Consider the following 72089-nt stretch of genomic DNA (forward strand, 5'->3'; position numbering starts at 1 on the left):
TACCCCGTGTGTGGAAGTAGGCGAACAGTTTAGATCCGCATCCTGGGGGGAATTTGGGGTTATTAACGAGGGGGGTGAGTTGTGAGCTTGTGGAGGAGAGGTTAAATTTATGTTTGCATCTGGACCAGGTGTCCCACGTGAAACGTGAGGCCTGTAGTTTCAGGTTGTGTAAATGACCATCACCTCTGTTCAGGCTCCAGAGGCAGGCTTGCAGAGAAGGCAATTTGGCACATCGAGTTTCCATTCCCACCCAGCAACATCGGGTCGGGTCTGAGTTCCACATTACTACCTGCCTGAGCTGAGCGGCTAGATAGTATTTGTATAGATCCGGTACCCCCAACCCTCCTCTGGATCTAGTGGTCATCAGGACTGATCTGGCGACTCTGGGTCTCTTGCCCTGCCAAATGAAGTGGAGTAGTCTATTCTGTATAAATTTTAGATCGGCGGCCGGGACCTGGATTGGGAGGGTCTGGAATAGGTAAAGCATTCTTGGGAGTATATTCATTTTGGTAGAGATCATCCTCCCGATCCATGAGATCTGATAACCTTCCCACGATCTAGATCTTTTTTGATCTGGTCCCATAGTTTCGGGTAATTATCCCTATATAGGTCCCGATAGTGTCTAGATACATTAATTCCCAGATATTTAATGCATGAGGGACACCATCGGTAGCTAAAATTTAGTTTAAGAAGTTTGACTACGGGGTCGGGGAGACTAAGATTTAGGGCCTCTGATTTGTCGCTGTTTATTTTATACCCTGAAACCTTTCCAAACTCCGTCAGTTCCATCTGGAGGTTGGGGAGGGAAGTTAGGGGTTTGGTCAAGGTCAGGATAATGTCGTCAGCGAATAGGGAAATTTTGTATTGTTCAGTGGCAATGGGGATACCTTGGATGTTCGGGTTTTGTCTTATTTTAGACGCCAGAGGTTCAATCGTGAGAGCGAAAAGGAGAGGGGAGAGGGGGCAACCCTGTCGGGTACCATTTCTAATGTGGATTTGTGCCGGTCCTCCGCCAGATAGTTTAACTGAGGCGGATGGATTTTGGTAGAGCGCTTGGACACCCATAAGGAAGGAGTCCCTGAATCCGAATTTTTTTAATGTTTGATTTAGGAATAGCCAGTCAATTCTGTCAAAAGCCTTCTCTGCATCCAAACTTAATAGCATAGCTTGTGAGTCTGTGAGATGGGCATGGTCGACTAAGTTAATGATTTTACGGGTATTGTCTGAGGCCTGGCGGCCCAAGACAAACCCGACCTGGTCCATGTGTACTAGTCTCGGGAGGATTGGATTAAGTCTGTTCGCCAGTATTTTACTGTATAGTTTTAGATCGTTGTTCAACAGTGAGATTGGTCTATAGCTACCACATTGTGTGGGGTCCTTCCCTTCTTTGAGAATTATAGCCAGATTGGCGGACGACATCGAGGATGGGATAGGACTTCCTTCCAGAAATGAGTTGAACAATTGTAGTAGGTGGGTGGACAGGATGGGGAGGAACTTCTTGTAATAGGCATTCGTGAAACCATCAGGGCCCGGTGCTTTAGAGATTTTGGAGGCCTTAACGGCCCTTTCTAATTCTTCCGCCGTTATTGTGGCGTTCAGGAGAAGGTTTTCCTCCTCTGTTAGTGAGGGGAGGTCGCATTCAGCTAGATAGTCAATGGCAGCCGATAGCTCCTTCGGGTCTGGGCTAGCAGAGTGAGCCCTTAGGTTGTATAATTTAGAATAAAATTTAGTAAATTCCTCTGCAATTTTTTTTTCGTTATATAGAAGCTCACCAGCACTATTCCGGATCGCCGTTATTTGAGATCTTTTTTGTATGCCTCTCAGCTTGCTAGCAAGAAGTCTGTCGGCCTTGTTCCCTTTATCATAATACCTCTGACCCGTCCATTTAAGAGCTTTCTCAACATTGTCCATTTGAATTATTCTTAAGTCGCTTCTGGCGGAAGTCAACTGTTTATAAATTTTCCGGGAGGGATTATTTTTGTGTTGTTGTTCTAGGCTGATTATTTTGTCTGTTAGCTCTTTGGTTTGTTTGAGTTTAGTTTTTTTCCGATGGGAGGCAATCGAGATGAAATGTCCTCTGATTGTCGCCTTATGGGCTTCCCACAGGTTTGCTGGAGAGGCGACAGTGCCTATATTTATCCGGAAATATTCCTTAAGGGATTTTTTGAGCTCCCGTACTGTCTCCGAGTGATTCAGTAAGGAGTCGTTAAGTCTCCAGCAATATGAGGTTGTTTTCACGAATGGAATGGACAGGGTCATGGTGATAGGAGCGTGATCTGACCACGTAATTGGGCCAATATCGGTGTCTAAGGCGGCTTCTAGGATGTTCTTGGTAGCAAGGAAATAGTCTATACGGGAGTATGTCTGGTGAGGGGCTGAGTAAAAGGTATAATCCCTTTGCCCCTGATGCTGTGTTCTCCATATGTCCAAAAGTGAGAAGTCCCCCATAATGTCCTTAAATTTTTTCCCCAGTCTTTGTGACTGGGTGGAGTGTTGTCGCCCTGGGAGGCTCGATTTATCTTCTTTGGGGTTGAGAGCCATGTTTAGATCGCCTGCAATTAGTAGCGAAGATAAGTATTGGGGGTCAATTTCATCCAGAACTGTTTTTAAGAAATCTGTCTGGTTCTCGTTTGGGGCATATAGGTTAATAAGGGCGATTGCCGAGCCTGAGAGCGAACCGTAGACCACAATAAATCTTCCCTCTGGATCTGCCTGGATTTTAGTTAGATTAAATGGGGTACCCTGACGAATCAGAATGGCAACCCCTCTGCGTTTACTACTGTATGAAGAGAAGTAGCTCAACGGATACGCATGCTGGAATGTTTTGGGCGGTTCCTGAGACGTGAAGTGTGTCTCCTGGAGGAAAACAACATCGCCCCCCAACCTCTTAATTTCCTGTAGGGCCAGGCGTCTTTTTTTGTTATTGTGGAGGCCCTTGACGTTTAGGGAAACAAACCTTAGATCTTTTTGGTGGGACATTCTAGTTGGTATTAGCGTTTGCTGTGCGTAAACTCTGAGTTGCAGTGATAGCTGAACAGCCAAATGGGGCGGGAGGTAGGGTGGGAGAGGATCCGCTGGGATAGGGTCAGCGGGGGTAAGAAGGAAGGAAGGTAGACCCTATTGGGGTCTGGAAAGTTTGAAACCGGTCTGACTTACAGGCCGGTTAGGGTGGTATAAGACCCTAGGGGGCGGGTCCGACGACAGTCTCCAGTGAAGGTGGGCCGAGGAGAGACCCTTAGCTATTGGGAGTTACCGCCGACTCATCTGACTCATGTGTGTCCCAGGTGGTTGGACTATTTTCCTGCGTGTGCTTTGTGGAGGATTGGAGGAGGGGGGGGAGGGGGTAAGCGCTGGGTGGCCCCATACTGAGGGTGGGCGGTAGGGGAGGGGAGTGAATGGGTGGGGGGGGGAGGGTTCAGGGGTAGGCGGGAAAAGGGTCAGTTCATGGGTAGAATCCGCATAGTGTGCATCCAACCTCTACGCTGCATATCAGGTGAATATTATGTGTACGTTACCAGATTGGTTAGGTGTGTACAGGGTGGGAATGAACCTGTGATCTCTTGGGCACTCCTGGGGCGGTGAGGTTCGGGCGTGTCTCCTCCGGGGAGTGTTCCTTTGGGGAGAAAAGAAGGGGGGCGGAGGGGGGAGGGATGGAGGAAGGATGGGAGATGGGGGGGTGAAGGGGAGTGGGACGTGGGGGAGAGGGGGTTGGGGGGGGAAGGTCAGGGATGAGAAGAAGAAAAAATAAAAGGAGGGGGGGAGGACAGTTCGGGCATTTATCCTGCTTATTTTCCATCATAGACATTATACCTCTTAGTAGGCGAACAGTATATTTACAGATCTAGACAGTTTGGTTATATACAGTATTGAGCTAAAGCAGCTTGCTCTTGGGCTTCCTTGGAGTGGTGAGAATCAAGTGTTTCTCGACAGGGAGGTGAGCCTTGGGCGGGGAAGGAGAGGGGGGGGGAAGTTAATTATAGGGATAGGGAGGTGGGCTGGGGAGAGGAAGGGAGGGGAGTGGGCTGGGAAGTGGGAGGGGGGGTGCTGGGGGGGGTGGTGGGGCTGGGGGGGGGGGTGGGGAGGCAGAGGAGGGGAGTGGAAGGGGGAGGGGGTTCGGGGGAGTAGGTATGGGGGGCAAGGGGGGGTGGGGTAGGGGGTGGGGAAGATGTAGAAGCTTTTCACATAGATATTCTGCAACAGAAACATTTCATGCAATAAACCGTATATCAAACAAACATAGCGTGTGCAGTGTTAGTCTAGTTAGACATTTACATAATCCCGTACATTTCGAAGAGGAAACTATTATCTCTTTGACTCCTGTTGAGCAGGGAAGGTCCAGGGTGGTTGAGCAAAGGGGTGCTCCACGCCTGTGTAGGTGGGGCAGCTTTCGTAGAGGGGGGGGGGAGGGGGTGGGTATGCGCCGGGAGGGAAGGGGGGGGGAGGGGAAGAGGGGAGGTAGTGAGGGAGGGGGTATGGGATGAGAAGGGGGGGAGGGGATGTAAGGGGGGAGGAGGAAAAGGGGGGAGGGAGGGGGGGAGGTAAGGGGGACGGGGGGGAAGGAGGTGAGGAAAAGGGGGGGGGCTGGGGGGAGGGGGGCGGGGCTGGGGGGAAGGGGGGGAGGGGCTAGGGGGGGAGGGGCTAGGGGGGGGGCTGGGGGAAAAAAAAAAAAGAAAGGGGGGGGGGGCTATGGGGGAGGGGGGCGGGGGGGGCTATGGGGGAAGGAGGCGGGGGGAGGGGGGGGCTGGGGGGGAGGGGGGAGGGCTGGGAGGAAGGAGTGGTGGGTATGGGGGGGTAGGGGGGGGAGTGGAGGTGGAGAGGGGAGGGCTGGGGGAAAGGGGGGGGGCGGCTGTGAGGAAGGAGTGGTGGGTACGGGGGGGTAGGGTAGGGGAGGGAGGGAATGGGGAGGGAGGGGATGGGGTGGGTGGGGGGGAGGGGATGGGGTGGGTGGGGGGGTTGAAGGGACTTTTCGTGTTCATATTCTGCACTAGGTACATTTCATGCGCTATACCGCATATCCGGCAAACCAGGCGAATTCGAAGTTAGCCTAATTAGACATATATATGTTCCTACACATTTTTGGGGGAGAGAGAGTTATCCCCCCTTGAAGTTCTGCAGAGCAGGTGAGTTCCAGGGTAGTTTACCACAGGTAACAGGGTGCTCCCCATCTGTGTGGGTAAGGCAGCTGTAGGGGGCGGTATGTACCTGCAGGAAGGGAGGGAGGGGGGGGGAGGTAGTGATAGGGGGGGTAGGGGGAGAGGGGAGGAGGGGTAGGGGGAGAGGGGAGGGCGGGGGGGGGGAGGAAAAAGGAGGGGAGGGCGGGGGGGGGGAGGAGGAGAGGGGGGAGGGAGGGGGGGTGAGGAAAGGGGGGCGGGGGGGTGAGGAAAGGGGGGCGGGGAGGGGAGGGGGAGGGGGGGGAGGTAGGGGCCACATCCAGGTTAATGTGCTGTGGGGGTGAGTCTCTCAAAGGTGGGTGCATTGAGGTGCTTCAGCTGTACCAACCCGGTCTTCTAATGATCATCTGCTGGATATCTGCTCAGGTTTGTGCAGTCCGGGTTCTTGCCTTGGGGGGGGCGGGGTAGGGGGGGGGTAGGGGTAGGGCAGTCACGGGCAGGGGGAGGCGGGTTGACAGGACTCCCCGCGAGAGCGAGGGGAGAGAGAGCTGGGGGATCCGGAATCGGGAACCAGGAGTCAGGCGTGGGCGGGGAAGGAAAGGGGTGACCGGAATGTAGGCATTGGTTGGAGTCTGCTGATCCTCGCGGGCAACCGTAGACCCGCTCCAGTGAATCCCTCGTCGCGGGCGGGAACCTGTCGCACCCTCCGATGACGTCAGCTGGTGCTCGTCTGGGGCAGCGGGGAGCGTCTTGTTGGTTTGAGTCCTCCCCCGACGCCATCTTGAGGGGACAGCCAGGCAGCCGCAGGGCGAGGGGGATCCACGTGGGGAGGAATGGGCTCTCGTCGCAATCTTAAGGGATCCGTGGAGTTTGAGGCACTTTTCAGCTGGTCGGGAGCTCTGGACCTCTGTAAGGTAGCAGAATCGGCTTTTCGGGGTCCCGCAATCTCTGCGATATTCTTGAGGTGGTTGGGGATTGGCACCGGACCTGCGCCCGGACACCGTCCTCAGCAATCTCTGGATAGAGGGGTGGCCACGTGTGGAGGTATGGATGCTCCCGTCGCCATTTTGGGGGGCCAAATTTTTCCTTTAGGTGCTGTTTTCATTTGTTATTTTATTGTGTGGTTGGGGGTTCCGCAGGTGTGGGTTATGTTTTGTGCTGGGTAAATCCTTATCTTTCCCGGGACTGTCTTTGTCCCGCGATCCTCTCCGATGTTCGAACAGGGACGTCCCTTCTTTCACGTGGCTGACCCTCCGGTAGGTGTTCCGTCTGGAAGGGCTCTAGCGGGAGTCCCAGGGCTTTGGCAACGTGCTCCATATCCTCGGGGTGGCGCAGCATGAGGAATTTGCCCTTATAGGAGACCACCAGTTTGAAGGGGAACCCTCATTTGTAGGTTATTCCCTTCTCACGTAGGAGCAGAGTCAGAGGGCGAAGGGCTTTGCGGCGGTCCACGGTCCGCTTGGACAGGTCAGTGTAGACCTGCAGTTGCTCGCCTCGGAACGCGATCGTGTTCTTCCCTCTACTAGCCGTAAGCAGCTTTTCTTTAGCTGAGTAGCTGTGTAGGCGCACGATCGCGTCCCGTCGGCGGTTGGGGTCCTCAGAGCGGGGACCCAGGGCCCTATGCGCCCTATCCATCTCCAGATCCCGCGGTTCAAGCTCAGGGCATAGGAGGAGGAAAAAATCAGACAGGTAGTCCCGCAGGTGTGAGGGTAATACTGCCTCAGGGATGCCGCGGATGCGCAAGTTCTGGCGGCGATCCCTATTCTCCTGGTCTTCCTGTCCGTCTTTTAAGGCATTTATCTCGTGGCCCAGGCGTATTATTTCGTCGTCTGCTTCGGATTGGTGGTGTAAGGCCTCATCTAGCCTAGTCTCCAGTGTGGTAGCTCGCTCCTGCAGACCATGGATGTCCTGTCTGATTTCTGCCACAGCCTCTTTTATGTTTGCTTGTAGGGAACGCTGGAGCTTGGTGAGTAGCCCCTCCAGGTAGTCCTTAGTTATGCCTCCGTCCACGGGTAGGGTGGTCTCAGGGGGGCTTGATGGGTCCTGGGGGCCTTGTTTGCCTCGCTGGCCTGGGGTCTGGGGGCCATCTTGCTTCTTACTTCCCGCCTCAGCGGGCCGCTTTGCGGGCGTAAAGAAGTTACCCACTCCCTGGGTTGAGGGGTTTTTCCCCTTAGATGTCATCTTGACAGGTTTAGGGACTTATTTGTGAGATTTGGGAAGTTTTTTAGTGGGCTAAAACTCCTGCAAATTAGAGTTTAGTCGGAAGGGTCTCTGGAGCTCTTCCTTCAGCCGACCGTCCTGTGTGACGTCATAGACACGCCCCGTAAAATTCACTTTTTTAATTGTGCTTCACTATGTGCATTGTGCGCCTTGTTCTTTTGTCGTTTACTCATCTTCAGCAGCTTTGTCCCTGACTGGTACTGAATACAACAGGCAAGGTCCCTACACAAAGGGCTGTCCCTACAGCAACCACAAGCTAGCGGTGACTCAGGGCCTTAGCTGGGGCCTAGGGGTATACTGACCTAATTTAGAGGGTCACTGACTCCTGCATACGCACCTCCTCCCCTCTCTATCTCCCAGGATCAACTGCCTCACCCTTTTAGCATTCCAAACTGTTACAACTGTCTCCAGCAAAATCCTGTCGCGCGATTGGATGCCATGCGTCACATGTCTCAGGCTCCTCAGGCTCATGGGACTTGTAGTTCCCTGCTTAACCTGTCTCTATGGGCCGCCGCATGCGCCCTGCGCATTGCTCCTGCGCAACCTGACATGGCCGCCGCCCTGCGCATGCGCGAACCTTGTGCAAGATGGCGGCAACCTGCTACAGAAACCACCTGCGACGCGATCACCCTAGGTGCTGCCGCTTCTCTTCCCCTCAGCTGCCCTGCACCTCATCCTTCTCACCGGAGTCCAAGGCGAATCCCCGACCGCCACGCAGGTTAGTGCCATAAAAGCTAAAAGTAATAACCCAGAGGGGGACCTGGCTACACCTATTTATAGAGGTACCGGAAAGGGCAGTGTGGCAGCAATGTCCTGCCTGCTGCTTTACAACCTCCATAAATTAGAATATGTAACAACCTTTTTTGACCTTATATGCTCCCCCCTACATATTCTATTATAGTGAGGAAAGCCAAAGTTTTCAATCCAACACATGGTTACCATATTGCCACCACCTAAATCATCCTCTTCTCACCTGTATACACATACAATAATTGAAATGCTATAGAATATATTCCAATCTGCTTCACTGCAGGCAGGCAGCGTCCCTTCTTTATAGTGGACCATTTTTAAGTGGAGTTTAACAGGGAATGATAGAGGCCTCATCTTGTAAGATCGTATCAAACTTCATCTTTCTTTTCTCAGGTATGCACTGAGTGACTTGTTTCTGTTTCTGCAACAGTATTAACATCTGCTGGGCTAAACTAATTAGTCAATCCAGCAGCTAGCATAGGTATGAGAAATCTGATTACAAATAATCTGATTACAAATAAACAGGTCTTCTGTGCCTCATGTGTTAATTGAGCTGTCTGGGCTGAAAGTAAATGGGATCAGGTGACTTCTTACGCCCATATATTTACAGATTCACTGGTGTAGCAGCACTGCAGGAGGAGGCAGCATTCCAGATTTAAAGTGGACCATTCGTAAGTGGAGTTTCACCTCAGGACTTTGCAGACTATTTCAAGACAACGGTGGATTCTATTCAGCAAGATAACCCCACTGTATCCTCCGCACATTTTACTCATCTTCCTAACTCTCCTCCTTCCTCGACTCCTTTTATTCTGTCACAGAGGAAGATGTCACGACTGATCTCCTCTTCTCCCTCTAACATCTGCCCTCTTGACCCCATTCCCTTCCATCTCCTAAAACCTCTTGCTCCTACTCTAATCTCTACACTTACCCATATTTTCAACTCCTCCCTCTGCACTGGCACCTTTCCCACCTCCTTCAAGCATGCAACAGTTATACCCTTACTCAAAAACACCAAGCTTGACCCTACCTGTCTCTCTAATTATTGCCCTGTCTCCTTCCTGCCATTTGCATCTAAACTCCTTGAGCGCCTTTCTCTCGCTTGCTCCATTTTCTCACCACATACTTTCTCCTAGACCCTCTCTTTCTGGCATCCGCACTGCCCACTTCACTGAAACAGCCCTCACCAAAATAACTAATAACCTCCATGCTGCAAAAGATAAAGTTAATTACACTTTGCTCATACTGTACAAATATTACTCGTCCTCTCTGCAGCCTTTGATACTATGGACAACCCTCTTCTACTTCACATTCTCCATACTCTTGGTATCCGTAACAGAGATCAATCCTGAATATCCTCTTACCTCTCCCATCGTACTTAACTACTGTAAGTATGGTTAAAACCATCCTGATTGCTTCAGCTTTGCTGTATATATATATTATCAGGATGGGTTTTACCATACTTAGTTAAGTTATGGTGAGTTAAAAAAGTGACAAAAATTTGCTTGCTTCAGCTTTGCATAGCCAGTGTAACTAACCCCACACTGATGAGCCCCCCATTATATATATATATATATATATATATATATATATATATATATATGTAACAGTGTTTCCCTGGGCCCTTCTGATCCTAACCCCTATGTGAGAAACTAGCCCACCACCCCCCCATTACGTGTCATGTTATGTGGTGCACCTGCTGGCTCACAGGACTCCTGAGTCTCCCGCTTGATGGTATTGGGGATTTCACCATGACTGGCTCGTGAGGTAGTGCTGAGTTCTACTCACAGTTGGTACAGCGCCTCCATCTCTTCCAGGTCCCCACGACAGCAGGGAGGAGTGTCTGGAAGAGAACCCCTGGGTGCAACTTCTCCCTGATTAACTCCAGTCTCAGGCAAGAAGGCTCTTTGAATCATGGGCATCTTTATTGACTTAATCCGCGGCAGACTGCCCATCATAGCGGCCGGTACTTAGCCGCACATCAGCATAGTTCCCCACCTCAAGGAAGTTCCCTCCTGACTCTGTAATAGAGACAGGGTTATCTCTGCCACCTCTCCCCTAAGGGAGGGCCACAATCTGTGCCAGAGCCCTGGCACAGTGTGAGGTCAGCGTGTTACTCTCTGCAACCACTTGACAGACTTGATCTTGAACTCAGCCTGTACAGAACACACTAACTTTAGGAAGTGATGCGTATTATATAGCTTCCAGAAGGCCCACCCTTGTGTCACTGTTAGTGGACACAGAGCATGCTGTCACTTCCTTTGCTACATATTACACCTCACATGGGGTAAGGCAATCCTCATAATAACTTCTGGCAAACCTGCCCTCTTAACAGGGATTACTGCACAGAAAGAAAGAGGCATGTAACACCAAAATTACACAGGGCTACAATCTCCCTCTGGTGGTATCCAACGTCCCCGCTTGGGCCTAAATTTATGGAACCTTCCTTCAAACGGGCAACTGCAAAAGATACAAAAACAACAATATCAATACAGGAATGCATTTTCCCACACTGTACATAATTACTGCACCCAAAATTACACTTAATAGATTATTCCCTAGGAGAATCTAAACGTCAGTAATAATGTCTGGGATCATGCTTCTTTACCTCCCTCCAATTAGCATCAAGCACCGTTATGCTATAGGATCTATGGGACCGATTTTCTGGTCGGTATTCCATCTAATTCATGTAAATTTTGCGCCCCACACTCCAAATCCTCATTAAATAACAGATTCTCGCCTCTGTTCTATGCCCCGAGTGGCTACACTTGGATTTGATGTAGTCCTCCGCTGCCTCCGTGTGACGTCATTGAGCTGCGCACGGGTTGACGGCAGTCGCTCAGAGGGGGGGAGCAGAGCACAGAGTGTAGTGCTGGCCACTGTAAGCTGAGTTAGAGAAAGCAACGATAACGGGAAGAGGTGGGCTACGCAGAGCAATTGCACAGATCTATACGCCAACTCCAGGGTTTGCTGGGAGTGAGAGCGCCATCATCCCGGAAGCTAGCCCTACCTGATTGTATCAAGCTGCTTTATTACAGCCTGGCTTATGTGAGTAAGCCTTTGGCTATTTTAATTTTATTGTTATTAAATTTTATCAATCTGCACCATCATTTTTTATGTCATCTCCTTTCTGGGATTAAATGGGGACCATTTCTGAGTGGTAATACTGTGAGCAGATAGAAAACTGGATGAATGACAGACAACACAGGGGATTCGTGATATCTGAAAAAGAAGAGGTTTAAAGCACAGATTGTCTCAAAGGAACAACGACACAATATGTTTGTAAGTTCACTACTTTAATTCTGTTGTGGAGTCATTTATTGGTTCTTGTGGCTGCGCAATGGTCTTTTCTCTTTTGTCTATTGTACATTAGGAGGAACTTGGAACCAACAGCCAGAAATTGGATCATCATTTCTTCAACGATTGGAACATTGTAAAGAACTTTCCTTATCCACATTGACTGACCATTGGACTGGTGTATTGTTGTCACCTGGAGCGCTTGGTCACTGCATTTTGTGTACTATTATCTGTAAACAAGTTTGTGAGAAATTTGTTAGGCAGAGACCCTTTTGGCAGCTTTCACTTAGCAGAAAGCTTATCATGCACATATTGTATTTACACGGTTATAATTTTTTGCGCTGAGCTATAGGGTTTATTATTATTTTTAATCAATGTTTTATTTTTTACTTTATTTTTTCCTTCTTCTTTTTTATTCTCTTTACTCTTTTTCTTCTCTTTTATTACTTCCTTCCATCTTTAAGGGCTGATTATTATTGACAGCTTTAAGATTATATTATTGCCATTCATTTATTGTCCCTCTTGGGTTACCGTCGTTTTTGTTTTTGCCCTTAGTTGTCTCTCTGTCTCCCTACCCTTGGCCACCACTTCCGCCCTTTTGACTTTTTATCCCGTCTTGGCGGTTCGCGCATGGCACGCACGGCCATCATGATGTCACTGTGCGGTTCTTTTTGGCGCGAACTGGTCGCAGGTAAGAGGGGTATATATTTGGATTTTTTAACAGTGTTTGTTATCCTTGATTAAGAACGCACCAGCGTTTGAAACGCGTTGGATTTTAGGTCTATGACATAATAAAGTTTATATTTTTTTGAATTGGGTCCTCTCCTTGCTCCCGTAGGATCGTGCGCTCTTTCCCATTTCCTGTATCTACTACTACCGGAAGCTGCACATCCTGCCAGCCATAAACCGAGGAACTGTGAGTACATTATTGCTACAGGGGTACTTCCAATGAGACTGATCGTGGGGGGGGGGTCATTCCTACCCATTATCTATCTTCAGGAGGTTTTTTAACCCAATATTGCTAGCTACTACTTCAACTCATCATTATTGTTTCTGGATTATCTTTGGATACTGGCATTGCCAATCATTGGTTATTATACCTTGCATTCTTCATCTCTATCTACCTGTTTATTGAAGTGTGCACTAAAGTGTTCACACTACACTACCTGCTAGGTGGGAGGCCAGAGCTGATATAAGTGTTACATATTGATATTCATTTACATATTTGGCCACAGGCATTGCACCCCCACAGTGCAGCAATCACAGAGACTCTCTATGACAGTAGATCCTTTCATTTTTCTTTAAAGGTTACTCATTAACCATTCAGAGTCTGGTGTTTAGCTACACTTATTTAGATGTGATTTTGCATCTAAACGTGATGGCTTTATAGTCCTACTTATATGTTATATTGGGGCTTTATACCTCAGTTTATACCCACTCCATTTTAAATTCGTACTTTAGATTAGGCAAGCCTCATAGGAGGCATAGGTTCACGTACCTGCAATATTTTAATTCATCAATTCATTACATCATTAGATTCATCAGGTGTCATCAGTGTACATATCTGTTTAGAGTGCTCTCATTATAGGGGTTTCATTTTTCTATTGTTGCTATATGTACAAGTGTTAATATACATTTAAGTAGTGATTTAATAATGTATGGTAATATATTCAACATTTTAACAACATGTACATATAATTACAGACACCTATCAGGCTATGTCATGCGTGCATTTGTGACAAATTACATGTGCCCAATCAGCTGCACACCACCGTTACAGCATACATGTTTACCAGCTCAATGTTACGTTACGCATGTCTTGCATAAACATTTTATGGCATCTTGATGGCATTTCTTTTAACACTGGGAGGAAATTACTGTGAGGGAGTCGGTAAGTACCATAGTCCCACTTTGTGGTGACTATGAGAATGGGCCTGTAAAAGGGGTAAGTGACCACGAAACGTGACGTTTCCCCTGCGTCTCATCGCAACCACTTCCTTCCCTGTTAGGGATTTGTTTATCATATCTATCACTTTTTAGTGATGTCACATTTCCCCCTTCCCTCACCATCCCTCCCCCTCCTGTTAATTGTATGTGATTAGAGTTTTTTGGCACATTGTCAATTAATGTTCTTCACTTTTGCTCATTCATATATATCAGCATTTCAAGTATCATTGATTGTTTAGTATTCATTATGAGTGCGGGGAACACTTTTTATGTTCTATATGTACTTAGGAGACATTAGAGGTCTCTTCATTGTTCCCCAGCCCCCACAACTTACCTATGTAAAATATAGTTCATACATTAAATAGTGTGGCCTATACAACATACTTTCTATATTATAATATAATATAATAATTGTTAACAAATTCTTACATGATAATGATCCATAGAGTTGTTCAAAGAAAGACACAGCCACGGCACCTCCTCCACTCCCACGCTCCACCACTCCACCAGCCACCACACCACTCCCACATCCACTCCCACGTCCACTCCCACGTCCACTCCCACTCATCCTCTCTATTTCACTCAATCACTCACAAAAAAGAAATATAAACCAAAATGACACACTAACAAAGTTCTTTCACACCAACAATACAAAAATTTAGAGAAACAAAATATAATAACACAAGACAACTCACTCAATAATCACCAACAAATAACCAACTCTCTCCTCCTACTACCACCAATTCCACTCTATCTCTCCTCACAACAACACCCACACTGGCTGAACAGAATGGACGCTTTATATAGGGTGTCCCTCCAAAATAGTGGTGCGAAAGTGTGATTATAATTGTTGTCATGTGCTTGGCTAAATTCATCACTTCAGCATTTCAGCATTTAACCCCTACACTACCATGTCCCAAAAAAGATATATATGAAACACACACACAGTAATTTACAATGATATTATATTGAATGGATTCACTCCTTCCATGGACTCTCCCACAGATACCCCCAGGAAACTAAGGGGACATACACGAACCTCAGGGGACCATAATTGCCTTAGCGTGGAGATGACCAAATTAGTAAAAAATGGTAACGTTTGCTTTTATAATACTGTCAATGAGCATGGGGTCTTCGGACCTGAACCACATTGGTTTCAGCCTCGGGGACCCCCTACTTCAGAAGATACAGGCCCCGTTATGGGGTGCCGATATCCCCCGCAGAATGTAAATGTCCCGTTCACGTGACGCGGAATCTTTCAAAGTGCAGGGGATACCGGCACCCCATAACGGGGCCTGTATCTCCTGAAGTAGGGGGTCCCCAGACCTGAAACCAATGCGGTTCAGCTCCGGAGACCCCCTACTCATGTACACTATTATGAAAATGATTTTATTTTGTGTACAATCGCCTGTAACAGCCTTGCATGGAGATGCCAAATCTCCATGCAAATGTTAAATGCGGCTTTTTTTTCTATCAGCTAGCGTACGTAAAGTTTAAGAACGCTAGCAGGGGGAAAAAGCTTGCACGATAAGCCAGTTTTTGGTCCGTCCGAGAGAAAATGGGCTCAAGGCCTTAGTGAATCCCGTCTCCGGCTTCACTTTGTATCGGACTTGGTTTTTTATTTCAACCAGACATAAAAGTACGGAGCTTAGTGCAAAGCCCCCTGAGGGTCACTTTCATATGGCCCGTATATGTTTGCTAGTGTTATTCTACAGCTATGTATCAGACCGACAATTATCAGGTATCTTCCTTCCTTATCTCTTTATTTTTTCTAATTTAAAGGGCAGCCCGTTGTGGATCAGTATAGTGACCCCTCTTTTCTTCTCGTTTGCAGATGCTAAATAAAATTGTCTGAAATTTTTATCCAGGTATTTGGGGCTGTTTCTTATACTGAAATGGGTTTCTTGAAGGAACAATATGTCGGATCTCTTCTTTCTGTATTCAGAGAAGGCGATACGCCATTTCTGCGAACTATTAAAACCCTTGACATTATGGGAAATAAAATATACAACCATGTGTGTTTGTTGTGAGGATTGCTTACCCATCTCATAGATAACCTCAGATGCCACCGACGGCACCCACTCCATTCTCTCTGTGCATGACCTGATGCAGCTCTTTCGCTCTCCTGGTATGGGCGGGGGATAGGGAAAGTGACACACATGAGGGAGGACAAGGAAGAAAAGACATACCAAACACATGGAACACTAAATTTGTAGGAGCCGGGTTTGACGCTGGGCAAATCTGGCTCTTTTGCCCTTGGGGTAGAACAGTCCCCTGGGACACCTAACATATGTGCCCCCTTCTCCGAGAGAGCTCAGAAATCAGGGTCCCCAGGGTCCCGGTCGTGTACATGGCTATCCTCCATGTTCCATGTCTCGAGACGAAAGCAACTAGCCGAAGAGGTCCTCCGACACCTTTGTGAACCTATCTTTATAATACATACTGTATAATATAGAATAACACAATGTAGTATGAAAATAGTGTATCAATAACGTTGATACAATCAACTTTGTAATTAAAACTTTACGTCCGGCCCCTCAGGTAGTCTCAACCGTGTCTTTTAGGTGGCCATCTGGGTCAGTTTTCAAGGAAGAGACCTCGACTTTTGTGTCTAATATTTGTGTCAGAGCAGTGCCTTAAAACTACAAACATTATACCACATCCCGAGGCAACCTCTTTTTGACCCACTCATGAACCTATCTGAGCCCAAAGTACAGCAGTGCATATATCTATTAACGAACCCCTCTCACCACACGCGATTCCCTCCCCCCTCCACCCCCTATCTGACCCCCCAAAACACCAGCTCGGTCATCACCGAGATCCATGGAAGTCTCAGACCTCACCGCGTCCCCATTCCCTACCGGTGCGACATGGGGAGCCAGTGGAGCGTCTCGCTCCGGTGTAGTGGCTACCCCATATTTGGCGTGACAAAGCAAGCGGTAACGGCGCGAGGCAACATCAACCCAAAACACATAGGGCAGTGTGAAACCGGGACACGATGTGACACCCAGGATAATAATGATAATAATATCTCTGGGTGGGTCCCCTGTTTGCGGTCGTGAACGGAGCGCTCTGTGACACTGGTCCATTTGTAGGTTGGACTCAAGCCTATCCGGGAACATGTGGGATAGCCATTTTAAGGTGCATTACTTGGGGTCTGTAATGACCTCCGGAACCCCGCGCAGCCTGATATTGTTTCTGCGGTCGCAATTTTCCGTGTCTTCTAGTTTTTCCGCCAAGTCTATGACTGTAGATTTCAAGTTGGCTGAATTTTTCTCCATTTTCATGAGAGCCTTTATAGTGGAATCTAGCTTTGACTCTTGATCTTCTGTTCTCTCGCCCAAACAGTTCAGATCTTTCCTCATGTCCCAAAGCTCCTTTTGAAAGAATGCTTTAATTTCTGAGCAAAAGACTTGACCTCTGGTAGATCCTCCGCACTCCGAGTCCTCTCCCCCCGAATCCAATCCCTCAGTGCGGCTAGGCAGAACCCCCCTCCCGTTCCTCCCACTCCGCTCTTTTGAAAATAGTCCGTCAGCACAGGCGTCATTCTCTTTGATTGAGACTGCGTGATATACTGTATTTCGGTTGCTCTGCCGGGTAATGAGTTTATGTGTTTATTTTTATTGCCGCTTTATTAGCTTTTCGTGCCGGGTGGGACAGAGCTCAGAAACTAAGACTCCATGCACCTCGCCATCGCACATGCGCCTCCGCATTTGAGCTTTTTTGTGGCTCTGCATACATTTATCAGAAATATTACTTTAAAGAGACATTACTCAAATATGACCACAAATAGAAATATGAATGAATCAGTTGTAATTCAGATCGAGTTCCCATTCATATAACAGAGAAGGATATATAACATTTGAGGAACTTTAATTATTTATTTGAAGAGGGCTGTGTCACGATGACACCAACTTTTATCAACACATTTATATTTCTGGGTACTTGATTGAACAGAACAAGGTGCAAAATAAATTGTGATTTATTTCCTTAATAGACAAACACACGACATCTGCAGAATACACTTAAAACAACACTCACTGGGATAAGGAAATGAAAGAAATTGTCCTTGGACGAAAGAAATTGTCCTTTGCTTGCCAGTGCAAGAAATGCAGCCTTGGTTTTAAAAGTCCTGTGGTTATGTGGTTGTTAACCCCTTCACTCCTGGACTGGTTGCTGCTGTACTAGAACAAAGTCTTGCATCTTTACATCATGGATTAAAATTCAAGAATCCCACTGGGAATAAATGGGAAGCCACATTTATAGACTGCCCAAAGCTATCTTTAACATGTGGATCCAATCCCCTCGTGGGAACAAAAAAAACCCACGAATAGCCAAGTGACCAACAGTTCATAAGACTGGTCAAAAGGGCTTCCCGGTGGGCAGGGCGCATGGGTCAGGTTGACGCCCATGCCACTTAGCATACCTGGGCTACACCCATAACTTGGGGCCACTAAGTCTGATTTTTGTCCCGGAGGGGTCACTAGCCTGACATCTGCTGTGCATCAGTATGTCAGTTTTGTATACATTATGGGTCTCTGGGTCTTGCCATAATTGACACTCTTTTAGACAGGGGGACTCTAAATCTGTGGGAGCCTTTTGAGGCTCCATCATAAAAATAATTACAACCCTTTGAGGCTTGGTCATAAAAATACCGAAGCTCATTCACCCATATCACAGCTGGATGTCCAAGTAATTCCTGCTTGGACTTACAAAAAAAATATCTTCTGCCTTACATTTAAGATCTGCTATCATGTGTTGGTTAGAGGGTATGGCAAGCAATGCATCTTGTCTTTTACCCTCGCAGAAAGGGAATGGCCTGCACATGGGGAATAAAAATGGCGGGGACAGGGCAACAACAGTAATGCATAGCAAATCAGGTATTAACCCTTTCCTCCCCGTCACACCTCCCCCACTCAAGATGCAGGGACTGCCCTGACCACCCCGTCCGGTGGCTGGGCTGACCTGCCAGCTCTTGAAGTTAGTCCTGAGGGCTGTCCTGGCGGGAAAGGCCATCAGCATTACCATGCTCACTTCCCTTCTTGTGCTGGATGGTGAAGTTCCACTCCTGTAAGGCAAGACTCCAGCGCAAAAGTTTAGCATTTTCCCCCGACACCCTCTGTAACCAACTCAAAGGATTGTGGTCAGTTATTACTGTGAAATGTCTGCCATACAAATAAGGCTGTAACTTCTTTAGAGCCCACACTATGGCCAGACACTCCTTCTCAATGGTGCCATAGGCCACCTCTCTGGGCAGCAGTTTGCGGCTTAGATATAGTACCGGGTGCTCATCACCCTCCTCCCCTGCTTGGCTGAGTACAGCACCAATGCCAAAGTCTGAGGCATCAGTCTGCACCAGGAACTTTTTTGCATAGTCTGAAGCAGCAAGTATAGGAGCGCTGGCTAGTGCAGTCTTTAATGCCTGAAACGAGACCTCACAGGCAGGAGACCAGACTACCAGCACAGACTGTCGCTTCTGGGTCAAGTCAGTCAGGGGTTTGGCAATGGCGCTATACTGAGAGACAAACTTTCTGTAGTAGCCTGCGGTGCCTAGAAAAGCCATGATTTGCTTCTTGGTTTTGGGAATGGGCCACTGCACTATAGCTTCCACCTTAGCTGGTTCTGGCTTAAGATGCCCGCCACCCACTCTGTGCCCTAGGTACAATACCTCTGCCATCCCTACTAAGCACTTGGTGGGTTTCAACGTGAGTCCCGGTTCCCTTATCCTGGCTAGCACTACAGCTACAAGCACTAAGTGTGAGTCCCACGAATTACTAAAGACAGCAATGTCGTCCAGGTATGCCCTTGCAAACCCTTGCATACCCTCCAGCAAGCGATTGACCAGGCGTTGAAAGGTAGCCGGTGCATTTTTCATCCCGAATGGCATCACTAGAAATTCATAGAGGCCACTTGGGGTAATAAATGCAGACTTCTCTCTAGCCTCCTGGGTCAAAGGGATCTGCCAGTACCCTTTACTGAGATCCATAGTCATCAGATACCTTGCCCCCGCGAATTCATCTAACAACTCATCCATGCGGGGCATGGGGTAGGCATCTGACACCGTGCCCGCATTGAGCTGCCGGTAGTCCACACAGAACCGGCTGGTTCCGTCCTTCTTAGGCACCAGGACTACCGGACAAGCCCAAGGGCTCTGGGATGGTACAATTACCCCTAGGGCCAGCATCTCTTCTACCTCCCTCTCTATACTGCCCTTCACCTCTGCTGACACTCTATAAGCATGCTTATGCAGAGTTCTCAGATCCCCTGTCAGCACTGGGTGTTCTGCAATGTGTGTCTTCCCTGGCTTGTCTGAAAACAGAGCCCTACACTTCTCTAGCATAGCCCTGGCTTCTGCTCTCTGCCTGACACTCAGCTGAGCCCCTATCTCCACCTGCTCTATGGTACCTCCCTGCCTAGCCTCCCCCAGGAGATCAGGCAGAGCATTGCATTTTTTGTTAAGACCAATGGGGAGTGGGGTACAGAACATAAAAAGGGGAGAATGTTACTTTTGAGTTACATAGCTTTGTGTCAGGTCTATAACATCGTTTAGTGGGGAGACAATAATAACATCACTGTTGGGACAGTGTATAAAATAACTAGTACAATAAATTAACTTAAAAAGACAGGGAGAGGGAAAAGGAAAAGACAAAAAGATAATGTCATTACTTTAGCAACAATTGTCCACTTGTCGGTGTACCATAACAGTAATATTAACATAACAGCTTATAAAACACGTACCTTTGTGACTTTTGAGTACCGAATACCCTCCAAGCCTTCCTCCTCATTTTAGACCGATACGAGACATATCACACCAAGGTTTCCTCAGGGATTATGTGGGTTTTCCCCCCTTCTTTCCCCCCCCCTTCCTCAGCTCATGTGTTTTTAGGGCATTTCTATTATGTGTTTTTCAGATTTGGAGAGTTCCCCTAGTAATATATCTATGTCCTATATAAGTTCTCCACGGTTCCCAGAATTCTAAGTATTTCTGTACTGTGTCGTTTTGTATCCCCGTCAGTTTTTCCATAAGACAGATCCTCCATAATCTCGCCTTTACAGTGTGTATGGCCGGCTGTTGTTCCTGTTTCCAGACTTTGGCTATTTCGCATCTGGCCGCTGTATATCTGCGTGTCAGTAGTTTATCGTCAATTTTTTCCATGTTTTCAATTGGCCTGCATAGCAGTACCTTCCAGGGGTCTAGGGGGAAGGTGTACCCAAGAATTGTCTGTGCCATATCATGTGTGGCCCTCCATAGCTTTGTAACCTTAGGGCACATCCACCACATATGTACAAACGATCCCTGCTGGCCACACACCCTTGTACACATTGGAGACATATTTCTGAAAAATTTGGACAGTCGTAGTGGAGTGTAGTACCATTGGTGGAGAATTTTATATGCATTTTCTTTTATTAATACACATGTGGAGCTCTTTGCTATTCCTTCAAATATGTTATCCCATTGCTCCTGATCTAGTTGTTCTCCCATCTCGTCCTCCCATTTTGTTATCATTTTGGGTTTTATCTCCGGTTCCGTTTTACCCTCTGCAAGTATGCTGTATACTTTAGAGATCAGACCTTTTTTTCCCTCCCCTATGAGGCACAAATCTTCAAATGCTGTGAAGTCACTATATGGACCTGTCCTCTGTATGTGATCCCTCAATTGAAGATACCTAAAGAAGGCCGAATCATGAAGGCCATTTTCTCTATTTACTGTCTCAAACATTTTAATATCTTTGTTTGCCCATAGATATTTTACCCTTGTGATTCCTGCCTTGCTCCAGTCCTTAAACGCTGTTGGTTCCGTGCCCGGGATAAAGTTAATATTATCAAATAGTTGTGTCATCTGAGATTTGAAGTTGGATAGCCCATGTTTAAGTTTCAATAAATCCCACACGATTAGTGAGTGTGTGATAGATTCCAGGGGCACCATCAGAGCTGGTCTTTCTTTCTTTGTTAACCACAGTATCATTTCTATAGATGACCCTGATATCATATCGGACTCAATTTCCACCCACTTTTTCCTCTGTTTATGTGCATGCCAGTGGACCAGTTGGCTTACATGTGCCACTCGATAGTATTGCCACAAGTGTGGCAAGGCTAGCCCTCCTGACTGTTTGGATCTATAGAGTGTGGGCAGCTTTATTCTCGCTTTTTTGTTATTCCATATAAATTTTGTGATTTTTTTTCTGTAGCTCGTGTATGTCCCTAGTTCTGACCTATACTGGAAGCGTGTGAAATAGGTACAAGATTCTTGGTAGTAAGTTCATTTTAATAGCGTTTACTCTGCCTATCCATGATATATGATACCTGGACCATTCTTCTAGATCTTTTTTCAGTGTTTTTATTAGTGCTGGGTAGTTTGTCTCACATATAGTGTCAGTTGTGTTGGTCAACCAGAGTCCCAAGTACTTTATGGCCTGTGTTTTCCACGTGAAATCAAAGTTTATTTTTATTAGCTTTAGTTGTTCCTGAGGGAGGTTTATATTTAGGGCTTCGGATTTTTCATTATTTATTTTAAACCCTGATAATTTCTGGAACTCTGATAGGTTACTAAATAGGTTTGGGAGTGAGGTGAAGGGTTTTGAAATTGTTAACAATATATCATCGGCGAACAATGCCAGCTTGTATTCTTTTTGTTTTACCTTAATCCCCCCAATATCTGCATTCGCCCTGATTTGGGCTTCAAGCGGTTCTATCGCCAGTGCGAACAATAAGGGTGACAGAGGGCAGCCTTGTCCTGTACCATTGCTGATGTGGATTTTCTTGATCTGCATATTAATATAGGCTACTTTTGCTGTGGGTTCTCCATATAGTGATGTAATACCTTTCATAAATTTGCCTTTCACTCCAAATGCCCGAAGTGTCTCAAACATACAGTATACCCCCAATCAATACGATCAAAAGCTTTTTCAGCGTCAAAAGATAATAGCTTCGAAGGCGTTTTATTGTGCTTAGCTATCTGGATTAAGTCAATTGTTCTTCGTGTATTATCCACTGCCTGTCACCCTCGTATAAATCCTGCCTGATCTGCGTCTACCAGTTGCGGAAGATACTTATTCAATCTAGTGGCTAGTATTTTGGAAAATATTTTGAGATCGTTATTGATCAGGGATATCGGTCTGTTGCTTTTGCATTGGGTGGGGTCTTTTCCCTCTTTATGTATTAGTATTATTTTTGATTCCAGCATTGTTTGGTGGAACTGTTCTCCCTCAAGAGCCTTATTAAATAACTTTAGTAATTGGGGAACTAATATGTGGGCTAATTTTTTATAGTATATATTGGACAGGCCATCTGGTCCCAGGGCCTTGGATTTTTCAACCCCTTTATCTAATACCTCTGTCGATGTGATTGGCTGGGATAGTGTTGTTATATCCTGTACTGTGAGTTTAGGCAAATTCATTTTTCTGAGGAATGCTCTCTGTTTTTCCTTGGTGGCGTTCCCTTTATCTACTTTGTCTCCATTATATAGCTCTTTGTAAAATGTGGTGAATTCATTAGCTATTTTCTGTGGATTTGTTGTACACACCCCATCTTTTCTTCTAATGCTATGTATTCTAGATTGCATTCTATCCTTCCTCAATCTTGTGGCCAGCATTGTGTCAGCCTTATTGGCCTTCTCATAAATTTTTTGTTTTGTCCATGCTATGGCCTTCTCCGCTTTATCAGTCAGTAATAAATGTAATTTCCCTCTTAGAACCCGTAATTCAGTCTCAATGGCTATACTGTGATTTGCTTTATGTGCCTCTTCTAGGGTCTTTATCTTTTCTTGCAGAATTACGGTTTGTTTCTGTCTCTCCCTCTTTCTATGCGTTGCGACACTTATAAGTTTTCCTCTCTCACCACAGCCTTATGGGCCTCCCATAAGATATAGGGTGAGTCCACGCTCCCTTCGTTTATTTGGAAGTAGTTAGTTGCCTCGTTACTGATCTCAGCTATGACCTCTGGCATCTTTAGTAGTGACTTGTTTAATCTCCATGACCCTTTACTTGGCTTCTTATGTATGTCTTCAATGTGTACTTCAACTGGGCCATGGTCTGACCAGGTAATAGGGTGTATGGTGGCCTTTGTAATATTTGGGATTCGTAGAGAGTCTACAAATATGTAGTCTATCCTTGTATATACTTTGTGGGGAGCTGAATAGAATAGAAGTCACTTTTTTGCGGATTCATCTCCTTCCATGCATCCCTTAAATCAAACTCTTTAAGTCCCTCTCTTAGCGTTTTTCTCTCCCCTTTGTGGGCAGCCAGAGTCTTAGCTAGAGCAGGTTTAGATCTGTCTTGTTTTTCGTTTAAGGCTATGTTAAAATCTCCAACCAAGACTATGCGGCCCCAGGCGGTTGTACCCAGCAGTCGGAACAAGTTTGTAAAAAATATACTCTAGGGTTATTTGTGTATCTTATATGTTCCCTGTGAGTATTAGGTATCGTCCCTCTGGGTCCCTTTTTACCTTGTCTATCGTAAATGGAGAGTTCCTTGCTAGGAGTATGGCCACCCCTCTTTTTTTTTTTCCTTTACAGAAGCTGGGGATAGAATTTGTCCCAATACGTAGAGCTACAGTGGCGGCTGCCTTTAGCCTCCTGCAGCATTTTCGGTGCGAAATTCGAACTTGCGGGCAGATGCGGCATGTTCCGGCCTGTTTTCCGGCCGGTTTTAAGCGCCGCGGGCGTTTTCATTGTTTAGCCCATTGTTTAGCGCGTCTAGCCGTTCAGCGCTGAGTGCGGCTGAACGCGTTTAAACGCGTGGCATGCAGGGAAATATCGGAGAGCAACTCGGGTATGTTGGAGGTTAAAAGGGGCCGCAGCAGTAGCAGTGAAGTGCGTTTCTTGTAGGAATATTATGTCCCCTGATAATCTTTTAAACTCTGTCATTGCTAGCTTCCTTTTTACCACATTATTCAGTCCCTAGTGTCATGCGATATTAATGTTAGTGTCATTTGTATTTACCTGGTGTGAGGTCTTCTTCTCTAGTGGGTTCATTTTCCGGTTTCCCTTGAGTGGCGGCCTGGAAGGTATTCTTGCACATCTTATAGTAATGAAAACATTTAAACATCAAAAATAAAACAACATAAATAGGATAATCCAGGTGGCTAACATGGCCTGGATTTGTTTGTTCACTGGTCATGGATGATCTTTCCCTGCGATTGCACAGTAGCACTAATCCCACACTCATATCCTTGAGTGTGTATGGACCGTACTGTGGTCCCCCCCCCCCCCCAATTTTTTTTTTTTTGCTTAACTTCTTGTTTTCTGCGTACTGGCACCAGTAATTCTAACTTTCGGGTTACCCGTTCATCTATGGGGGGGAAAGGTGGTGACCTCTTGCTATTCCTTATATGAGTCTATGTAACACATCACAGTCTATCATTTTTGGCATAGGTCCGTGTATCGGAATTTTCGGGTCTTCTCAGTTGTAGCAAGATTTGCATAGACCTAAAATTTCTGGGGTGCCTTTGGATTTCCTCTATGTGGGGTGGCTCCTCTGCCCACTTCTTTCCATATGGGTCTGACGGGAGGTGGTCCGCATTCTTCTCTGGTCATGGAGTCTGGCGGTTGCAATCCCAATCTTTCTAGGAAGTCCACTCCCTCTTCTGGATCCCTCAGGTATGCTTGCGTTCCATTTCTGGTGGCGATAAGGCAAAATGGAAACCCCCACTTGTATCGAATTTCGTTGTCTCTCAGGACTTTTGTGATATGTTTCAGGGCTATCCTCTTCATCAGCATTGATGGTGCCAGATCATTGTACATGTCTATCGTCACATCTCCCCATTTCAGCCCTCCTTTTTCCCGTGCCAGGGTAAGGATCGCTTCTTTGGTTTTAAAGTAGTGCATCCTCACCACTACATCTCTTGCTCTATCTCCAGCTTGTGGTCTCTGTCTAAGCGCTCTATGCGCCTTGTCAAGGATCAGTGTTGCTGGGGACATTTCCGGGAGGAGGGTCTGTAGCCATTCAGTTGTTGCTTTTTCTAGGTCTGTGGCCGTCTCTGGAATGTTTTTGAACCTGAGGTTGTTTCTTCTTGCCCTATTTTCTTGATCCTCCTGTTTCTCCTCCATGTCAGCCATTCTGGATCTAGGACCAGGAGCTCCATATCCATAGTTGTCTGATTGTTAATGACCTCATCCACTTTATGTTCCAACGTGTCTGTGCGCTCTCCTATGGAGCTGACCTCTGATCTGAGATCTTTGAGTGCGCTTTGCAGTTCTTGGTGGAGTAAGGTTTTTAGGCTGGCGTATAGATTCTCAATGTCTTTTTTAGTTGATGTTTGGTTGCATACCTCAGGTTCAGATTCTGGTTCTGCGTCTGACTGGGCGGGGGATGTCACTCTGCTTTCTGATCGGCCCGATTTGCTTTTCTCTTTTGTCTTGAAGAAGTCCTGCGGAGTTGGCTTTTTCGGAGCCATTGCAGAGCGCTCTAGATCCAACGCCTCCAATCTATGCGTTTCCTACTGCTATTATTTTGTTAGGTGCTTTTAAATGCCCGCCGCCTCATGGAGCCTGCTTCAGACGGCCATTGTGGACTGCGCCACGTGCGCACCCCCGAGGAACATATTCGTGCTAATTACTCTGGTTTTGGGATTTCTCTCTTATGTAGAGTGCACAGGGATGGACCCCGCCAGCTCTAGCAGAGTGTGTGGGGTTTAGTTATTAACTTTGGTATCTTTATCTGCCAAGGTTCGTGACGTTGTTTAATAGCCCGGCCGGCTCGTGTGTAAGCTCGAGTGTAGGCTCTGTGTAAGCTCTTGCTTTAACTGGGACTGTTCCTTTTTTTTTTCAATTTTTTTAATTGTTTTTCACCCATCATATCAGTTTATACATTTCCGACTCATCAACAAAGAGTGGAGTACAATTATACATGCAGTCACATGTATTTACAGGTTTAATAACACTTAACTTATCAAGAAACTTACATATTTGTTCTGACTGTATGGCTCCCCATACCTGCATGGGTTAGATGAGGGTCACCTCAAATGCATTTATATCCTTGAGTTTGTCCACTCTTAGGGTTCACCAGTTTGGTATGAAAGGGATAGAGGAAGAGAAAGAATAGGAAGTGAGAAGGGGAGGGTGGGGGGGATGGTAGGTATTCTCTGCTATTCTTTAGTTATTTGCTACTTCCTTTTCCATTGTTTCTCTGCACTAGAGGATGAGCTGGGGTTTAGGCTAGGCTGGGCACCATAAGTCCCAAACTTTGTGAAATTTTTCCACTTTTTGGGAGAGCTGGGCCGATAGTAGCTCCATGATTTTGACCTCTCTCAGCCTTTTGTTGACCGTTTGCTTGGAAGGCGCATTGATGTTATTCCAAGTGGCTACTATTGAGCAGTGTGCGGCCGTGAGGATGAATCTGATCATTTTGCCCTCTGGCGAGGGAATCTCTTCCATTGGCTTTCCCAGCAGGTATGTCATCGGGTCCAAAGGGATTCTCAGCTCCGTGGTTTCTTGCACCATATTTTGTATGTGCGTCCAGAAACGTTGTATCTTTGGGCAGAACCACCATATATGTGCCATATCTCCTCTCAGGCCACACCCTCTCCAGCAGAGATCAGGTGTGCCTGGGAAGATCTGGCTCAGCCTACTCAGGGTTAGGTACCATTGAAATAGAATTTTGTATATATTTTCTTTCGTAGTCATACAGATTGATGTTTTAGCTGCCGTTTCCCAGATATTCTCCCAGTCTTCCCTATCTATTTCTATCCCGAGGTTTTCGGCCCATTTCAACATATAATTATGATTTTGTGGGGTGGTTGTCGAAGTCATTCCCGTATATATCCTCGAGATCAGACCCTTCTGGTGCACCCCTATTGTGCATAGTCTTTCAAATTTTGTTAAATCCGGAAAGCTCTTATTCTGCGATACTGACTGCAGAAAGTGTCTAATCTGTAGGAAGCTAAAGATTTGGATATCCCTTGCGTGGTATTTTGTTTGCACCTCTTGGTATGTCATAGGTTTGCCTCCGCTCACGAGGTCTTCTAATCTAACAATGTCAAGCTCCTTTAGTCTTTGGAAGGATTTTTTAATACACCCTGGTGGAAACTCTGGGTTATTATATAAAGGAGTTGGACTCGAATTGAGTGAGTATTTCTTTTTGGTTCTTGACCAAATCTCCCACGTACACCTCATCAATCCCAACTCAAATCTCCCAGGGGGTCCCTCACCCTCTGCTCCTCCCCAAAGGGTCGAGGTCAGGGAGCTAGGGGACACAAAGACAGACTCCATCTGCAACCAGCTTGCGGTGGTGGGGTCGTTATTCCACGTCACCACTTGTTTCAATAGGGAAGCTTGATAATATTTGGTTTTGTCAGGTACCCCCATGCCCCCTCCCTCCTTGGGTGCCAGCATTACTGATCTCGCCACTCTCGGCCTTTTGCTCTTCCATATAAATTGGAACACTCTATTTTGTAAGTTTTTAAGTTCTGCTATTGTGACTTTTACCGGGATTGTTTGGAATAGGTTTATTAACCTTGGGACAACATTGATCTTTACTGTGGCTATCCATCCCATCCAGGAGATCTGTAGATCGTTCCATCGCTGTAGGTCTCTTTTTATTTTGTCAAACAGCGTTGGGTAGTTACTCTTATAGAGTTCCCGGAATGATTTTGTTATTTTAATTCCAAGGTATTTTATATTATTATCAGCCCATTTGTATTTAAATTTAGATTGTAATATTGCCCTTTCTGCATTCGGTAGGTTTAGATTTAGTATTTCAGATTTATCGTTATTAATTTTGTACTCGGATATTTTGCCAAATTGGTTTAATTGTAGCTGGAGATTGGGCAAGGATATTAATGGGTTTGCTATAGATAGTATAATGTCATCTGAGAAGAGGGAAATCTTATAGTCCACCTCTCCTATTTTGATACCTTGGATGTTCTGATCTTCTCTAATTGTAGATGCCAGCGGCTCAATTGTTAATGCAAAGGGGAGTGGGAACAGGGGGCATCCTTGTCTGGTGCCATTTCTAATTTTGATGGGAGTCGAATCCCCCCCCCCCGGGAGCTTGACGTAGGCAGTGGGCGACCTATACAGGGCTCTAACGCCCTCTAGGTATGGTCCCCAGAATCCGAATTTTAATAGTGTTTTATCCAAAAAATCCCACTTGATTATATCAAACGCTTTCTCAGCGGCTAAGCTTAATAGAATAGCCTTTGTATCGGTCAGGTGTACGCAGTCCACTATGTTTATAACTTTTCTGGTGTTGTCAGAGGCCTGCCTGTTTTGGATGAAGCCCACCTGATCTATATGGATGAGTCTCGGTAGGATCGGAGACAACCTGTACGCTAAAATTTTACTATATATTTTCAGGTCCGTATTCAATAACGAAATAGGACTATAGCTTCCACATTGGAGGGGGTCCTGTCCCTCCTTATGAATGATGGCTAGATTGGCCATAGACATTCAGGTCGGGACGGGTTCCCCCTCCAGAAAAGAGTTGAGAGTCTCGAGGATATACTGTATGGGGAGAGCACCTTCGCAAATTTTTTATAGTACAGGTTGGAAAACCCGTCCGGGCCTGGGGTCTTATTTGCTTTCAGTGAGCTGATGGCCTCCATCAGTTCTTCTCTAGTAATGCTTTTGTTTAACATCTGGGATTCCTCCTCAGTTAGACTCGGTAGTTTACAGTTATTTAAATACTCTGTTATAGCCTCGGACCCTGTGCTACCATCTCGGGAGGGATGTAGATTGTATAGTTTAGTGAAGAAATTTGAGATTTCTCTGGCTATTTCTTTTTCATTATATGTAGTTGGCCCTGCCTTTGTGCGAATTACTGGGATTTGAGATTTAACTCTCAGACCTCTTAGTTTACAGGCCAGCAACCTATCTGCCTTATTCCCTTTATCATAATATCTTTGGTCCGTCCACCATAATGCTCTCTCCACTTCGTCAATTTGGGTTTCCTTAAGATCCATTCTAGTTTTTTCCAATTTTTTAAGGGTTTTCTTACACGAGGTATCTTTGTGTTGCCTTTCTAATGAGGCTAATTGGGTGGATAGTTCTTTGTATCTTTTAAGTTTCTCTCTTTTCTTGTGAGATGCTATGGAGATCAGTTCTCCTCTAATCGCTGCTTTATGTGCCTCCCACAGGATTGATGGGGATGACACAGAGCCTTTATTCAATTGGAAGTATTCCCTCAACTTTTGCTTAACAGTCCTCCCTACTGTATCTCTTTCGAATTTAGTAGAGAGTCGTTCAGTTTCCACGTGTAGTTGTTGTTTTTACCGAATGGCAAAGAGAGCATTAACTCAATCTGAGCGTGGTCGGACCAAGATATAGACCCTATGTTTGACTGGGAGGATGCCTGGAGAATATTTTTGGTACCCAAGAAACAATCGATACTCGAGTAGGTCTGATGTGGGACTGAGTAGAATGTATAATCCCTTTGTCCCTGATGTTGGGCCCTCCATATATCTGTTAGTGAAAACTCCTTGATTGTCTCTCTAAATTTTGTGGAGTTTGCGCGTGTTCGGCCAGATTGGTTCGTACCTGCTATTGTGGTTTTGTCTATATCTGGGTTGTAGACCACATTCATATCTCCTGCTATCAACAAGGAGGATAGTGTTTGTTGGTCTAGGGTCTCTAAGACCTCATTCAAGAATTCAGTTTGAGCTTCGTTAGGGGCATAGACATTAAGGAGGGAAACTTTAACTCCCGCCAGAGACCCTTTCACCAACAGGTATCTGCCCTCTGGATCTGGTTTAACCTAGTCCACTGCAAATGGCGTATTGTTTTTAAACAAGATGGCTACTCCTCTTTTCTTTGTTTTAGAGGATGCAAAGAATGCCTGTGGATAGGTTTGCTTAAATGTGTTGGGAGGGGTGTTTGTGTTGAAGTGAGTTTCTTGAAGAAACACTATGTCCCCCTTTGACTTTTTAAACTCCTGAAGAGCTAATCTTCTCTTTTTGTTAGAGTTGAGACCTTTTACATTTAGTGATATTATTTTTATGGCTGATGTACTAGCCATAGCTCAGTTTCTTTGACCTTAGTGGCTCGTTTAGCCACTTTCCCATTAAGGTCAGCATATTTCTTAGTTGGCATGGATCTCTTGACCTTGCCTTGTGCATCTGCATCGCTCGGGGGTGGGTGGGGGTGAGGTACGGGGGAGAAAAGGGAGATAGAGAGAGGAGAGAAAAAGTGTGGGTTTTTTGGGAAAAACCCCTAAAATGGAAACCATGATCACCTGTGTGATCTGGATTTTGGGCTTATTGCCCGTGTGGAGACGATCGTGAGCCATGAGCACACTCAGCCCTACGCGGTCATGTCCCAACCCCTCCATTACATTTTTATATCTGAAACCCTGTTTTTTTTTTTTTTAATTTAATTTATTGAAGATCTCTCTCGGAGAGTCACCCTCCTCTCTCCGTTGTAGATCTTATTCTGGGGTTATCCTGATTGTCTTCCCTGGTAAGGCTACGGGTTATACCACTTTTATTGATTTGGTTTACCCTTTTGGTGTTTGTCCTCCGTTTAGGTGAGGGGGGTGAGAAAGGGTGGGGAGGAGGGGGATGTGGGTGGGGGGGGGGGTAAAGGGGAGGTAAGGAGAGGGGGAGGGGAGAGGGGGGCTAGGGAGGGCAGTGGGAAGATAGCTTGCTCTTGTCCGTTGTTACCGATTCATAGGTTATCTGGCCTGTTGCCATTGGACATAGGGCATACGTTGCTAACAGTTTAGCTGTATCGTGTCGTTTGCATCAAGACCTGTACATAGGGTGGGTGACTGGATCTGAGGCGTTAGGGGGGAGGTGGGGTGGGGGATTGGGGGGGTGGGGGAGGGGATAGGAAGGGTAGGGTAACAGCAATTATTTGATCCACATTCTTAGATAATCATATACATTTCAGGTGTGTGTGATAGAAGCTGATCCTGCTCAGTTGGATGGGGAGGGGAGGGGGGACGGTGGGAAGATAGCTTGCTCTTATCTGCTTGTTATACATTAAGAGGTTAGCTGGAACATTTCAATTGGACAGAGGTCGTCCGTTGCTCACATTTCAACTGTATCATGTCATTTGCAGCGATTCGTGTATCGGGGGGGGGAGGGGTAAGATAGGGAGGGTAGGGTAACAGCAATTATTTGATCCACATTCTTAGATAGAGAAAATCTTCCCCCAACGGGACAGGTAGACGGCAGCACAGCAATAGATGAAGAGAGGCTGAGGTGAATAAAAATAGACTTTAATCAAACATCGTGCTAACAGGTCCTCTGACGCGTTTCGGTCCGGGGGACCTTTGTCAAAGAGTGACCTGGCAGCTGAAAAGATCCTCCTTAAATAGTGAGTGCAAACTGGTACACCTGTGTAACCACCCCAATCAGGTGGACAACAGGTTACCTGATTGACAAAATCACCACAAGGAACACAACAGGTTAAAAACACAATACAACAGCATGACAGGAATAGGCACAGCAGATTTCATGCAATAAACAGTATCATACAGTATAATTGCATATACAGGCATAAATATCAATATTTAATTTTTAGATAATACGTTCTGTCATACAATCCTAATGTCAAATGCATAATTAAAAACAGAGCACGTGTTGAAATACGTCTATAACAAATACAAATATAATGTTAAATACACCTAGAAAGCAAATGGATAAGAGAGAGGGGAGAGGGGGGGGGGGAGGGAGGGGGGAGGGGGGGGAGGGGGGTAAGGGGGAGGAAGGAGGGAGGATGGGGATGTGAGGGATGAGGGAAGGGGTGAAGGAAGGAAGGGAACGGGAAAAGGGGAACAAGGAGGCAAACAGTAAAGACCAAAAAACAATCCTCAAACATCTAGGAAATGTTTTAATTCCCATTCAATATTTAGCCCATGGGGTTGTAGTGTGTTGAGACAAAAAATCCATGACATTTCTTTTCTGTTAAGACTGTTAAGCCTATTGCCTCCTCTAGCATGAGTGGGAATATGCTCTACTCCATGGAATTTAAAGTTTTTTAGTCCACCTTTCGGACATGTACAAAAATGTTTCGATACTGGATGGAGTAGATCTTTTTTGGTAATGAGTCTCAAATGTTCAGAGATTTTGATATGTAAGGGTCTGATTATCCTGCCGACATACTTGCTATTACAACCACAAATGATAACGTAAATAACATAACTTGTATGGCAGTTAATAAACGCATTTATCCTGTGTTTTTTCTTGGGGAAAGTAGTTTGTATGCGTTTCATGGGTAATGCATATTTACAGCATTTACAAAGGCCACATTTGTGGAAACCTTTAGGTATTTTTTGTAAATGAGATTGTTTGGCGGACTGAAAAAGGCTCTTAGATATACTTGAAGCAAGTGTGTTTGCTTTTTTAAAAGCAAATTTAGGTCCAGAACTAGTGTAAGCTCTCAGGTCCGGATCTAATTTGAGAACCTGGCAATGTTTAGACACTATCTTTCTGATTTGGAATGCTTGCTTACTATATTTTGTAATAAACAATGGATTGTTTGTAAATTCCTGTTTCTTATTTTGTGTCTTATTTTTAATCAGAATATTACGGTCTGAGAGATTGGCGTTCTCAAATGCCAGACTGACATCCTTATCACAATATCCCCTAGACAAAAATCTAGTCTTTAATGTTTCGGAATGCTTCAAGAAAGTATCTTGATTGGAACAGATGCGTTTATACCGCAGAAACTGACCCTTTGGTATACCTCGAATGAGTGTCTTAGGGTGACTGCTGGTCGCGTGTAGATAGGGATTCTTTGCATGAGGTTTGGTGTAGATATCAGTTTGGATACCTAAGATAGGGTCACCATGGATTGTCACATCTAGATAGTTAATAGTCTTAGTGTCTGTTAGAAAAGTGAATTGAAGATTGATATCATTGCAACTGATGTAATCAAAGAAATTATTAAAGGTGGTTAAGTCCCCATCCCAAATGAAAATCAGATCGTCGATAAATCTTTTATAAAACACAATATGTGAACGAAATGGATTAGTGCTACTGTAGATATAAGTGAGTTCCCATAAGCCCATGAAAAGATTCGCATATGAGGGTGCAAAAGAAGTCCCCATAGCGGTGCCCTGTTTTTGAAGAAAATACTGTGAATCAAACAAAAAATAGTTGTGAGTTAATAAAAATAAAATAGAATCATTGATAAAAGTGATTTGTGCTGGTGAAAGTGTCGAAGATTCAAGGTAGTGAAAAATAGCCCGAAGGCCGTGCTCGTGTTTAATGATAGTGTATAGAGATGTGACATCCATGGTGACCCATCTGTATCCTATTTTCCATTCAATATTTTGTCAGGCCCTCAATAGGGCCGTGGTATCTTCAATGAATGACGGTAATTTGCGTACAATGGGTTGCAGAAATTTGTCTACATAACGTGAGACACCATCTCCCAAAGATCCAATACTGGCGACAATAGGTCGGCCAGGAGGATGGTAAAGTGATTTATGGATCTTTGGGAGATGGTGGAACACTGGAATAATTGGAAATTCACACCTCAAAAAATCCCTCTCTTTCTTACTCAATACATATAATGCATCACCTAATTCTAGGAGTTCATTAAGTTCTTTAAGGAACTTCGGTGTGGGATCAAAATGTAACTTAACATAGAAATTGGTGTCACTCAGCAATCTGAGGGCTTCCTCTTGGTACTGTATGGAGGATTGGACCACTATTGCACCCCTTTTATCAGCATTTTTTATGATGATTGATTTATCATTTTTCAATAGATCTAAATCATGTCTTTCCTGTTTGGTAAGATTGTCATGACTGTGGCAGGGATGAGAGAAAAGATAGCCCTCAGCTAGTAGTCTCAAATCCCTGTCCACAAGTTTCTCAAATGTGGAAATGCATGGTCCCTTGGTATTGTAGGGAATAAATGTAGATCGCTTCTTTAGAAGTGAATCTGTATGGCCAAAAAAAGGGGGGTCAATAGTGGTCTCTGTACATCCCTCCTCAAACAATGATAACATGTCAGTTTCACAAGCTTGTTCTGCAAAAGAAATAACACTTCCAACATCAAGATTAGATTGCACATTTGATTGACTTATACTGTTCACAGATGGTTGACTTGTATTATTCTTGGCAAACAATTTCTTCAACGCCCACTTTCTGGTATACTTCTGAAGATCTATTATAGTGTCAAATAAATCAAATTCTTAGATAATCATATACATTTCAGGTGTGTGTGATAGAAGCTGATCCTGCTCAGTTGGACGGGGGGGAGGGGGGCAAATGGTGGGGCAGAGGGGGCCAGTGGGAACTGGGGTTGGGTTGTGGGGGTGGGGGGGAGATAAGGAAGGTAGGGTAGCAGCAGTTCTTTGATCTAGAGTCGTAGGTACTCATATACATTGCAGGTGTGTGTGGTTGGAACTGGATTGTACATCTGGGGGGGCGGAGAGGGGGAGGGGGCGGAGGAGAGGGGGGGTGGAGGAGAGGGGGGGCGGAGGAGAGGGGGGGTGGAGGGGAGGGATAGGGAGGTGGGAGGGAAAGGTGTTGTTCTCATATTTTGTGTTGAGCATATACATTTCATCAAATACATTTCAGTTGAACCTGTATGTACAATTATAAGGAAAACCCCTCTGATATCTTATTCAAGTGGGTTGCCAATAGTGGCTTAAGTGAAGTGGTTAAATTAGTGACTTGTAAAAAGGAAACAAATACATGGCTGGGGGGAGGGGGCGGGAATGGGGAGGGAAGGTGGATATAGCTCTGGTATTTACTTTATTAAATAGCTAGCCATGGCCACTATGATGGATAAGTATTCAATAATCAGAGATACCAGTTAGTTTTTTGTCCCTTCCGTAGGATAGAGAGTAGGGCTCCCATTTCGTATGTAACAGCGCCCTCCTGTGGGCATTTCTGGAAAATCTCTTCCTTCTATGTTTACCTTTACACTCAGGTCGCGATGTCTGCAGTCAGGCTCCGCCGGGTATCCCCGTAAGTTGGTGGGACTGGGATATCCTCCACCTGTGTTTTCTCTCCCTTTGCGCTCGAGGGAGGGAGGGCAGGGTCGCTGTAGGCGGGCGAGACATGTGGGGGTCGGGTGTTTGTAGTGTGGGTACTCGTATGGGTGGGAAAGTGGCAGGGGGGGGTGAGGTGGGGGGAGGGAAAAAAAGGGGGGGCACCCCCGGCTCCATGTAGGGGTTTTGCAGGTGAGCATAGTCCTTGGGTGGCAGGGGGGATCGTCAGCTGGTGTGACTTAGGTGCGTATGGGGAGGGGGGGAAGAGGGTTAGTTTCACCATGTGATAGGAGAGGGTGTCTCAGCCTTTCAGGGAATGTCTCGGTGTTTTCTTTCCTGGATCTTTAGGGTCCTGGCGTTGCTTTGGTGGTTCTCTGCTGGGCCAGGCATTCCGAAGATCTGGATCCTCACTGTCGTCGGGGCAGATTTGTGTCATCTTCTTCTTCCTCTTGTCTCTGTCCCTGTAAGGCAGGGAGTCCCAGGAGCCACAGGAATCTGGGAGCTTCTTCTATATGCGAGATCGTGTAGAACTTGCCTTTAGCGTGGATGCTGAGTTTAAATGGGAATCCCCATCTATAGCGCACGCTGTGGTTTTGTAGGCGCTGAGTCAAAGGCTTTAAGTCTTTTCGGCGGAGAATAGTCGTTCTTGACAGGTCGCTATAGATCTGGATCTGTTCTCCTTGGAATGAGATCTGGATCATCTCTCTGCTTTTAGACAGGATTTTCTCTTTGGTGCTGTAAGAGTGGAAGCGTGCGATCACGTCTCTGCGCCTTTTTGGGTCCTCCTGCCTGGGGCCCAGGGCTCTATGGGCTCAGTCTAGCTCCATATCCTCTTTCTTTATCTCCAGGGCCAAGATCTGGAAGAGGTCCTGCAGGTAGGGTGTGAGGGCTTCTGCTGAAATTGTTTCAGGGATATTTCGGAACCTTAGGTTCTGGCGCCGGTCCCGATTTTCTTGGTCTTCCAGACCATCTTTCAGCAGTGCAATTTCGTGGTTGAGCCTGTTGATTTCATCCTCTGCTGAGGACTGAACCGCCTCGACTTCCTCCACCCTGCCCTCCAGGGACTCTGTTCTTTGAGTTATGTCATTGAGGGCCTGCTTAATCTTGCTGATCGCGCTATTCAGGTCCTCGTTAAAGCCTTTCCTCAGCTTGGTGAACATCTGGGTCATACAGTATAGTCCTCGAGGAAGTCTTTAGTTATAAGGTGGCTTGCATTTATGTGTTCCAGTAGTGGTTGCTCGCGGGCGGGAGCACTTGCCACGCTGGTGCTGGCGCCATCTTGGCTCTCCTCCTCCTGGTCTGTCTGGCGCTTTGCCGACATAAAATATGTTGAAACGCTTTGCGTGGGGTTTTATTTTTGTTGCTTTGCCATCCTGGCTTGTAGCTGGTGTTGCCCTCGCGTTTCCCTGGCGTTTTTGGGTGTTTTTAGCTCTTTCTATCTCCTTTTATGTGGAGGGGGATCAGGAGCTCCGCTTTAGGCTGGCATGTGCAATGACGTCACCGGAAGTCCCTTTTTTTTTTTTTTTAATCTTAAGTGACCATGCATTGGGGAGTTCCAGCATCAGAGAGGGCTTTCTTATACAGTGGCTGAATGATTCAAACAACAGTTTGATGAGGTAAGGTCTTCTCTCCCCTTCTGCTCCCAACTGCAGCACTTAGTCCCTCTAGCCTGCCTCTCTTGATTTCAGGGAGGTATACAGTGTAGTGTCTTTTCTAGCCTCTGGGCACAAGATGGCCGTCTCCCTTCTCAGCCTGGGCCCCTTGCTCGATTTAGGTGAGGTTGGAATCTCCTGTCTCGGGGGTAGGGAGGGAATCCCCAGATACTCTTTCCCTGTCAGCGGGCCTCAATCCGGTCATCCATGAGGGCTCTCCCCTTCGGTGCAGCCGTCGTGTGTTATCCTCCGCGTGCGCGCCCGGCGGCCATCTTAGATGGCACTACTTCTCCCCTCCTCTGGACCCCCCATCGAGCCACTCACCCTCAGGAGGAGGTCGCACACCTCTCGGCTCGCTCCTCCGTGACGGAGTCAAGATGGCCGCTCCTTCTTCCCTCCTTGACTCCTGCTTGATCCTCCGATCACTGTACTAGTGCCGGTGAGTCTCTTACTGGACTGTTTCCCGCAGCTTTAGCCCTTTCAATTGTGTGGGCAGGGGAGGGGGTCCCCGCAGCACCGCTCAGCGCCACGAGCGGACCCTGCTGCTGTCAGTTGCCTCTGTATGAGGAGCGTGGCCTTTACTTGCTTTTTTTTTTTTGTATATCTTTGCTTCTGGGATCTCAATAGATTGTCCAGATTGTTGCTTTTTTTTTTTCTCCCCAATGTCCTCCGTCTCCTACTTCCTTCAGGGGCACTCAATTTGGGGTAATTGGGCCAAATAATTGTTTGTTTTTTTATCTGATTGCAGCTTTATCTGGAGAAGCTTCAAACACACACAGCCTTCTCTGTTAGGCTCCAAGCCACACCCCGTATTTTATTTATTTTAATGCATAATTATTTGCGTTATACAGTAGGTGATTTTTATTTACAGAAATGTGGGACGGAAATGGGGAGAAATTTGCGCTTAATTATGAGAATCTTTTTATGTAATATTGGGAGAATTTTTATAGTTGAAACAAAAAACCATTTTTATCCAATAGAATTTAATGGTGCAGGTTTATTGATGACATCGTTTTTAGATGGAAAGTGGCTTCAGATTCTTTAGATACTTTTCTCAAGAGTATAAATAGCAATGATCTTGGTCTAAAATGTACTTATTATTCAAGCAGGAAGATTATTGAATTCCTGGACTTTGCACAATCACTTTCATGAAATAGTTCAGTCAACACAAAACTATTTAGGAAAAAAGGGGACTGCAATGGATATCTAGGGGCACATGGCAGTCATACACCCTGGCTGCGTAATATCCCTGTGACTAATTTTAAAGGTGAAGAATAAACTTTTCCTATGATAGTCACTTCAAAGAAAACCTCAGCAATCTTGATGGATAGATTTAGGTGTGGCTCTGGCTATATGAAAGCAGACTATCATCACCACCATTTTTGTCTCAGCAGCCATTTTGTGTGTTTGCTTGTATGCATGTGTATGCAGTTGTTTGTGTGTGTATGAAAAGTTGCGAGGATGAGGCTGCAGAGCATCAATCCTGGCAAATGCCAACCCCTGTATAATTCCTACAGTCTGGAAATAATTGCAGTCTCAGTTTTCTAACAATACATTCTCACAGTTTTCTAACAAACTCGTCCTTGTAGTATGTGGGATGAGTGAGATAGCCTCGCTTCTCTTATCTTGCAGCTGCGTACAAATGGCTGAGAAAGGCTCACCCCTCATACAAATGGATGAGAAAGGTGCACTCCCTAATCAGGAGGCTTGCTAGGCCCCAAATTCCAGGGAAATATATAGGGTAAAGGTTAGTTAGCTTGCAAAGCATACTGCACCGACACACTTTATTCGAGCAAATACCCGGTATGTACCTGGCAGATACCTGGAATGCGCCACTCCTAACCTCTGACAAGCCCCGTTGCATTTGCCTTCCCAGCCTGGGTTCATGCCTGGGTGATGGGCGGCTGATCTGTTAAATGATAATGATTAGGATTTAATAGGCTGCAATGCTTCGCGTGTCTACCAGATGGCATAAATTCATGAATTGTAATGCAGTTTATATATATATACTGTGCAGTATTGCAGCCAGCGGGAATAAAATGCTTCAATCCCTGCTTGGAAAATAACTCAATGTACTCGGGCAGAAAACAGTCACAAACCTCAATACACCCGGGTATATCCGAATTCGTGGGACTAGCCAAGCTCGAATAAAGTGTGTCGCCAGTGTACATTTTAGCATAATTAAGTGTTTTTTGTATGTCACCATATTGTTTCTTTGTCTCTAAGCCAGCCCCCTTGAGGGGCGTATTACTCATTTGAAATGTGATGTCAAGCATTATGTAAAGAAGGGGAGGAGAAATTTCATTTGAATTCTCTCTCTTCTACGTACCTTGGTACAATAAACTCACTGTGATATTCTGAACTCTAGACGTATTGATATTATTTCTACGCTTTCACAGGTACCATGAGGATCTTATAATATTTTACTAAAGCCATTAATTTGGAACGTCAAGCTCTCTGGGCCCCCGAGAAGACATAAGAAAATAATAAATAATGGTACAATATCACATATTCTATTTACTACGAAGGTTAACGAAGCTTCATCTTAGATATACTGTACTATTAAAAGACACTGGCATATTCTAACAGAGGACGCTATTCTACTAACTACCTACCAGAAAAAAATTTAAATGACATAGGAAAAATAACAATGTAAACAATATATTGGCACCTACTACATTTAGAAATAAGACACAATAAAAAATGGTCCCTTTGGCTCACTAATTTGAATTTGGGCTGTTGTTAATGTGTATGCATAAACGTTAAAGAGAGAAAAAACAAGATCCAACAATGGACTACTCAAAATATCCTTTATTTTTCAAAAATAGAATTCAATTAAAAAAAGCCTACTTTAATAACAAAATAAAATCAAAATGTCCAACCCAGAATGCATGCAATCCACAAAGTGTAAAGTGTGAAACAAAACTATAATAAACTGTTAAAAAGCAATCCAAATTAAAAGCCTCCCTTCTACGAAATAAGATGCAAACAATGATAGTGTATGGATAAGTGTAACTTCTTGTAAGTAACATTCAGACACACTTGTATATGGAAGATGGTACAGTAAGTATGCCTAAGCAATATCTAACATTACATATAATAGCATAATTAAAAGAATTAAAATAAATAATATACACTTCTGCTGACTAGGAAACAAGAAAAATATCTCAATATATATGATTATACAGTATCAAAAGAAGCCACAGATAATGACTTCTTAAATTAATACAGCTTGTACTGAAATCAAATGAACACCAGAGAGAATGGTCAATTGGGGAACAATGGTAACAAAGTCATTTTACCAACGTATATAGAGTTGAGGTGCTAAATAACTCTCTATAGAATAAACTCATGTATTAGAAATGTGTTTACTACCATGACTTGCTTTAGTCCCTGCTGTTTCAGTAACTAGCTTCCCCACTGGATTTGCATGCTGCACTTGGATTTGGAGGCTTTACAGCTTTAGATTGACAGGTCAAATCAAACCCTTCTCAGTTCAGATAAAGGCCACAAATCATTACCAAGTGTAACCTGTTTTATGGATGTCAAGGTTCTTTATCAGATGATTTATGTGTTTTGCTACAACCTTGATTTTTATTGGTGGATGTGGGAATTGAGATGCAATCTTCAGTTTTCTAACAAACAACCTTGAGGATGAGCAAAGAATCTCAGATATCTGTACTGAATTATCATTTTGAATGTTTTTTTTTGCCTTTACGTACATGCAATATATTGCTTAGTGAAGTGTCCTTGCTTAAATAACATTTCTATTCAGTAGCTGAAAGCAACATTTAAAAAAGCATTGGTATGAGGTTGAATGTGATAGAGATTAGTCCCCTTCTTCCTTTGCCACCACAGGGTCTGGTAATATATTACAATGCAATACATTACAGTCTGACAACCCCTTTGTAATCCTTGCACATCACATTCATCACACTCCTATCCCCTCTGTGAAATAAGATAGAAACGGATATCTCCAAAATTCATCTACGGAATTTAGAAGGGATGGGTTTGTTAAAAAAAAATAACTAAAAAAAGGACAGTGTGATGATAGAATGAAAAGGTTCATTAGTTTTTTTTTATGGTGAGTAAAATGAATTGCTGCTTTAAGAATTGTTATATTTGTGTAACACAGTTTGCCCCCACCCACCAATAGCAGATAGGGACCTTGTGCGGAAATACACCTGTGTTACCATGTGTGGTGCGTTACCTGATAGGCTCACAGAGCGCCTGAACCTCCGCCGCTGGAAGCCTGGGGTTACCTGATTCTTTGGATACAGCGCCTCCACCTGTAAGGGTTCCCAACGGGGTGGGATGGTCCTCTTACAGGAACAATAATAATAATGCACGCACACAATATATGCTATCAACCATTTTACTATAACTAATAACCTTGGTACTCTGTACCACACAGTAATAGGCATATAACTATACATATAGAAGTTCACCGCCCACATATCAACATAGGTGTCCCCAAAGTACCTGGGTGCTGGGCACCAATTCCCTAATGTCCCTTATGTCAAAGCCCACCCAAAGTGTTGGAGATAGCGCTATCCCGTGGAGTGTTAGTGCACCACTATAGGTACCTGCCCGGGGCTCCGGCACCCGAGTACCGCAGTATAACAGAATGGGATCCGCCTGATCCGACGTGCCGTCCGCCTACGCATGGGGTGAATTCCGGCATTGATAATATCACCATACACTGTACCGTCTATACTTTGGGGCTGGTCCGTCTTCAGTCCGCAGGCCGCAGTCACTGCGTGGCGGAATCCTCCATGAAGATAGTCTCTATCTAGAGGGGGTCTTCTCCAGTCCCAGTGATCAGGCAGCGCAGCAGATGAGCGGTTCCTTGGTCTAATCAAACAGCTAAAGGGGCAGATTTCTTACTTAAGGCCTGTCCCTAAAGTACCAAAAGCTGGGGCAAGGATAATAGTTATCGGGACTTAGGGGGTAACTAGGCCTAGTGCCAGGGGCTACTGCTCCCTGCACACACACCCTAACTCACCCATCTCCCAGCTCCAACTGACACTCTTCAAAACACTGTCTTAACTGTCATCATCTCACAGCTTCACTGGTTGCCTAGCAACATGTAAACTGCAGCCTCTGAAGCTGCTATACTCCTATCTATCTAATTGCAGCTGCCCTATTGGCTAAGCTGCAGCATTTGACAATCCCCTGATGGATACCGGGGCTACATTTGGTTAAGAAAACAATTGACATTATTACAAAATGTTGTTTCTTGATCGGCTACACGGGATTGCACCTTAATCTCTGTCATGGTAACAGCTGATATCATTGAAATATTAAACAGGTGAAAACTCATTAAACAAATGATTTTTTATAACATCTGAAATAGATTAGCACAACACAAAGTATCATGTTATGATATCACTTCATTTTTATTTCATTTTTTTGTGGGGTGATTGCTTCTTTAAAGCAAATATTTGACTACTTTATTTCAATGTACAAAGAAACAAAAGGCATTTGTGTTCAAAGCATCTGAATTGGGGAGCATTTGTCAAAGTGTTTCCCTAACCCTATTCCTACCCTGTCCCTATCAAAGGGCCGATAAAAGTACCGGAGGTAGAGAGAGGGTGTTGGCTGTGAAAACTCTTGTTGAACCCACACTGACATCACACAAAAAGGAGTCATCAGAGGAAATCAATCCCCCACAAAGTCCCGGCTTCCCATGTTTCAGCAGGTATATGACTCAGTAAAGTACGACATGTATAGCTGTATTTACAGTATGCGTCGCACAGACTTTTGTTTCTAATTCAGGACGGGGGATAAAACTAGTTATGTTTCATTGCATTTGATGCACGGATCTTATTTAAAAATAGGGGTTGAATTGATGTGATAAAAGTGAATAAAAATAGACTAATCAAAAATTGATACTTGTTCTTATGTGTGCCAAATAACGCCGTTACTATTTCCCCTCAAGGCCCCATACAGTAAATTGACTAACGCACAAGACAAAATCATTGTAAAGTACCTTCATACTGTATATGATACATAAGTAAAGAAGATTTAATCTCTGAAGTTATAATACAATTTTTTATTAAAATAATATTACACATCCAATCTGATAAAGCGCTGAGAAGCGTGAAACACGTCAGTGTTACTTGCTCTATACTTAATTCTATGATGCCACGAGTTAAATAAAGAAGAATTTATCAATCATAATTTTTGTGCTTAGCCCCACAATTTTTGCAGTGCACCGCTTTCTTCATTTCCATGGACTTCTCTTCTAAGGCAGATTAGCTTTAAGTGGGTCAACAGAAGCAGCCTAAGGAAAAGTTTAGGTTGTGGTCATGAAAAATGTGTGGGGTTGGCTTAGGGCCATCAAATTAAAATACTTACATCTAATATGTATGGCATGTGTAATACTATTTGATGGTATTTATTTTATTTGTCTGTGAGAACCATCCTCCTTTAGATTTATGCATTTTTGGCAGTAACGAACCATAGCAGGAGAAATTGACATTGGGTTTGCAATGTTAATAAATATATTTTCTGTTGATTCACATGAATAATTATGCCTCTAGCATGATTTTAATAACCTAACAGTTAATCTGGGCACTTGGTTTAAGGTTTTAATATAATGTAGAACCTTAACTCCAGGTCTATGGCTGCACAATTTAATTTTCACAGAAGTCAACTTTACACAAAGTTCATCAGGTTAGATAAATAGGGTACGTGATGTACTTTTTACCGCTTGGCATATTTTGAATGGAGAAGCAGAAGGAGGGAAAATGATCAAGCTGCTGCCAGATATTATTTTCGGTCCAGGCAGAGTGAATTGGAAATCAGTACCTACACCTAATTGACGCACTTGAATAGACCTGTCCTAAAGTTACATACTGTAACCACAGAGAAAAGAATAGAAAATCCTATTGCCAAGGTAATTTTCAACAAGGTGCGACCAGAATATTTGTCAAACAGGATGAGGGAGGGGGATACGTAATATGCAAAAAATCAGTAAAAGAAAACTGTAGAGTAGTATTGCTGCTGAAAAATGTAGAGATCGTTATATTAATCTTCAAACATTATACTCACCTAGATATGAGTAAATAGAGCATACTGTATCACACTCAAAGCTCAGGTGTGTAGAAAGGATCCAGTGTTGTCTAATTTGACATCTTGGGTAGGACGCTGTGTGGGTATACAGTACTTAAAGTAGAAGAGAGGGAGAAACCATAGCACAGACTATACGAACTCAATTTAATAAAGTATTAGTTAAAAAACAGAATATTTTTCAAGTTTGTTAGCGATACTGCTGCGGCCGAGTTTATTCGAGCATTTGCCCGTTCTCATCTTGACATCTTGAGCTCTTTCTTATGCCACAGAAATCTCTTTCACAGCAACATCCTGTTTAGGGAGTTTAGCGATAAATGTCAGATCAATGAATGCCATGTAGAGTTTGCCTTAGGTTTTAAATGAACTTATTTTTCTCTTAGACAGAAGACACAACATTGATTAATGGTACAGGATCAGATTTCAAGTCAGTTTAATGCCTTGCAAGACAGAATTGCTTGTGTTGAGTTTTACTGTATGTCTTACAATCTAAATCAACTAAATGTACTGTCTTAAAAATAGAGCTTACAGTATGTTGTATTCATTTTAAGTGGGTCATTTTGAAAATCTAAATCAATTACAGCAGCATACTGTATATACATACAATTGCATACAGCCAGGCCCACAGACAGATTTCCCGGGGCCCAGAACTAGAGTTACGTCCGGGCCCCCTCCACAGCCCCCCCCCCCCGTGTCGGAGGTATCGCGAGCCTCCTACCCCATTTCACACCTCACGAGCCCCCTCTATTTCCCCAGCTCTTCCCACGTATTTCTCTCCCCTCCGTCTCACTCCCTCTTCTTCACTCACCCCCTCTCACTCCTCCCACCTCCATCAATTACCTAACTCTCACTAAATCCCCTTTGCAAAATAAATATTAAAAAGCCCACCGCTCCCCCCAATACATATTAAAATACTCCTGCTCCCCCCAATACATACTAAAATACCGTCACTCCCCCTAATACATATCAAAATACCTGTGCTCCCCAATACATATTAAAGTACACCCACTACCCCAATACATATTAAAATACCCCCACTCGCCCAATGCATATTAGATACCCCCACTGCCACAATAAATATTAAAATACCCCCACTGCCCCAATACATATTAAAATACCCACACTCCCCCAATACACATTAAAATACCCCTGCTACCCCCCAATACATATTAAAATACCCCAGCTACACCCAATACATATTAAAATACCCCCACTACCCCAATACATATTAAAATACCCCCACTACCAATACATTAAAATACCCCACTGCCCCAAAACATATTAAAATACCCCCACTACCCCAATACATATTAAAATACCCCCAATACATACAGTATTAAAATAACCCCAATACATATTAAAGTACCCCCACTACCACATATATATTAAAATACCCCCACTGCCACATACATATTAAAATACCCCCACTCCCCGTAATACATATTAAAATACTCCTGCTACCCCAATATATATTAAAATACCCCCACTACTCCAATACATATTAAAATATCCCACTGCCCCTATACATATTAAAATACCCCCAATACATATTAAAGTACCCCCACTATCACATACATATTAAAATACCCCCACTGCCACATACATATTAAAATACCCCCACTCCCCGTAATACATGTTAAAATACTCCTGCTACCCCAATATATATTAAAATACCCCCACTACTCCAATACATATTAAAATATCCCACTGCCCCTATACATATTAAAATACCCCCAATACATATTAAAATACCTCCACTCCCCCACTACATATTAAAATACTTACACGCCCCCTAACAAATATTAAAATACCCCCACTGCCCCCAATAATAACAAAACATTTGGAATGTTTGTGGGCCCAGCTCCCGGGACAGATGAGGGGTCAGCAGGGCCCTACCACATGATTGGAAATATCAGTTCCACACCACAGTGTTCAAAGGAGCACCCCATGTCCAGACAGCACAGCCTAGGAAAAGAGTAGACACATCTCGCAAGGTCCAATTATGATGTGGTGGGTATAGTTCCAACTGCGCATTCAGGGAACTGCTGCTACCCCCACCCATAGAGAGTTTGCCAATTCGACCCCATCGTCCTGACATATCCATACATCAGGTTCCAGGTCCTCCAACTAGGCTGATCACTTTCTCGACTGCAGATATCTCCACGCAGGCCCCACTGTGTTCTATGTGGGTTTCCCCTTTGCCTCATCTGTTGTAGTAGGCGACTCAGGCCTGAGGAGTCACAAGCCCACCCTTACCAAAGTCAGGGGCATTTGCTGGGTCCTTGAGCGAGTGTTGGGATATATTACTTAACAAAAACGGCAAACCCCAGTAATATTTAATACTTCCGCCATGCAGTGCCACTGTAACAGCTCTCTTCTGTAGGGTAATAGTTGAGTGGTCAGGAAAGAACTGCAGCTTGCGCTCCTTGAATACAACCCCATCTTTATTTCTTGCAGCCTCCATTATACTTTAATTTCATTACTTTCAGAGAAAGGAGAGAATTACATACCTCTGCCAATTTGGGTTAGTAGACCTGGGACCTAAAGCTCTGTGAGCTCGGTCAAGCAGTAGCTGAGGCTCAAACAGATTAGGCCGCAGTGATATGAATAACCTCAACAGATAGTGATCCAGATCATCCATAGCTTTGGGGATACCCCTCACTCGGATGTTGTTCCTTTCTTACCTGCTCTCCTGGTCCTCTTGGCCCTCAGATAACTCTGTTATTTTAGCCTTCGTATCCCATATCTCCTCCACGTGCACGTCCTGCAAGTTATAGACTTCCAATATTTTGGCCTCTAGGTCTCTTGTTCCTTTCTCTAAATGGTTTAGATCTCCTCTCAGACCCTTCCCTGCATTTTGTAGCTCTGATTGGAAGGCTGCCTTCAAGATAAAGGAATATTCCTAAATTATACTCTAAGTGGAAGGCCATTGTCTTGGGTCATCATAAAGCTCAGAATAAGAGCAGCTCGAGGCGCCCTCTTGGATTGAGCCCACCACTTTGGGTTGCTTTTTAAAATAGTCAGGGACATCGCAGTGTGGGTTTTTTTTTTCTGTTTAAAACAGCATTATGTTGCCCAGAGTGGTGGTTGATTCGCTCCGCCAAAATGCATGGTTGTACATGGTACTTTTTTGGCTGTAAAATAACATAGTATGCTGCCCTGGGCCGACGCTCCTTCAATAAGTCTATGATGCCAGATGCTTTGCCCCACTACCCAATATTACATTTTTCTACAATTCCCTTTTATCATCAATAAGGTCATCAGGGACCATACCTCTGAGATTATTAAGTCAAGGAGGTCCACGAATCTCTTTAATAGTTTGTTCAAGAGATACAGACTTCTATTCTAAATATTAGCCTGGTTATGTCTGGGAGGTTTATCATTATCATTATTAAATAAAAATTATGTACCAACTTCAAATTAATCAAAATATTCAGGTTGAATGAAGCTCAACTTCTATAAAAAAAAGAATAATGAGCTAAGTTCAGTACTGTGGAGACCTCTTTTTTCCCTTATCTGATTAATGCCACTTCTTTTCCTTCTTATTGTGATCCCTGTAGGTCCATCTATTGGTGTTCAAATGGCCTAAAGAAAAAAACTTGTCATGGTGAATTATACTGTATCGTCACTCCATGGCAGCAAGGTTTCCAGAGTGCCATACAATTCTACTGATAACAGACTGCTGCAGATGACTGCCAGACAGCATTTGACACCACAAAGCACTGAGAATTCGTAACGTTATTTTCTCTTGCTATTATAGCCATTCTTTATTGTACAGGACTTTTGTGTGTGGCCGTTTTGTCCAGCATTGGTGTTGTTAGACCATCATGATTTGCTCTATAGGGTATTTTCCTGCAGTACAGCAGTTAGTTACATTAGGAGTAATTTTGGTACTCCAGAGGTCACATTCTTTAGCCATAGAGGGTTACATTCAGCATTGCAGGATCCATTATATGATTTACATTGTATCTCTGGGTGCTACATTTCTTTGATTTTGAGTTTCTAGATATACCTTGTAGTTATCTCTTTGTTAAAGAACGGTTATTACAGGTTTATTTAGTTAACATATCTCAACATTTATGCTAGATTTAGATGAGCGGTTTTTGGATGGAGGTACATAAGGGAAGTACCATAGACTCAAAAGGTCTGTGGGGACGGGCGATTTAGGCCCCAAAACGTTGCCCCCTTGTTTATATTACCTGATCTTTTACATTTGTTTTATGTAGTTTTTATTTTTTTGCTTGTGTGTTCTCCATTCCCCTTTTGTTTCTTCTCCTTCCCCCCTCTCTCCCTATTTTTGTCACTGTTTAGCTCTGTTTTGTGAGACATACTCTCCATGCCTCTATTGGGGGCATTTGTGTATTGCATCAATTTTCAATATTTTCTTTAAACCGTCTGATCCTTTTTTGGGATTCTGTTCTGAGAATCTTTTGTATATTTTTGGGGGGGCGGGGGTTGATGTTCCTCCCTGTTCTCGTGCACCACAACATCAGAATAATATTTCTCTTATTATCCCTATCATCTGGAGTGCTACCTAACACACATACTTTTATATATTTGCAATATGGATTGAATTTCATGGGAGGTCCACACTGATATACACATCTGGGATTTTTCAACTAGTTTCATAATATAACTAGTGTTTGGGAGAGTTCCAATGTATTTATTTTAAAACTTGTATTGTGCTAAGGTTTTTTTGTACATTGTTTATTAATGGTATAATTTTACTGATATCTTCAGATACTGTAGATGTGCAATTTTTACAAGTAGTCACTTTCAACAATGTGCTACTATTTATATATTAGTCACACTCCAATAAGATCATAGCTACATGCAATTACTTTATAGGAATATACATAAGCTGTTTACAAAATCACAGGTGGTATGTTCTACTGTCACTAATTTTGATAATTATATAAATTGAAGTAAAATGTAAAAAACTGGTGCATATTTTGTGATGAAAATAACAAATTCACTTACCCACCAATGGCTATTACCAGCATAAAGAGTTAGTATCTGATGCGTGTGACAGCCTTACAACAAAAAGATACAATAATGCCCTGCATGGACCTTGAATCATATCAGTATGTTACAAAATCATTCTATAACTTTTTCTTGTAAAAATCGTATGTTTACAACATTTTTCCTTGTTTTCGTTTTTAGTGAGCCGTGTCTGTTGAAATTGCCAAGGCATAGGGTAAATTGCTTTGCTGTATCTTGTCATTTTCTATTTCAGAATTTCAGCTGATATAGCCAGAGATGACATGTCACAGAAATGAAATATCACTGTGAGAAATTTAAAGAGGCATTTTATTCTGTAAACTCTGCTACATATTATAGCTTTCCTTTGCATAGCATTTTAGTGTATGCTTTTCCAACATGATACTATTAAGTGAAATCACAAGTATAATAGGATAAAGTGATTAAAATGGTTTTAGGTGCTGTTAAACCTACATAGTCCTACTGATTATGGCATATGTGGAAATACACCTGTGTTACCGTGTATGGTGCATTACCTGATGCTCACAGAAGGCCTGAACCTCCGCCGCTGGGAGCCTGGGGTTACCTGATTCTTTGGATACAGCGCCTCCACCAGTAAAGTATCCCAACAGGATGGTCCGCTTACAGGAACAATAATAATAGTAATGCACGCACACAATATATGCTAGCAACCTTTACTATAAGCAATAACTCGGTACTCTGTACCACACAGTAAAATACATAAGACCATACATATAGCAATTCACCCCACCGCATACCAACATGTATCTGGGTGCTGGGCACCAATTCCCTGATGTCCCTTTCCCTTATGTCCAGGCCCACCCAAAGTGTTGGAGATAGCGCTATCCCGTGGAGTGTTAGTGCACTGCAATAGGTACCTGCCCGGGTACCACAGAATAACAGAAGGGGATCCGTCTGATCTGCCGTTGCATCCGCCTACGCGTGGGGTGAATTCTGGCGTGGATAATATCACCGTACCATCTGTACCGTGGACTGGTCCCAGTCCGCAGGCCGCCGTCACCGCTTGGCGTGATCTTCCACGAAGATAGTCTCTATTCAGAGGGAATCTGATCCCAGACCCAATGATCAGGGCTGTGCAACAGATGAGCTGTATCCTGATCTCATCAAATAGCTAAAGGGGCAGTTTCCTTACTTAGGGCCTGTCCCTGAAGCAACCACAAGCTGGGGGTAATGATAGTATTTATCTGGAGCCTATGGGGGTTACCTAGCCTAGTACAGGGGCTACTGCTCCCTGTACCTGCAACCTCCTCTAACCTGCTTCCAGCTTCAACTGTCACCAACTGCCTGTTTTCTTCAGCGCGCAAAATGTGTCAATATCAGAGAGCAGAGAGTTCTGATAACCCCATTGGCTGCTGTGACCACCTGGTATACCAACTCCCTGAGGCTCATGGGACTTGTAGTCCCACACAGAGCCTTCCCTGGGAATGCTCCTACGATAATGGCCGCCTCTGCCTTCATGCACTGCGCATGCGCAACTATAGAATGGCCGCCGCAACTCCCGATCGCTATTGCGCATGCGCACACATTTCCAAAAAGCGGCCCTCGCTAGCCGGGTGTGCCGCAAGTTCCCAGCGACCGGCTCGCCTACAACAGCCCCCACAGCACCTCCCGCACCCCGCAACCTTAACGGAGGTAAGAAGGGGGTCTTGGGGCCAACAGGGATACCGGGCTGCATATACAGTATATGTATATATCGATGTAGTAATAGTGCATACTGGTTTTATTATGTTCTATACTGTATATCATTTATAACAATGAGAAATCAAAAAGTTACGTAAAAAGTATGATACAATATCCCTTACCCCTGCTATCCTTCTTTTGAGTGATTAATAAAGACAGTTGCTGCACAGGTTATTTAAAAGTAAACAATCTGGCTAACTTCCAAAGATAACAATGTAATAAATTATATTACAATAACCGTTGGTATGAAAAAGTTATGTGACAATTTGGGACTAAGAGGTGATGACTTCTTCAAGTGATACAAGTTTGTGTTTAGGTCCTTATTTGAAAGATACATTATCTGAGTCTATGTGACTTAGACTGAGGCACATGATGATGCCTTATTCAGATATAATATTAGAATAGAATATCTGCTTATCTAGTTTTTCTCTGCATAAACACTGGGCAGAATTGTCAGATTAGCTAACTAAGGACAGAGAGGATTCCATCCAGAGAGAAAGAAAGAAAGTACAGAGTCATCTTTGAAAGCACATGTAAGAATCTGAATATTGTATACTTACATCTGTGACATACTCAGGAAAATAAATGTTTTGTTACAGTATGTGACAAAATTGAATGCAGAAATGTCATATCAAGGAAGAAGATATGATGGTTAAATGACTTTGGCAAGTTGGTACAGGGCGCCGCCATATTGTTGCGCAATGTTGCGAGGTCACTGGCCTAGAGGAAAGGTTGCGCATGCGCTCTGGACGCGCGCGAACAGCGAGCCAATGAGAAAGGGCTCTGTACTGAACTATAACCCCCGCGAACCCTGGAGGAGTCAGCTGACGCTAGGAGCCAATGAACAGGCTGGGTTGGTAGGGGAGGAGAACAGGAAGCGTGGGGGAGAGACCACGCTAGCAGAAGCGAGTTGGACAGTGCAAAAACGGGTAGTGCGAGAGCAGGGGGTCCGTGACCCGCCTGCCTAGGCCAGACACTATCCCCAGGTCCATAGGAGTATTCCCCGCGTCACCGTAGGTTGCGGTACTGTAGGGATGCCCGTAGTGGACAGATATTGTCACCTTAGAAAGACCTCAAGCGCACGGAGTTGTGGACGGATACTGCTGTCTGGGCTCAGACGGTGGAGCCGTGTGACATCGGAAGGTCTGGGCCGGATGCGACGGACCCTTTGAGAAGAGGTGCGGTCACCGCCGTGACCGGGAGGTACTTTGTATACAGCAAGTGCACCGACACCGGTCATCAGGCGCTGATCCCGCCTTAGTATTAACTTTGACAGACACTAGCAAGTGGCTAGCGGATAGACAATATTCTACCTAAGTTTCACAAGGACATACTCTATGAGAGCGTGGCGGAGCCACGGCTGTACAGGACGATATTCCCCTCGGGGTGTGGCCGAGCCACTTTAGTATAAGAGCCAGTTATTATGTGTTATGAGTGAGGTCACTGATATGATATACCTATATATATATACATGCATGTTATGTGACCAGTGAGGTGCCACAGACAAACGTAGTAAAGATTGGTTGCCCCGCAATGTATGGTATGTTTCTTGCCCAGGGTAAATCTTTCATAATGGGGATCCTGGGTAAGTGGAGGCGCTGCGCTATGTAAATGAGTGAGTATTACCCCAGGCTCCCAGCTAGCGGAGGCTCAGATCTCCTGGAGCCACAGGTGTTAGACAGCGATCAGTAGTCCCTTAGGTAGGTGTCCAGAAAAAAGGCTTCATATGGAGGCGCTGCTGAGAGCTTAGACCTGGGGTGCCCCAATCATTTTTTTTCAATTGTGCAACGAGCTTTACACATCATGTCTGTGCCCTCACCGCTCGAGGTGCGCAAGTGGGCCCAGCGGCATGAGATTCCCCTGAACCGTGTTTTCGGCCTGGGGCATGTCCCCGCCGCTATCTCCTTAGGCACTGTAACTGACCATGTCAGGAAACTCCCACTCATGGACACTGCCCGAGTGCAAGACCATTTTTACGACCGGGACCAGATATGGCGCAGGGTCTTATACGTCACTGAACGGGATATATGTCCCGAAGCGCTGCCCCGGATACTATTGCTGCCGGAGGCTCCTGGCGTACACTGTCCCATAGTGCAAGTGGACCCCACCGAACCGCTGGCCGCTTCCACCCCATAGAGGGAATACCTCCCAGCGTTAGGTGCCGTTGCCGGTGGCCCCGACCGCACCCCTGACAGTAGTTTGAACCCTCGATGGCCTGCGGCACTGAGCCTGGGCCCTTCATTCACCCCCTCCATCCTGAGGCCCGCGCTAAATAGACTCAGTATGTCAAGGTTAGACGCCTATCCCTCAGTTGGAGGTAGTCTACAGGACGATGCCTCTATTCCAGCGGTTGCCGCAGCCATTCACCACTCCACCCAGTCCCTCCAATACCGGAAGTTAAAGGCATTCTCGGGTGATAAGCCCACGCCTCAAGGAGAAGTTTGGATAGAAGAATGACTGGATCACACGGAACAGGTACTGCCTGAGTGGACCTGCACGGACGCGGTCCGGAGGCAGCGTATCGTTGAGTGTCTGCGACCCCTAGCGTCCCACATGGTGCACTACTACCGGGACGACCACCCGGATGCTGATGCGGCGGACCTCATTTACTGCCTGACGAAGGCCTATGGGGCCCCTGTGGATACCTATGCGCTGATGGCAAAATTTCATGCTCTGGCTCAGAAAGAGAGAGAGATGGTGTCCGACTTCCTCAGATGTCTGCATCTGGACTTGTGGGCTATGGTGAGAAAAGGCGTGGTACCGAAGGTGGATGCCGACGGACTGCGCACTACCCAGCTGTTGAGGGGGCTCCTGCCCCTGCATCCAGTGTCCGTACGTGTCAGTGGCTGCCTAACGCCCGGACAAGCCTTGACGTTCCATGATCTAATGGACCGTGTCCAAGCGCACGAGACAGTGCTGTTGGGGCGTGACCTAACCCCAGGGAAAAAGGCCTCACAAGGAAGCAAGGATGTCAAAAAGTCGGAACCGAAAGCCGAAGTGTCCGAGCATGGGGATCCTGACACAGATGACGCAGGGGCGCTGATAGCGGCCCGGCCTCGCCCTATGTCGGGGCGAAGCTCACCGCCCGGGCGAAATGAAACCTACGTCAGCCAAATCCAGTGCTATGCGTGCGGGAAGATGGGACACCTTCGGGCCCGCTGTCCCTCCCTACGGAAAATGGCGTCCCGGCCGGCTCAATCGATGCCGTGCACCCCCCAAGACGGCGGCGCCAGAGCCCAGCCTTCCACGAACAATCGAATTGGACCCGCTGCCATTGTTCGGGTAGTCATTGAGGGTATCTACGCCTCGGCATTGTTGGACACGGGGTCCCAGGTGACCATAGTGTATAGGCCCTTCTATGATCAACACTTACACCGGTTGCCGCTGTTATCTGCTGATGCCTTACGTTTAAGGGGGTTGAGTCACGAAGATTATCCCATCGATGGAGTAGTGAAGGTGCATTTGGACATTCCACAGCTGAACACTGGTAAACATCACCCCATGGAAGTGGAAGCCCTAGTGTGTCCCGAACCTCAAGATCACCCCAGCGCTCCGATAATCTTGGGGACCAACACCGACATTGTGCGCGCGGTGATCCGCATGTACTTGCAAGAAGCGGGCGAGGCCCCGCTGCTAGCCCTCGCTACGTGTCCAGTACTACAAGAGGCTTGCGGTAAAATTGCGACTGAGGAGGAGCATGGGATGCTATATAGTCAAGAGTGGGGACTGACTCAAATTCCCCCCGGAGAAGGAAGGATGATGATCGCGGCCTGCCACTACCCAGACCGACGCCCGGAGCATCAGTTTTTCTCTTTGGAGAGTGTGACACAAGATGAACAGCGGCTAGGCTACGAGGTGTTAGCCTCTGTAAAGAAATGGCCCGGGAAAATCCCGGACCGAACCTGGGTGTATGTGCAGAATATCTCCCCGTATCCCATGAGCATTGATCGCCGACAGCTACTGGGTAGAATATACCCCGTAATACCTGAGGAGAAGGCCCTGAAAGGACGGCCAGCGGACACTACCCCTGCTACCGACTCCCCGTTGGATTTTGACTTCGGAGATTCCCCGCTCCCGGAAGAATGGAGAGAGAGACTGCAGGCCCAGCTACAAGAACGACGAAGAGTATTCTCCACGAGTGATATGGATGTGGGGTGCAGTCGCAGTGCCCGTCATACCATTCGAATGAATGACGCTACCCCATTCCGGGAACGCTGCCGCCGCCTAGCCCCCCGAGACGTGGAAGAGGTGAGAAGGTTACTCGCCGAAATGGAGGGAGCTGGTATCGTGCAAGGATCCCATAGCCCTTACGCCTCGCCCATCGTGGTAGTCCGTAAGAAGAATGGGACGGTCCGTCTATGTGTGGATTACAGAACACTGAACAACCACACGGTCCCCGATCAGTATACGCTGCCACGAATCGAGGACCTTCTGAACGCCTTGACGGGGAGTAAATGGCTCAGTGTGCTCGATCTGAGGTCAGGGTACTACCAAGTGCCAATGGATCCGGAAGACCAGGAGAAGACGGTCTTCATCTGTCCATTAGGGTTCTACCAGTTTACCCGCATGCCACAAGGGATCTGCGGAGCCCCTGCCACCTTCCAGAGGCTGATGGAACGGACCCTGGGAGACATGAACCCACAAGAATGCCTAGTGTACTTGGATGACATTATAGTGTTCGGGAAAACCTTGGAGGAGCACGAGGAACGATTGATGAAGGTGTTGGATCGACTTCAGAAGGAGGGCCTCAAACTGTCATTGGACAAATGCAAGTTTTGTCGGCCGTCCGTGACATACGTGGGCCACATTGTGTCCGCTGAAGGGGTGTCCACCCATCCAGGGAAGATAGAGGCTGTAGTGAATTGGCCCAGGCCCTGCAACGTTCAAGAACTGCGTTCCTTTTTAGGATTTTGTGGCTATTACCCGCGCTTCGTGGAAGGCTACTCAAGTATAGCCAAACTCCTGAATAACCTTTTCAAAGTTTATCCTGAGGATACGGACCGGAAAAAGGTCACGGCACAAACGCCTTTTGGGAAAAAGTGGACCCCTGCTTGTGAACAAGCGTTCCTGAAATTGAAAGCCAGTCTCACCCAGGCCACAGTACTGGCCTATGCTGATCCTGATCGTGAATACGTCCTACACGTGGACGCCAGTCTTAGCGGACTAGGAGCAGTGCTGCACCAGAAATACGACACCGGGCTTCGCCCCGTGGCGTACGCGAGCCGAAGCTTGACCCCCAGTGAACAGAACTATCCTTGATAAAGGACCACTAAGGTCTGTAACGCGTTGGTGTGCTTTGTAACTGATTTTTTGACCCATTAAATAGCTTTATTTTGGGAACGCATACCCTGTGGTTTATTGGCTGTTTTTTACAGCATTGGAGATAGTGCTCCGTTCTTTTCCCTCTCCCTTTCTGTGAAGATTTCTACAACGGAGGCACATTCAACCTGGAGGTGCTGGATATCTACAAGGACTTTCTCTTCATCGTGGAATCTGCTTTCCCAAGTGAGTCCATTCCAGCTTTGCCTCAATCAATATCCAGGGATCATCAATTGGTAACTATCCTTACCTCATTGCCTTGTGGGATAGCTGATTACCTGATCCAATAGGACATATTTATATGAACAGGTTGTCTTCCAATTCATTATATTTTTTTAAACTACACAATTGTCTTGAGAGCATCACACATTTTTTTCTTCTATCCTGTCCACAAGCTGGAGTTTTTGGCACTAAAATGGGCGGTGGTGGACAAATTACACGACTACTTGTATGGAGTACAGTTTGAGGTGCGAACGGACAATAACCCAATGACCTACATTAACACGTCTGCCAAATTAGACGCCACCGGACACCGGTGGCTGGCAGCCCTGGCCAACTATAGTTTCAACCTCAAGTATAAACCCGGGCCCACCAACGTGGGGGCCGATGCTCTGTCACGAAGGCCGGGGCTTCAATCCACTACGGATGAGGAAGTATGGGAGGAAATCCCGGGGCCTGGAATACGTGCCCTATGCTCAGTAGCAGCCGTAGTTAACGATCAGGTGGCGTTCTCAGAGCTAAGAGTCGCTGATTCCTTAGGGTGCCACTCCCGAGCCATTCCCCGGGCCTATCAAGGTCGAGAAGGAATGAATATTACCGAAGATAAAATCATTTCCTGGAGAGAATTGGTGCAACACCAGACCCAAGACCCAGTGGTGGAACTAGCTCGTCAAGCTGTGCAGCAAGAGAACCCCTCTATCCTTAAGCAAGCCCCCAAAGAACTGGTGAAGCTACTGTTGAATGAATTCGGGAAGTCCGAACTGGACAATTGCCTATTGTACCGGGTAATTCCATATCACAATCATCCCGACCGGCGACAACTATTCTTGCCTGAGCGTCTGAGAAATATGGTTCTCCGGGCCCTTCACGATGATCATGGCCATCTGGGCGTTGACAAGACCTTCGGGCTACTTCGGGACCGGTTCTATTGGCCAAGAATGAGAGAGTCAGTGGAAAGACATTGCCGAAGGTGTACCCGCTGCCTACAGTGGAAAACACTCCCCACAAGAGCGGCCCCCATGGCCCATCTGAAAAGTTCCGGCCCTATGGATTTGGTGTGCATGGATTTTCTGTGTATTGAGCCCGATACCCGAGGCATCGGTAACGTACTAGTGATTACAGACCACTATACAAGGTACGCACAAGCGTTCCCTACCAAAGATCAACGGGCAGTGACCGTGGCCAGAGTCTTGTGGGAGAAATACTTTATTCATTATGGATTACCGAACCGACTCCACTCTGATCAAGGCAGAGATTTCGAGAGTACTCTCATTAAGGAACTGCTAAAGTTACTAAACATAGCTAAGTCACGGACCACCCCGTACCACCCAGAGGGGGATGCTATGCCCGAACGGTTCAACCGCACACTGCTGGACATGTTAGGGACCTTAAAAGGCTCCCAGAAAACAGAATGGAGCAAGCATGTAGAGACATTGGTACATGCTTATAATTGTACCCGACATGAGTCTACCGGGTATACGCCGTACTTCCTGATGTTCGGGAGAGAAGCCCGATTACCTGTGGATGTGAGACTGCGGATATCTACCGATGGGGTATCCAACAGAACGTACTTTCGTTATGTACAGAGGTTGCGGGATAGTCTACAGCAGGCCTATAAATTGGCTGAAAGGACGGCGGCCCAACTAAATGCGGGTAACAAGAGACGCTATGACCACAAAGTGCGACATAAGGAAATCCGCCCGGGGGATGCTGTTCTCCTACGTAATCTAGGCATCCCCGGAAAGCATAAACTGGCCGATCGATGGAGAGAAGGGGTGTATGAGGTAGAGTCACAGATGCCTGGCCTCCCAGTATACCGTATCAAGGACTCCGAAGGCCGGGTGAAGATGTGGCATAGGAATCACCTACTCCCCATACCTCAAGTAGGGGACAACGAATTGGAGGTACCCACTGTATCAATGGATGGAGAAACTGAAAACACAGAGGATGGCCTAGAGACTGTAATAAATGCCACCTCTGAGAATCTTATGGAGGGAACCTCTCAAAGGGGCCTTCCGGCTGCGGGGGCATCTCCCGAAGGAGCTACGGGTAAAGGGCCCCTTGGTCCAACGACAGATCCACTGACTTCAATGAGCCAGCCATTAGACCCGCAGAGCCCGTGCTTTGTACCACAGAGAGACTTTGTAGATCCAAGGAACCCCTCAAGGGCAGAAATGGAAATGCCAGTTGAGACTGGATACTCCTCAGAGGAAGCAGATGAAGAACAACCTCGGCGAAGCCAAAGAACTAGTCAACCTCCAATGAGAATGGCTTACGATCAATTCGGGGCACCCCATTATGAGGCTCAGCAGTGGGCTCGGCATAGAATGCATTCAGTAGTGGTAATGTTCAATGAGATGTGTAACCTAATCTAAGACAGAGGGGATGTACCGTGATCTGTTCTTTTGTATATATGTTATGTAGTATAGCCAAGCGGGGATGTTGGATTCTGGGGAGGGGAGAATGTAAGGATGTGTTAATACACCGTGTATGTGTGCATTGTACGGCGGGTTCCGCGCCGGCAAGTTGGTACAGGGCGCCGCCATATTGTTGCGCAATGTTGCGAGGTCACTGGCCTAGAGGAAAGGTTGCGCATGCGCTCTGGACGCGCGCGAACAGCGAGCCAATGAGAAAGGGCTCTGTACTGAACTATAACCCCCGCGAACCCTGGAGGAGTCAGCTGACGCTAGGAGCCAATGAACAGGCTGGGTTGGAAGGGGAGGAGAACAGGAAGCGTGGGGGAGAGACCACGCTAGCAGAAGCGAGTTGGACAGTGCAAAAACGGGTAGTGCGAGAGCAGAGGATCCGTAACCCGCCTGCCTAGGCCAGACACTATCCCCAGATCCATAGGAGTATTCCCCGCGTCACCGTAGGTTGCGGTACTGTAGGGACGCCCGTAGTGGACAGATATTGTCACCTTAGAAAGACCTCAAGCGCACGGAGTTGTGGACGGATACTGCTGTCTGGGCTCAGACGGTGGAGCCGTGCGACATCGGAAGGTCTGGGCCGGATGCGACGGACCCTTTGAGAAGAGGTGCGGTCACCGCCGTGACCGGGAGGTACTTTGTATACAGCAAGTGCACCGACACCGGTCATCAGGCGCTGATCCCGCCTTAGTATTAACTTTGACAGACACTAGCAAGTGGCTAGCGGATAGACAATATTCTACCTAAGTTTCACAAGGACATACTCTATGAGAGCGTGGCGGAGCCACGACTGTACAGGACGATATTCCCCTCGGGGTGTGGCCGAGCCACTTTAGTATAAGAGCCAGTTATTATGTGTTATGAGTGAGGTCACTGTTGTGATATACCTATATATATATACATGCATGTTATGTGATCAGTGAGGTGACACAGACAAACGTAGTAAAGATTGGTTGCCCCGCAATGTATGGTATGTTTCTTGCCCAGGGTAAATCTTTCATAATGGGGATCCTGGGTAAGTGGAGGCGCTGCGCTATGTAAATGAGTGAGTATTACCCCAGGCTCCCAGCTAGCGGAGGCTCAGATCTCCTGGAGCCACAGGTGTTAGACAGCGATCAGTAGTCCCTTTGGTAGGTGTCCAGAAAAAGGGCTACACCAGTATAAAATGTCATCAGATTTCTTCAGCTTGAATCAGAGGGAAGAATTGCTGGAAAGATTGGAAATCCAAAATCCAAGGCTTTAAAAAGGAATATACTAAAATCAGATTGGAAGAAGCTTTTACAGTAATTCACCTCGGGGGCGAATGGAAAATAACAGCTGTGAAAAGTAGTGTGAAGAATCTCCACAGATGTGGGGAGGTTGACTTTTTTTTTGTTGTTGTTTCATTCAGTTGCGACAAGACACGGCAACCAGTAAAATGTTAGTATGGAATGTATTAAAACATTTGCAGATGACAGTAATATCGTGTTTAATTTCTTACCTCACAAGTCTTCGGACGCAGAATTATGGTGTTCTTTGTGGGACAAAGTACACAAAGAAAACCAAGTGATTGGTAAGAAATTACTGACCACAGGTAAAGAAAAAACAAAATAAGAAATATGATGAGAATAACTTAATAGTTTTCAAAGTTGAAAAGTTGCATGTTGTTTCTACAAAAACCCCAAAAAATTAAAACTGTGACATTTTAAATAACCGCATGCATGAAATAGAAGAACAAATTGAAACATTTAATACTAAGGGGGCTATGCACTAAGCTCCGAGCTTTCGCTCTTGGCTGAAAAAAAATTGCGCGTCCGATAAAAATTGAAGCCGGAGGCGCGATTCACTAAGGCCTTGAGCCCATTTTCTATCGGACGTGCCAAAATCTGGCTTATCGTGCGTGCAATGTTTTTTCCCTCTGCTAGCGCACTGAAACTTCACGTACGATAGCTGATAGGAAAAAAAAGCCGCCTGTAACAGTTGCATGGAGATTCTGCATCTCCATGCAAGGCTGTTAAAGGCGATCGTACACAAAATAAATACATTTTAATAATAGTGTACATGAGCAGGGTGTCTCCGGAGCTGAACCGCATTGGTTTCAGGTCCAGGGACCCCCTACTTCAGGAGATACAGGCCCCGTTAAGGGGTGCCGGTATCCCCTGCGCTTTTAAAGCTTCCGCGTCACGTGACCGGTACATTTAAATTCTGCAGGGGATACCGGCACCCCATAACGGGGCTTGTATCTCCTGAAGTAGGGGGTCCTCGAGGATGAAACCAATGCGGTTCAGCAATGGAGACCCCCTGCACATCTACACTACTATAAATCCTTACCGTAGCGGATATCTGCTATGGTAATGAAGCTGCATTAATGTACATTTTAATAATAGTGTGTGGGAGCAGGGGGTCTCCTGAGCGGAACCGCATTTATTTCTGCCTCAGAGACCCCTGCTTCCCGAGTTACAGGCCCCGGTATGGGGCATCAGAGGCCAGTGTCGCCGCCATCTTTATAGTGTCCAAGACGCGACGTGGACACTATAAAGATGGCGGCAACAATGGCACCGACGCCCCAAACCGGGGCCTGTAACTCGGGAAGCAGGGTGTCTCTGAGCCAGAAATCAATGTGGTTCAGCTCAGGGGACCTGAGCTGCTCCCGCACACTATTAATAAAAATACATTAAAACAGCCTCATTACCTTAGCGGCTATCCGCTAAAGCAATGAAGGGGTTAAGGCACAATAGAATGTTTATTGGGGACAATTGCCCCCAGTAAACATTGCAATATACAACACACATACCGCCCCCCCCCCCTAACTCATACAATACAGTAATGGGCAAAATTACTATTATCAATGCCCATTTTAAATACATGAATCACAATAAATACAGTAAATACATACTGCACCGACACACTTTATTCTTTATTCGGGGAGAATGCTAAAAAGGTTAGAGGAGATTTTAAACTAGGATGGAGGGGGGAGGGGAATGAAACAGATAATGAACTAAATGGAATAGAGGAGGATACAAGGTGGTATGATGGTAGAATGGGGGCAAGTGCAAGTTTGACAAGCAGTGAGACACCCATAGTAAATACAAATAATACTAGAAAACTTCTAAAGACTAAACAAAGTGGGCGCAGAAAGGAAGGAGCAGATAAGATAATAGTACAGGCTGAAAAAAAACTGAAATGCAGGCTTGTTAATGCAAGAAGCCTGACAGATAAAACGGGGGAGTTTGAATTAATAGCTCCAAGGGAGCAGTATGATATCATAGGCATTACTGAAAAATGGTGGGATGAAACTCATCACTGGACAGTAGAGGGTTATTCCCTTTTTCGGAAGGATCGAACAAATAGAAGGGGAGGTGGAGTATGTTTATATGTTAAACCGGATCTAAAACCTATTATAAGGGATGATGTCTATGAAGGGAAAATGTAGAGACTTTGTGGATAGAAATTAGTAGTGGAGGTCAAAGTATAAAGAAAATGTTTGTGGGAATATGCTATAAACCACCAAATATCTGTGAGATTGAGGAAGCTAAAATACTTTTGCAAATGGAGAAGGCATCAAATCTGGGTCATGTTTGCATAATGGGGGATTTTAATTATCCAGACATAGACTGGGGCAATGAGATTAGCATTACAACAAAATGAAACAGGTTTTTGGGGGTGCTTAAAGACAATTATATGACCCAAATTATTGAGGAACCAACCAGTAGAGGGGCAGTTCTGGATTTGGTCATATCAAACAATGTAGAAGTAATAACAAATATTCAAGTCCTGGAACATTTGGGTAACAGTGATCATAACATGGTCTCATTTGAAATAAATTATCAAAAAACAGATTACTTGGGTTCAACAAAGACCTTCAACTTTGGAAAGGCAGATTTTAATAAACTGAGGTCTAATCTAGCAGTAATACAATGGGATGATGTTTTTGCAGGAAAAATGTAGAAGATAAATGGGCAGTCTTTAAAACATTGTTAGAAAAGCACACTTATCCATGTATACCCTTGGGTAATAAGTATAAAAGAAATAAGTCAAAACCAATGTGGCTAAATAAACAGGTAGGGGAGGAAATGGACAAGAAGAGGAAGGCGTTTAGATTCTTTAAGTCAGAAGGGACAGAGACATTGTATCAGAATTATAAGGAATATAACAAAAATTGCAAAAGGGCAATCAAATTAGCAAAATGGGTAATGAAAAAAGGATTGCAATAGAAAGTAAGGTCAACCCTAAAAAAAAATTGAAGTACCTTAATAACAAAAAAAATGAGAAAAGAAAATATAGGACCCTTTCAGTGTGAGATAGGTAGGCAGATTATTGGAGATAAGGAAAAAGCTGAGGTATTAAACAAATTCTTTGCCTCTGTGTTTACCAGGGAAGAATCAAGTTCAATAGTAGTGCCGCAGGAGGAAGCCACAACCTCCATATTAATGAACAATTGGTTAACTGAGGAAGAAGTTCATAAGCGACTTGAAAAAATTAAAGTTAATAAGGCACCTGGCCCCAATGGCATACATCCAAGAGTACTCAAGGAGATAAGCTCAGTAATAGCAAAACCTTTATATTTAATATTCAAGGACTCCATTTCCACAGGCTCAGTACCACAAGATTGGCGTAAAGCAGATATGGTGCCTATATTTAAAAAGGGAGCTAGATCACAACTGGGAAATTACAGACCTGTAAGCCTGACTACAATAGTAGGGAAACTACTTGAAGGTTTAATACGGGATAATATTCAAGAATATCTAATGGAAAACAAAATTATTAGTAATAGTCAGCATGGATTTATGAAGGATAGATCTTGCCAAACTAACCTTATTTACTGCATATTAATAGAACAAAATACTGTGTACTGTAGATCTACTGTATCTAATTTTATAGTTATTTCAGAATATTTATATAACAACGGTATATGTATATTTTTTATATTGCTGCATATTAATAGAACAATATCTCACTGTATACTATTTTTACTGCAAATGATGTGCTGTGCTTGTGGCTTACTGCACTGTAACTTACCGGATTGTTGTTTTTCTGTACATTGTAGGGAGACAACTCTTCTGGTCGACAAAATAAGTAAGGAGAATGATGAGAAAAGTGCATTAAGTGTCAAATACACTCTGCAGGAAAATCACAATCTCACTGTATCCGAGACCGGCATAAAGAAGATGAGACGCAGAATTGGATGGAAATATGGACGTGTGAGGTTAGTATTGGACAATACAGGAGGTAAAAGTGTTGTTTAAGAAACTGTACTGTACCTCTAAAATTATTTATTCCTTGTCATTACAGAGCGTACCCCATGATAAGGGACGTTAACAAAATCAAGAGAGTGGTCCAGGCCCAGGCATGGATCGACAGTGGAGAAACTTTCCAGGATTGCATCTTCACTGACGAGTCTACTGTTTCGCTGGAGAGATTTGTCACCTTTGCATTCCACAAAAAAGGTCGCATATCTATGAAGCCGCGTCCAAAACACCCAGTGAAGATGCATGTGTGGGGTGCCATCTCTAGGCATGGACCAGGATGCATTGTCATCTTTGAAGGTAAAATAAGTCACACGCTTTTGCCTTATGCACTGTACTGTACTAGTGTGCAGTTTTTTGAGCACTTTTCTTTTCTTGTTATAGGAATCATGAATAAAGCTATCTTCCAAGACAAAATTGTGCCTGAGATTGTGGAATACATCACACGCGAGTTCCCGGATGGTCACCGTTTCTACCAGGACAATGATCCGAAGCACACTGCATCAACAGCGCATATCCTTGAGCGCAGTATCAACTGGGTGAAGACGCCAGAGGAGTAAGTGCGGTAACCGTGTCTCATTTTTTCCCCACTGTTTTTACTGTGTACTGTATCTCTTAAACTAATTGTCCTTTTTTTCCAATGACAGATCACCAGAATTCAATTCGATCTAAATGGTCTGGCTGAAGGACCATATCCGAAAAGTCGCGAAACCCTCCAAAAAGGATGAGTTGGCGAAAGGCATACTGAGTTTTTGGAACGATGTACTCACCGTGGAACGATGCAATAAATATATTGACCATATTGCGACTGTGTTGCCCATTGTGATCGCGCGTAATGGGCAAGCATCAGGAAGGTAGTATGGTATAGTACTGTAGTATTGTAAGTACAGTATGATACAGGTAAGTATGGCACAGATTTTTCCTTTCCTAGTAGTCAGAGTATACAGTAGTTCCAGTATAGACTAGTTTGACAGTACTATGGTAACTGCATACTGTAGTCCAATATGGAGTAGCTATTCAGTACACAATGCCATAATACAGTATGCACCTACTGTACAGTACAGAAAATGCTCAATTTATTTATTTCCAGAGAGAGCAGCACCAGCCATCTGGTTCCAAACTATTTAACAGTAATCACAGTATACAGTAGTTCCAGTATAGACTAGTATAACAGTACTACACAGCACACAATGCCATAATACATTACGCACATAACTACACTAATTTTTTGTTTTCTTGTCTTTTCAGGAAAAAAGGATGGACTGGGAGAGAGGGGGGGTGTCGTGTACAGTCTGTGAACTGTTTGTACAGTCAAGTGTACAGTATCTAAAATGCAGTAACTGCAGATGTACACAAAACCTCTCCTCTCTCAATGAACTACTGTACTGTACACAGAATGAGGAAGAAGATAAAGACGGAAAAAATTATATTACTATATATATATATATATATTATAAATTATATATTATTAATTATTATTATTATCAATGTGCATTATTCATCTTTATCCATCGGCCCTCAATTTCCATCTGACAGAAAAACTTAATAAAGACTGCATTATGTATTATTCATGATTATTTTTATATTTGTTTTTTTGGTTCCTGATAAAATAAATATTTATTTACATTCTTGATAATCACAATCATTGTCAACAACCCCCCCCCCCCACACACACACACACCTACAGTACACCAATGAAAAAGTGGTCACTCACTTAAGCAAGCAGTGGTGAATTTACAGATGCATGCGCAGTAATCAACTAGCTCCCATCACAAAGAGGATTACACGCAGGCGCATAGAGAGGTGATGAACTGCTAGGGACTGATTAAAAACACAATGGCAAGCGTTTGATAATTATTTTTTTTGTTCCTGATAAATTAAATATTTATTTACATTCATGCTAATCATTATCATTGACAACACACCCTGTCCCCCCACACCTACAGTACACAAAAGAATGAATGACAAAACAACATGAATCAGTTAATGGTTTTTTTAACTCTCAATTCTCTCAATGCTGTGCAAATCAGATTTACATATAAAATTCGAGAAGGGATTTTTCCAAAGCGTTACCATGAACAAAGCCTCAAAGGGTTGGAGGGGAGGGGGGTTGGGTGAGTCATGCGCAGTAATCAGCTAGCTCCCATCTCAAAAAGGATTACACGTAGGCGCAGTGAGGTGACGCTCGGCTAGGGCCGGATTAAAAACACAATGACAAGCTTCAGAAAATGATTGACTCTGTGGAGGTGTCTGTCGATAAGAGTTTCAAATCCTTGAGCGAGCCTTGTGTGTGTGCGTGGGGGAGGGGGCTACAGGGTACAGCTGCATGAAGTTCAAAGATTATGACATACTTTAATTTCAAAAGGCAGTTCATCATAATAATATGATCCCTACACTCCCAAATACAGTACGTAAAAAGCACATAAATCAACCATGTGCAGTCAAACACACAGGGTCGCAGTCAAAAGCCACAGCACAGATTGAATATCGTAATATCAAGATGGTTTTGCAGGTTTGTGGAGAAAATAAAAATAAAAAAATGAGATGTTTTTTTTTTTTTTTTTTGGTTACTCACTCAAGCAAGCAGTGGTGGGTGAAGTTACAGGCACATGCGCAGTAAATCATCTGCTGTCAAGCAGAAATGTGATTGGATCCAGAAAGACACACGTTCAAAGGAATAGTGTGGGAGAGATGTACTGCAATGTAGATAAGATAAGTTGAAATACCCTGCAGTGCAGTAAATTATCCTGTGTGTCCGAGCGAGGGGAGAGCGCTGTATATGCTGAAATGTGACACTGTTACAGAACTGTACACGCCTATGCGTTTCAACAATTTTCAAATGAGACATACAGCACTGCAAATGCATGTATACTGTAAATATGCAAATTTACAATTACTGCGCGCACACACGCAGACTGTGTACTGACGTAGGTTGAACTGCTAAGGTATTAGACTTCCAAGACAACAGCTCGCGAATGCCCCCCTGAGTTTTTAGATGGGATTGCAGTATTGCAGACAGCGAGAATAAAATGCTAATATCACAAGCGCTAAAATAACGCAATTCACTCCGGACCAAAAAAAAAAACGCATCTGACCGAGATTATCAGAGCGCCGTGAATACAGCCGATTTCGGCTAAAGGCGGCCGCCACTGTAACGATAAAAAGATCGTGGAGGAATTTACAACATTTTATACTAATCTATATAATCTAAAAACCCAAGATAAGAATGCAAAGACTTCAGTAGCGACGGCAATCTCAGACTATCTAGATAGCTGTAGCCTCCCATGCTTAACAGAAGAGGACTCAATGGAAAGATAACACAGGAAGAGCTGACAGACGCAGTAAAGACGTTAAAAAATCTATAAAGCCCCAGGCCCTGATGGCTTTACCAATGTCTACTATAAAAGATTCCTACCGACCTTGTCTACCCATTTGCTGAACCTATTTAACTCTTTTATGGAGGGCAGCCCAATACCAGCCTCAATGTCCCTAGCCAACCTTGCGATTATTCATAAGGAAGGCAGAGACCCGATGCAATGCGGGAGTACCGCCCAATCTCCTTGCTGAACAACGATCTCAAATTGTACAGCAAAATATTTGCAAATAGATTGAACCCCATCCTACCCAGACTTATACACAATTGATCAAGTTGGGTTTGTCTCTGGTCACCAGGCCTCAGACAATACCCGTAAAATAATTAATATAGTTGATCATATCAACCTTACAGACACCACGGCAGTTATTCTGAGTTTGGATGCAGAGAAGGCGTTCAATAGAATCGATTGGCTATTCCTTGTCAAAACCTTACAGAAATTCGGCTTCAAAGATACATTTCTAGAAGGAGTCCAGGCACTCTATCGCAACCCATCTGCGGTGGTTAAACTACCAGGTAGCACAGCTATGAATTTTGATATCAAAAATGGCACAAGGCAAGATTGCCCCCTATCTCCACTCCTATTCGCTTTGACAATCGAGCCCCTAGCGGCCAAAATCCGCGACAGCATAAACATCCAGGGTGTACTAAGTGGCTAAATAAACTACAAAATCTCGTTATTTGCTGATGATATTATTCTGACTCTAACCCATCCCCAGACATCCCTTCCTAATCTCCATAAGGAATTATTAGAATTTGGCAATATCTCAGGCTATAAAATCAATAACGATAAATTAGAAGCCCTGAATCTAAATTTATCAGAGCCAGAAGCTAAATTGCTTAAATTAAATTTCAATTACAGTATAGGTGGAGTTCCTCATACATTAAATATTTGGGAGTAAATGTATTGGGAAACTACCACTCACTACATAGAAATAACCCCCCGGCCCTACTTGGGAAAATTAAAAAAGATCTGGATAAATGGGAAGGTTACCAGATCTCATGAATAGGGAGAATGATCTCGTTAAAAATGAATATACTCCCTAGATTACTATACTATTTCCAGACACTCCCGATCCATGTCCCTGACTCTGAACTAAAGAACATACAAAATAGAATGTTTAATTTTAACTGGCAGGGGAAAAGACCAAGGATCGCTAGGTCAGTTCTTTTGTCATCCAGAGCAAGAGGAGGCCTAGGAGTTCCAGACATCTTAAAATACTACTGAGCGGCTCAGCTAAGACAAGCAGTAATGTGGAACGCTGACCCGGGCCAATACTGCTGGTTAGATATCGAGTCCCATTACGCCAAGACGCCTTCTCTACCAGCCTGCATCTGGTCTATGGATAGAAGTGATATGACGGCACACTAATTTGGGCTAGGCGCGATGAGACACACTTGGGAAGTCTGGTCGAAATGTAAAACCAAATTTAAACTCTCGTCCGCTGGATCACAGTTCACCCCGATTATAAATAACCCAAAATTCCCCCCAGGATGTGAACCAAAACAGTTCAAACAATTCAGTTTGAGGAAGACCAGGGTGGTCACTGACTTTTTGAGCAACGGAAGGCTGCTGAGCTTTCAAAACCTCTGCACCAAATATGAGGCACCAGAACTGGGCACATTTAAATATCTCCAAATTCAGCACTTTTTTCAAAAGATGTCTGCAAAATTTGAATTTCCCCCTCTCACAAATTTCGAGAAACTGTGCCAGGTTGGCACTCATCAAAAGGGTCTAATAACTAAAATATACGCTGATATGGATATAGCAGCGGGCCCCCCAGCACACGATTATATGCTCAAGTGGGCTGCGGAATTGAACACATTTATAGACAGAGAGGATTGGGAAGATATTTGGGACTCTGCCTCAGGAACTTCCATATGTACCACAACAAAAGAAAATATTTACAAAATCCTGTTCCACTGGTATCTTACCCCAGCGAGATTAAAACAAATCTACCCCCTGGCCTCTGATTTATGCGGGAGAGGTTGTGGACAAAGAGGGGACATGGCCCACATTTGGTGGTCATGCCCAAGAATTCAGAACTTTTGGCTCACAATACATAACTTAATAAAAGGGGTAACCAACCTCACCATTCCTCTTGACCCACTTACATGGCCCAGTTAGGAAATTGATCTCCGTCATTTTAACAGCGGCAAAATTTGAGGTGGCGTTCTCCTGGAAGAAGGTACTTCCCCCCTCCAAGCAGATGGTTAAAAGGAGGGTGAACGAGATTATGTTGTGGAGAGATTAACAGCGTTCCTCCAACGTAAGACAGAGGGATATTACAAGGTCTGGGAGTTATGGCTATGTCACTAACTCAGCCTAAATATCCAATGAACTGGGAATCAAAGGAGAAACGTAGTCCCCAGCTCAAGTAGTTGGGTCTTAGCAACTGGGGAGAAGCTCCCTTCCCCCCCTTACCCACCCTCTCTTCTTTCCTCTCTCTTTCTGACCTCACGCCTACTGGTTCACGGAGTGGACCAGAGGCCTCGCCTCTCTTGGCGATGCTCTTGTCTATCGTTATATTCTTTAAAAAAAACTCTGTATTAGGCTGCTACTGTTTACCATATGTCTGTAATTTTGAATTTTGCCTAACAAAAAAATTTGTGGAAAAAAAAGTCTCCCCTGTGGATTTAGAAGTAAACTTCACTTTGCAAGCAAAGCATTTTAAAAAGCCTACTGGTTTGGGTAACCATTGTGTCGAGTTGCTCTCTTTAGTGCTCTTAAACAGGCTTGGGGCCAGCTTCGTCTTAATATTTGATGCCCTCCTATATATGACTCTTGGTTGTCTAGGAATGTTATCCTTCAGTACTGGATCCTTCATTAAAATGTGTCAGTGTTTACGTTATACTTCTTGGATCTAAGGACAATTTATTTTGTTTCCCCAACACAGTAAGTGTTATGTAACACAAAATTATAAACAGCACTCACAGCTGAGGTTTTATTTAACCAACGTGAAAAAGCAGAGAACTCGACCACTACTGGACAAGAGGTCCAAAAAGAAAAAAAAAAATATTCCATTCCCTTTGTTTCCACATTCAATACCAATAGTGGGAAAATTAAAAACATCATACGACGGCATTGGCCACTCCTTAACAGCGATCCTATGCTAGCCCGATACTTAGTGACCCTCCACTATTCTCGTATAAGAGGGAAGAATCTGCGAGACCGCATATTAAGGCGGACCTTGGGGGTACTATTAGTAGACAAACATTTTTAGGGAGCCCAAAACTGGGTTGCTACAGATGCTGTAGCTGTAGTCATTGCAATAGCATTGTGGAGGGACCTACATTTCAACATCCTATGTCTGGTAGGAAATATAAAATCACAGACTACTACACGTGCCTCTCAAAAAACGTCATATACTTGATTAAATGCCCATGTGGCAAGGGCTATGTGGGGGAGACCACTCAGAGGGTAAAGGATCGGATCAGACAGCATAAGGCGGCTATACATAGATGTGATCCTGAAGCGCCAGTAGCACATCACTTCACACAGACTGAGCATACTGTGAGCCAATTAAGGTACCAAATAATCGATGGCATTAAACAGGGACGACATGGAGGTAATGTGCAGAAAATGCTGTTTCAGAAAGAGTCAAGGTGGACAAGGACCTTGGGTACCATGATCCCATCAGGGATGAACAAAGATCTCAATATGAGTTGTTTCTTTTAGATGTCCGGTGTCCATTTATACACATAAGATGTCATACACTCTTATTTCCCGAGTATGCCCGGTTACCTACAATAATGACTCAAGTGCCCCCTACATTTTTGGGGGATGTGACTGTGGTGAGGGGTCCCTACGTGTATGTTGTCTGTGCATGTTGATCTGTCCTCTGCTTATGAGAGGTCTCCTTTACCTCTGGCTTGGCGCCTTGGTATATAGTTCCTTGACCTTATGTTTTGGGGTCCTTTAAGTACAGTAGATACTTGGATACATATTGATTCTGTTTTCCTTAAGATGAATCCTACGCTTACACTATTTAATATTAGAAATCTTTATTACAAGATGGCTAATTTTAGTTCATATTATGTTTATATTTTAATATTTCATTTGTATATGGTAAATCTGAATTAATGGTGTGGTATGTTTTCTACTTTGCATCATATAGGTGAACTTCTTGTGAGCACCATTGAGGTATACAGCCTACAAAAGATCAAACCTCTAACAGAACCTGAGTATGCTGTGCACAGTCATAAGATTGTTACATTCAGCTGCTGTGTAGCAGCATTTAAAGACACTTGAAGCTTCACTGCTCATGCACAGAACTGTCACGTCATTCAGCACGCAGAGGAATTGAAGTACACCACACAGAGCCCTAATCTCCATGGGGATTGCATTTGTTTACACAAGCAAGGAGGATGCGGCTGTGGTAGCAGGAGGACTCGATTCACCAGCTGTTGGGGATTATTCATTCTCTGACATCATCAGGGCTTTAAATACCCAAGAGCTACAGCACAGTCAGCTACAAACTTTCACTGGTGATACAGCAGGTGCATTTGAGCACATCCCTGTGGGCTGACTGGTTTGCATGTTGCTAATTTACTTTACTGATTATCTAAACGCTTAGACCTAAATTTACTCTGGTGTTGCTGGATACACTGCTCCTTTTTGCCTTTTTCTTCTGACAATTTAGATCTGACCCAGGTTTAGTGGAGGACTGTATTGTTAGTAGGTTCAGGGATATTGCATCTTTTGACTTAGACATTATATATCACAGGATTAGTGGAGGTTTTTTCTTGTTTTTATTTTGGGCATTTACAGGTGCTTGTGGGTTTAGGGGCTAGGGAAGTACCCTTTGTCCCTCTGGGACATAGGGGAACGGGCCTGATGAAGGGTTAATTCCTGAAACTTTGCCCCCCTGCACTCCCCCTATATACCCACTTACC

Source organism: Ascaphus truei, chromosome 4, assembly GCF_040206685.1.
Source record: "Ascaphus truei isolate aAscTru1 chromosome 4, aAscTru1.hap1, whole genome shotgun sequence".
Classification (NCBI taxonomy): Eukaryota; Metazoa; Chordata; class Amphibia; order Anura; family Ascaphidae; genus Ascaphus; species Ascaphus truei.